Here is a 60948-nt window from a genome sequence, read left to right as displayed (position 1 = left end):
CTGGGAAACGTAGTTTGGACACGTCCTTCCCCCCAAAATCCTCCCAACCCTTGCACCCCACTTCCTGGGGAAGGTTTGATAAAAATCCTCACCAATTTGCACAGGTGACCACAGACCCAAACCCTTGGATCTTAGAACAATGAAAAAGCATTCAGTTTTCTTACAAGAAGACTTTTAATAGACGTAAAGGAATCACCTCTGTAAAATCAGGATGGTAGATACCTTACAGGGTAATTAGATTCAAAACATAGAGAATCCCTCTAGGCAAAACCTTAAGTTACAAAAAGACACAAAGACAGGAATATCCATTCCATTCAGTACAACTTATTTTCTCAGCCATTTAAAGAAATCATAATCTAACGCATCTCTAGCTAGATTACTTACTAAAAGTTCTAAGACTCCATTCCTGTTCTATCCCTGGCAAAACCAGCATACAGACAGACACAGACCCTTTGTTTCTCTCCCTCCTCCGAGCTTTTGAAAGTATCTTGTCTCCTCATTGGTCATTTTGGTCAGGTGCCAGCGAGGTTACCTTTAGCTTCTTAACCCTTTACAGGTGAGAGGATTTTTCCTCTGGCCAGGAGGGATTTTAAAGGGGTTTACCCTTCCCTTTATATTTATGACACCATCTTTTGTGACTTACAGAGCAAAGTGTGTTTCCTTCTGCATCACTACGGAACGAGGCTTGTAAATTGCCATTCAATGCAGAGTGCACTGTGCTCGTGCAGTGAGTCCTAGTCAGATGCTTTAATTCACAGTGCACGGTTGTTATTATTTTGTAGTGCAGAAGCACCTACAGACCCCACCTAGGTTGACAGCCCTTTGTGCTCGGTGCAGTACAAGTGCAATCTGTACGGCACAGTCAAGGGGTGAGTGAGAGAGGGATCATGCCAGGGAGTGAATGTTCTCCCGGATGGGTCAACAGCTTCATTTTGTTTTGACTTTTAATGTTAGCTAAACAAACCCTTTCAACTCTATTGAAATGAAACATTTTACCCTTTACTCTCAACAGGGTCTTTTTCATGTTTCCAAACTGGAATATTTCCATGAAAAATGTAGATTTAGACTTTTTGTCCCAATTTGAAACAGAAATTCCTGCGTATGCCCCAGGAGGCATCCTAGTTTGAGTCACAGAAGTCATTGCATCACTTCACAGTGCCATGTTTGTTCCAGTTACATACCTCCAGAAACTGCAGGGGGCCCACAGACCCAGGGGCCAGTGCCAGCAGGCACCCAACAGTGTACATCAAAGTTTACAATTACAAACCCCTGGATACACCAGGTCATGGCTTATAAGTAGGAGCAAGGCAACTCCCAGGATGGCAGTGCTGGGCAAAGTGCAGTTAATCCTTAAAAGTAATTTAAGCAGTAAGTGTTCAGAGCACAGGCATCCATCACGTCCCATGTGAATCCCTGCATAACTTCAGGCCCATGTAGAAAGGGCCAGCAGAGAGGATGCTGCTTCTGCTAAGGGACTTCATCAGCCTGCCATTTAGGCAACATGTAGAGGAATGAGGCAGTTCATGCCTACACACCCCTCTCCCCACTCTATTCATGCATGTGTCACAGATATGGACTCTCCCACACACATACCTTGCAGATAGCCACATGCGCATTGTGTGTACATGTGTGCGTGCACGCACACACATGATGCTCCCTCATCTAAACACACTGGCACAGAGGCTCACTAGGCAAAAGTGCAGAGCTGTTTACATGTGAACCTTGCCCCATCATCCAGCACAGGAGAGAGGCTGAGAACACAGTCCTTCTCCCCAAGGGACAGAGGGCTTGGACAGAGAGGGAGGCATGGCAGTACGGTGCATTGGCACCTCTCCTGCGCTGCATCTTGCTCTTCTAAGCATCAGTGCCCCTCTGGCTGTTCTGCTTGTGCAGGAAACTTAATGATGGCCTGGGGCCATGGCTGGGTGGAGAGGTGCCCAAAATAAAGGCTGGGTTGGGGCTGGGTCACACCTGCTGGATTCTTGCTCACTGGGTGGAAAGTCCCCAGAATTCCCTGTCTCCCTCCCTCTCTTCCTTTCCTCACACCTGAAGTCTCTGACCTGTAATTATCCTGGTGTCTTACAACCTAAATCTACCAGACCTGTGTGTTACACCCTAAATCTTCCCCTCCGGTCTCCACATGTTGCACCTTATATCTCCCCCGACCCAGTCACCTGTGTTACACCCTAATGCTTCCCTCCAGATATACTTGTGATTCACAGAGAGGAATGAGTGACTGGAGAAGATGTAGGGTGCATTACCCTATGTTATATTTCTAGTCCCCTATGTTTTACCCCAGTTAGTCCCCCCCCAGTTGTTCCATTTGCATCTCACCATAAATCTTCCAAGTTACCTTCACTGTGCTAATCTTAATGCTTTGCCTCTAACAAACCATTTTGCCCTAAATCTCTCCCTTATCCCCAGAATTCAGCCTACATTTCCTCTTTAGTGACCTAAATAATTTTCCTATTTATCACTTTGTGAGTCACCCAGAATCATCAGGGTCTGGGTGTTTATGTGTATGTATCACTGTGTGAATATTGAGATGCATGGGTGTGTATGCAGGTGGGAGTGAGTGTTTGGCTATTAGTGGATGAGTTTTTATGGGCATGTATGTGGGGATGTATGGCTCTGGGTGTGCAAGGCTTTGTGTTTGTGTGTATAGCTCAATGTGCCTTTGCAGTTTTAGCACTGATCACTCAACCCTTTAATGTAACAGATGGGTCCACCCCAAATCCCTCAGTGGCAGCTAGCTTCAAACAGGGAGGAAACTTAGAGCTAGAACAAGTTTGCAGTATGGCCTTTTCCACTCCCAGCTCTTGGAGGGAGTGGGGTCCAGTGAGTCGGAAAAAGAGGGGGCTGGGAGGTAGGATGCCTGGGTTCTATGCCTGATGCTTGGGTGGAGTGGGTTCTAATGATTAGAGTGAAGGGGTCTGGGAGCCAGGATGCCTGGGTCCTATTCTCAACTTGGTGGACAATGAGTCGGGGAGTCAGGAGTTGTGAGTTCTGTTCCTCTCTCTGCACCTTACTCCTTCTCAGGTACCCTTGCTGTGCCTCAGTTTCCTCCCAATATCTGAAGACAGGGATAATGGGATGGGAGGTGCAATTATAACTGAGACTCTGAGTGAGCCCCATATACACCAAGTTCTGTGTCGCTCACAGATCCACACACACAGCAGTGAATGGAGCAAGGCAAAAGGGAATTTGCTTTATTGACTCGGTAAGCAGAAAAGTGTCAGCACATAAACAAATATGAACACAGAGGAACCCGCTCGCTATCCTTGCCGGCTTGTCACTGTAGGAATGGTAGCAGGGAGGGGATGGGGATGGGGATGGGGTGGACAGCAGCCTATGTTACTGCTCCCCATGCCACCAATGGTAAACCTGGTCCTTCAGGATTTCTGTGTAGGTCCCTGCAGCCGATGTGGTTTTTTCATAGATGTCCCTGGGAAGGAAAGTGAAGAGGAGGAGGAGACGCCACGTGAGAGGGCTGGACCCCGGTCCCTGCAGGATGGTCTGCACTGTCAGCATTGTTATTAAATACAGTCCATGGTTAGAGTAAAACCAGCACCAAATCCAGCCATGGAGCCCTGAAAATTGCTGACACATGGGCCCTGCTTCCTATGCACCCTAGGGCCCTTTCATGCCATTCGGGCAGCATAGAGGGGCTTCAGATAGGTGGGGACAGCTGCCTGTTAATGCCCCCTGCTCAGAGGACTTTCCCAAATGGGATAGAATGCCATGTTGGAGCACAGCATCCATCTCTGCTTCCCAGGGCCGAGAGAGCCATGAGAAGCAGAGCATAAGAACAGCCACACTGGGTCAGAGCAAAGGTCCATCTAGCCCAGTATCCTGTCTTCTGATAGTGGCCAATGCCAGGTGCCCCAGAGGGAATGAACAGAACAGGTAATCATCAAGTGATCCATCCCCTGTTACCCATTTACAGCTTCTGGCAAACAGCGGTTAGGGATACCATCCCTGCCCATCCTGGCTAATAGCCATTGATGGATCTATCCTCCATGAACTTATCTAGTTCTTTTTTGAACCTTGTTATAGTCTTGGCCTTCACAACCTTCTCTGGCAGGGAGTTCCACAGGCTGACTGCGCGTTGTGTAAAAAAATACTTCCTTTTGTTTGTTTTAAACCTGCTGCCTATTAATTTCATTTGGTGACCCCTAGTTCTTGTGTTATGAGAAGGAGTAAATAACAATTCCTTATTTACTTTCTCCATACCAGTCATGATTTTATAGACCTCTATCATATTCCCCCCTTAGTCATCTTTTCCAAGCTGAAAAGTCCCAGTCTTATTAATCTCTCCTCTTATGGCAGCCATTCCATGCCCTTAATCATTTTTGTTATCCTTTTCCAATATATCTTTTTTGAGACGGGGCGACCACATCTGCACGCAGTATTCAAGATGTGGGCGTACCATGGATTTATACAAAGGCAATATATTTTCTGTCTTATTATCTATCCCTTTCTTAATGATTCCCAACATTCTGTTAGCTTTTTGACTGCCGCTGCACATTGGGTGGATGTTTTCAGAGAACTATCCACAGTAACTCTAAGATCTCTTTCTCGAGTGGTAACAGCTAATTTAGACCCCATTATTTTATATGTATAGTTGGGATGATGTTTTCCAATGTGCATTACTTTGCACAGATCAACATTGAATTTCATCTGCCATTTTGTTGCCCAATCACCCAATATTGTGAGATTCTTTTGTAGCTCTTCGCAGTCTGTTTGGGACTTAACTATCTGTATCATCTGCATATATTAAAGCAGCCACACCAGGGCCTGAGCTGGACCCTGCAGAGTTTCAAACTTCAGGAACCACAAAGGCAGCTTTAACCTACCTGCCAGAGGGCCTGGCCCAGTCACAGGAAAGAAGTGACTGAGAATCAGCCCTCAGGAATGGGGAGGGGCTGTTAGGTCACAACTAGGGCATACTCTTTGCCTCTGTGTGCGCCCAGGATTGTAACCCACATGGGACTCTCCAGGGCTTTGTGGCACCGACAGAGCAAACCCTCTGTCTGTGGGGAGCCAGAGACCACCACCTCCCAAACCACTCCCTCTGGGGGGGTGTCTGTTCCCGGTAATGCTGCCTGGAAACACTGGCCACGCTGGTGGCTTCCTCCAGCTTTAATCTCTGTTTGTGTAACACTGACAGACCCTGGTTGTCAGCGGGCGGGATCGAACTGGGACCTATGGAGCTTAGTGCATGAGTCTCTATCTACCACATGAGCTAAAAGACAACTGGCTCTTAGCTAAGGCTGTAGAGCAGACTCATTTTATCTCTCTCTCTAAGTGGTCTTGGTGCCACTATATGGGACAGAACACCACACCCAGGAGGGGTGTGGGTTACACTTGCACTCTGCCTTCCCCTTACCAAGATTTGACACTGTCCAGCCAGCCCTGGACCACTGAATTCAGCCGTTCCCAGTAATTCTTGGCAACCTCCTGGATCTGGGAGAATGAGTCCTGAGCCTCTCGCTTCTGCAGCCGATAACTGGCAGCCTCTGCAGAGACAGAAAATGGGGCTCAGGTCTCTCTAGGGGAGGAGGGGCCATGCCCAGGGAGGTAGCTGTTTTTACACTGGTATTGGAAAGACAGGAGACAAACATTGGCCAAACTGGACAGTCTCTACATAAAAGAATAAATGGACACAAATCAGACATCAGGAATAGAAACATACAAAAGCCAGTAGGAGAACACTTCAATCTTCCTGGACATTCAATAACAGGTTTAAAAGTAGCCATCCTTCAACAAAAAAACTTCAAAAACAGACTGCAAAGAGAAACTGCCAAGCTACAATTCATTTACAAACTTAACACCATTAATCTGGGTTTGAATAGGGACTGAGAGTGGCTGGCTCACTACAAAAGCAATTTTCCCTCTCTTGGTATTGACACCTCCTCATCAATTATTGGGAGTGGACCACATCCACCTTGATTGAATTGGCCTTGTCAGCACTGGTTCTCCTTCTCTTCATGTGTCAGTATATTTATGCCTGTATCTGTAATTTTCACTCCATGCCTCTGAAGAAGTGGGGTTTTTTTACCCACAAAAGCTTATGCCCAAACAAATCTGTAGTCTTTAAGGTGCCACTGGACTCCTCGTTGTTTTTGTGGATACAGACTAACATGGCTAGCCTCTGATACAGGAGACAAACTGGAAAAGCCGAATCCTCGTGATCCCTTGATGTGCAAAGCACCTGTCACAAATATCCCAGTACCATTCTTGCACCACGCAAGATGCTGTTCATGCACCAACACGCAACAGCAAACACTGGCTGGATGGGGGTTTGTGTTTAACGCAGAAGGGAAATCAACCTAGTTCCAGCCGGACAGATGAAAGCCTCCACTTCTGGTGTGTGAGTGACATGCTAAACACAAGCTAGGAGAGGCAGCCATTGCTCAGATGCACCACAGAATCTAACACAATGTTTATCAGCGGGTGGGTTGCAAGCCCCAGAAGGGTCTTGGCAGGCAAATGAGGGGGGTTGTGGGACATTGAAAATTGTATTACAATTCTAAATTGTGTTGTAGAGCGGTACAATTGTATCACAATTCTAAAGCAAAGAAAATAGCATTTCCAGAATAACTTTATGCTTGCCAAAACTGTCTACATGTGTAAGATCAAATGAGCCATTGTATTCTACAAGCTTAACACTGTTATCATTTTTTACTCCCACTTTTGTACCCGTAGGGGATCACTTTTATTTTGAATAAGGGGTCACTGCTGAGGAAAGGCTGAGAGATGCTGCTCTGACAGACTCCCAGGATGAGAGCAGACCAGTGCTTTAGGGCAACTCATTCTGCAGCTAGCAGAGAACTGGCGTTTGTTCGCATGAAAAAATTTGATTCAAATTTTTTCTTTATGTTCATTCTCCAGTTTTTCATTTTTTAACTGTAACTTTGTTGTTATTGGTTTTTGGCTTCCAGTTGTTAGGGACCAAAAAATGTTCAGTTTTGGGCAAAAATCCAAGAAATGTCATTGAAATTGGACATTTCCTTGGAAATTTCTGTTCTAGCGAAAAAAACGTTTTGGGAAAATTTTTTGAAGAAAACCATGAAGAGAAAGTCTAGGGCTGAGCAGCCCATAACTCCAGGGAAAGCTGGGGGAGCGCCAGGAGCTTAGCAGCTCTGAAAATCAGGCCCTAAAATCAGCAGCCACTTTGGCAAATATTGGGCTGCGTCCTCAGGTTTCCCCTGGGCCTGGATACAACCCCTAGACAGGAAATGGGGAGAAGGAAGAGTAATGTGCTCTGGAGTAGGGGAACTCAAGGAGACATCATCTCTCTCGACATCATCAGGAGGAGTTTAACCTGCATCTCCGGCTTCAGGGAATCTACCACACGCCAGCATCTCTTACCGGTGCAGAGAAACAGCAGCAGGATGAAGGCCACTGCAATTTTCAGATCCATCTGCCCCATATTTGCTGGAAAATAAAACCCTCAGATTAATGCCACTTTCTCCCTCTGCACTGGGTGTGTGCGCAGAAAGTCAGAGTGGACATTGCTGAGCCTAGCCCCTTCCTCCCACCCTCACTTATTGCACCGGGGCCGAGCTCACACCAGTGGACATCAAGAATGGCAAATGTGGTAGCTCCCATCCAGCCCACACCCCAGACCCACAAAGCTGGCTCAGGGTTGTTCCCTACAGCATAGTTCCTGGAACACTGTTGGGATTCCCCATCTGAGTCACATCGATCCAGCCCAGCCTCCTACCTCTATCAGCAGCACACGCCAGGTGGGCATCCCCACCTGACTCTGTGAGAGAGGGGGTGGCTCATGCCCCATAGCAGGGCAGTGCCAAACCTCTCATTTTTTAAATCCTTATCACAGCTCTGGATATTCATGTTCTCCATAGGAACGTCCCATCCTTGTCAGAATCCTGCTGAGCTCTTGTCCTCAGTGCCCTCTTGTGGCAGGGAGTTCCACAGGCTGATTGTGCACTCAGTATTTCCCTGTCTCATAGAGTTTAAGGCCAAAAGAGACCATTAGATCATCCAGTCTGACCTCCTGTATAGCACGCTCCATTCAGTTTAATCCAGACACTCGTCTATTGAGTCCAGAGACTTTAGTTAAACCAAAGCATCTCAGTCCTCAGGAGACTAAACTGTTGTGTATTCAAGGCAGTGACCAGGAGAGACCAAGGTGCCAGCATCTTCTTGGGAGCTGATTCCCTGTGCTGCCCTGCGCCCAGTCCTGCCATTTGCACCTGCAAAGTGGATGGGAACCCTGCTAAATTGGGATGGGAGCTTTGCACACACACTTTCCACACATGTAAAACACAACACAGGGAATGGGGTGCAGATTCAGACATTCATTGATTTGAAATCAGCAGGGAGTCTGGCCTCCTGCATAACCCCGGCCAGAACCCCTCCCAGTGACTCGTGTATCCTCCTGGCCCTGGGTAAGCCAGAGCGATGGTTTAGCTGAGATGTCTGTGCTCTGTTTACAGACATCAAGGGAGGGGGATCCCCACATCTGTCCCCAGTCCCTCTCACTGTATGGTTACTGGCCTGAATGTATCTAGCTTCCAATTCCATTGGGCTGGCAGGGGGATCCAGGTCCTGGGGTGACTAGGGACCATACCTGTTGTAGAGAGCGTGGCTCCTTCCTGAGACTCGAGCAAGGCACGGAAACCTACAAACCAAATAAAACATGTACAGCTGGTAAAGGAGAAACAGAACCTTGGGCTCGCAGGCCAGGGAAGTCAAGCAAACCCCTTGGGGCTGCGTGCTCCTAGGAAAATCCCCTGTCGGGCCCTAGGCTCCCAGCCTCAAGAGGTGGCTGCTTCCCTCATGGCTTTTCCAGGTCAGGATGCAGAGATACAGGGGGAGATATCAATCCAGAGAGGGCAGCCCGTGTGAGGTTGCTCCAGCCCCCAGGCACTCTTGGAGCCAGGGCATTACAGTCCAGGCTGAGAGGCAGGCAGGCTGTGTGACCCCACAGGAGAGGTACTCACGGGTGACTGGAGGCTGCTGCTCACTCTGGCTCCAAGGTTCTGGCCAGCTCATTTATAGAGTGTTTGTGAAAACTCTTAACCCCCCTTTCCCAAAAGCAGATCCACCAATGACACAACCTCACCATCCCTGGTCAAACTCCAAGCAAACACAGCCAGGCCTGGCCCTTTGACCTGAGAGCAACTGATTGACCAATGCCACACAACCCCCCTACCACCCTATGTCCCTAGGAGTGGGACTGAGTCAGAATTATACTGACTCAGTGAGTGTGGAAATTCAGCCCCACGGAAACCCCCCACCACTCAGCAGGCAGCCTGTGGGATCTGCCCCTCCCTTACTCCCCCCAGACCATCACACTACTTCCCCACCGGCTCAGCCTGCCTTTCCCCCGCGCCTTGCCTCCCCCCAAGACCCTACTCTTGGCCCCCTCAGTGAAACATCAGAGATACCTCCCAGGCCCTTCAGTGGAAGCACGGTGTTTTCTACACTCTCCTGGAGGGGGCTCTGAGCCTGGGGCTCAGTGTTGTCCAGAGCCCCCCAAAGCCAGCCTGGCTCAAACAGAGCAGATTCCAGCCCCAGAGACTGCAGCTCAAGGATGACCCAGCCAGGCCTTCCATTGTGAAATTTGCCCTGGTTCAAGGGGGCAGCCTAGGCCACAATAACTCCCATATGGTCTAGGAAACCCTTATGTCCCACTTCAGCCCCATGTGCTTGGCCTCTGCCCTGGGTGGGGTGGCCTCATCCCCTCCTGCTGAGTGATGCTGAGGCTATTTGGTTTCCACACCTCTTCCCCCAAGCCTCATCCCATTAGGGGATTTCCCTGGCATGGACATTATGGACGTGCAGATGCCGCTTGTGTGGACAGATGGGCTAAATAGCCAGCATGCTCTTGGTGACTTACGGCACGTCTTCACTGGCAACATTAAAGTGTTGCCGTGGCAGCACTTTAACGTGGCTTGTGTAGTCGTGGCAGAGCGCTGGGTGAGAGAAAAACCACCTCCAGCACTCCCAGCTCCCAGCGCTGGGGCACTGTCTACACGGGCACTTTACAGCGCTGAAACTTGCAGCGCTCAGGGGGGTGTTTTTTCACTCCCCTGAGTGAGAAAGTTGCAGTGCTGTAAAGTGCCAGTGTGTACAAGCCCTTAGTAATGCACCCCTCCTCACAGCATGGGCTGGCAGTCAAGACTCCTGGGTTCTATCCCCAGCTTTGGCAGGGGAGGGGGGTCTAGTGGGTTAGAGTGGGCAGGGGGTGTCCTGGCTCACTGTGTGACCTTGAGAGAGACAGGGCAGGTGAGGTAAGTGATCTGTGCAAGCTCAAAAGCTTCTCTCTTTCACCAACAGAAGTTGGTCCAATAAAAGCTACTACCTCACCCACCCGGTGTCTCTAATATTCTCGACCAACATGGCTATAGCAACGCTGCATGACCCTAAGAGAGTCATTCCAGCTTCCTGTTTCTCAGGGTCCCTGTGAAATTACACTCCAGCCAGAAAGGCTGCAAAGATGCTGAGCATGCGCACTGTTTTTAAAGGACACCTTTGCCCATTAAGGATCTGGGCTTTTCCTTGAGTCAGGTAGGCCTACCCATGGGAGCGCTAGCCTAGCTAGCATCAGCTACAATGGTCGTCCAGTTGCAGTGAGGGGCTTCAGCATGAGCTGCCGGGTGTAGGCTGCAGCCCGGGGTTTCTAGCTCACACAGCTGCTTCTTCGGTGCCAGTTTAGCTGGGCTAGCTGGATGAAAGCTAGTGCAGGCAGTAACACCTCTGAGTGTAGTGCAGACATTCCCCGAAACTGGTAGCCAGAGCCTGGGCGACACAGAGCAAGAGGAGAGCCCAGGCGGGGCTGTGGAGGCCCATCATGCCAGAGGCAAAGCTGTAGAGAAGAGGGGGTGTCCTGGAACCTTCAGACTCTTCCCCAGCTTCTAAACCTGGAATAATAATAATCGTGCAACACAAACACTCTGGGGGACAGATCAGTGTCAATATATAGTGCGGGGGCATGGATCGGAGAAGGCACCAATGCCACTGGAAGGGTGAGGGCATGGAAAGGTACAGCTTAAAGGGAATGATGCATCCACACACACCTCCACCTCCCATCTACCTACCTATCTATCTATCTATCTTGCTAGCTACCTCTCTCTCTGGCTGCCTTGCACCATATTATCAGATATCTGCCCAGGAAGAGGCTTTGTTTTCCCCTCCCCATTGAGAATTACAGGGAATCCCCCATTGATCTGCCCTTGTTAAGAACAGTGGGTGCTCCTGGGAACTGCCCCTTTTACTGCTTCCCAGCTGCTGCCAGCCACGTGCAGAGCCAGAGTTTGTGTTAAGAAAGAGGGTGATAAGCAGCTAGTCTCCCTTCTGTGTCCCTGTCATGTTGCTGTATCGCCTTATGCCTCCAGTGCCTTCCTCTTATGCCTCTCCTCCAAAGAGCCCCAGGGCCATCATCTCAATGGACACTACTCCACTGAAGCCAGGAGCCCAGCAAACAGGAAGGGTGATAATGATACTGATCTCCTTTGTAAAGCAGGGTGAGATTTACTGGTGAAAAGTGCCACAGAACAGCGAGGTATTATTGATCTCTCTCTCCCTCTGCACAGCTGCTCCTCCCGCCATCCCATCCTAGAGCTTCCCATATGCAAGGGGCTCTCACCCATCAGCAATCTCTGTGCTGCATACAAGAGTGCCTTCTCGCACAAACACTGTCAAGGTTCACACTCCCACCACCCCCTTCCCACAGCTCCCTTCTGTAGCCAAAGGGGCAATTCAACACAGCGTGCTGAGTACAGCCCAATTCCTGTTATTTGCGTTGCCCGTGTGCGAAGGAGTGGCAGTCATGGGCCAGGACGCCCTACACACCCAGACCAGGATGACAGCCCCGTCCCAAAGAGGGGACAATCTATCAGCTGCTCTGAGCCTTTCTCTGCACACAGGCACCACTTTAACTCTGCCTGTATATTGAAAGTGGTACAACCCACACCCCTCCGTGGAGGCAGGTCTAGCAGCATAAAGGAGCCTGCATAGCTGCTCCCTTATGGAACGGGCATAAGCCAAACCAGGACAAGGCACCATTATAGTGATATAACTGCACCCGCGCTAGGGGTTGTACTGGTGTAACTATCTCATTAAAACCCCAAATGAAAGCTACTGGTGCAGAACCTGTGTGTGCAACAGACACTCCAAGCAGAGACACTGAGGTCAGCTGCTCTCTGACAGGCTGCTGACATCTGGAGGGTCCAAAGGGCTGTTTATTGAAGTATCCCAAAAAATGAGGTTGCTGGGAGCTAAACTCCTGCTCCCAAGGTCACTTTGCTCAGAGCTTTTGCAATATTTGCTCCTGGTAATTTATCAACCAGCTTTTCTGGATCAGTTTAAAACACAATCACATGGGTCACAAAGTGATTTACAGCAGCTGAGGAGCTGACCCTCCCAAAGGAGCCCTGTGATCATCTCCGCAGACCTGCTTAACCCAGGCCACCCCCAATGACTTGTGGTTAGGGGTGCCAACACTGTACTGCCAAAATAAGGGACTGCTTTCTTAGCCCCCCTCCCGCATTCCTCCTGATATTGTTATCATCATTGTTATTATAAATAGTAATACTAAGTACGGCTCGCCTCCATTCGCCGGGGGTGTTTCTTGCTGCTTTTTGCAGCACCCAGCAACTCCCGATCTTGTTGGACAGAGATGAAGAAATAAGGGCTGCCTCTTGAAATGAGGGAGTGTTGAACTGAAGGCTGCTGCAAAGTGCAAACCCAAACTCGCTTCCCCGCAGTCAATGCATGCAGCAGGGCAATGGAGACGAGATGCTGGTGCTGGATCTAAGGGCTTGTCTACACTTACAGTGCTGCAGCTGCACACCTGCACTGCTGTCGCTCTTAGCAGCTTCTGTGCTACCTACACCAGCGGGCGAGTGTCTCCTGGCGACGCAGGTACCCCACCTCCCAGGACAGGAGAACCCCTCCTGTCGATATAGTCTACATCGAGGGTTAGGCCAGTCTAGCTATGTGATGTGGCTCATAAGTTTGTAGTGCAGATCGCGGCTAAGAAAGACCTCTTTCCCACCCCCGTCTTGATTTAAAGTGACACCCCTAGAGAGGTTGTTCCAGTGGCTATTCCCTCACACTGTCACAAATCCCTGCTTTGTTTCCAGTTTGAAATTTTCTCACCTTGACTCTCGGCCATTAGATCTTGTTCTGCCGTTGTTGGTGAGTTTAGAGAGCCCCCTAGTGTCCGGGCTCTGCCTTTTGTGTCAGTATTTATTGTGTTAAAGATTTTATGGTGAGATTCACACACAGTAACTCCTCGCTTAATGGTGTAGTTCTGCTCCTGAAAAATGCTACTTTGAGCGAAACAATGTTAAGCGAATCCAGTTTCCCCATAAGAATTCATGTAAATGGGGGGGTTAGGGTCCAGGAAAACACTTTAAAGAAAACCGGTATGTTAGCCCTAGAATGCTAAAGGCCCTTTTTCCTACAAGCTGGGAAGGGGTTACTTCAGGTCAATTAGGGACACCTGAGTCCAATTAAGGGCTGCCTGAAACCTGTTAAAACCTCTCTCGGGAGGGAGGGAGACAAACTACATAAGGCTGGAGGCAGCAGGGAGATAGGCTTCTCCAGTGTGAGAGACTGTGCCCTTCCCCATAGGAGAGACACCCAAAACCCAGTGCCTGTTTAGGGGAAGAACTGATACCCCGGGGCCAGTGACAGGACAACACCTGCCCCAGTTAGGGAGCCAGGGAAAGGTATTCCCCTTTTGTTTCAGTGCATTATAGACTTTTCCCCTTTGTCTGGTAGAGGAGCACTCCTCAGGCCTGCCCCAGGGCCTACCGGGAAGGCTCTGAGAAACAAACCCCGAAGAGGGAAGATAGACATGCTCCAGAGTGGGGCTGATTTACCTCAGGCCCTGTCCCTGCCAGAGGAGGGAGTGCTAAGTCTGGCAAGGCAGAAGGGGTGAAATATATATATATATATACAGTATACATTTTAAACAAACAATTTAATACTGTACACAGCAATAAGAAAAGGAGGACTTGTGGCACCTTAGAGACTAACCAATTTATTTGAGCATGAGCTTTCGTGAGCTACAGCTCACTGCATCGGACGCATCCCACACAGCAATGATGATTGTGAAGCTCGGCTGAGGTGGAGGAGTCAGAGGGTGGGCTGTTTCCCAGGGACTGCCTTGCTGCTAAATGATGAACTAGCACTTGGCTGAGCCCTCGAGGGTCAACATATTGTTAGTGTAGCCTCACACGCTACAAGGCAGCCCGAAGGGGGGGGGGAGACACAAATGGCAGAGAGAGACAGTGTGTGTGGGGGGGGGACACAGTGTGTGTGTGTAAGTGGGGGGGGGGGAGGGACAGACATACACACGCAGTACACTGATCCCACTCTAAGTACGCTGCCTTTTTAAGTAGATCAGCAAGTTGAGACAGCTGCTGCTGCCAGCAAAGCTCCCTCCAGTCTGAGCCTTGTCGTGTCCCCGCCCCTGCTCTGTGGAGATGAGGTATAAGAGTGGGGCAGGGGGAGGGGGGCACCCTGACATTAGCACCCCTTTTCTCTCCCTCCCCCCGCACAGCAAGCAGGAGGCTCCCAGAAGCAGCTCCAAGGCAGAGGGGCAGGAGCAGCACACGGCAGTGGGGGGACGGACACCTGAACTGCCGGCAGTTGCAAGCCTGCTGGGTGGCTGCTGCACAGGGAACTTAGGGGAGCGGGGAGCTGACAGGGGGGCTGGCGGCCCACCCTGGTTCCAAGCCCCCACCAGCTCGCTCCAAGGGGCTGCTCTTCCTGCAAGCAGTGGACAGAGCAGACCGCTGCCAAACAATGATATAAGGGAGCGTTGCGTAACTTTAAACGAGCATGTTCCCTAATGGCTCAGCAACCAAACAAGGTTAACCAGGACAACGTTAAATGAAGAGTTACTGTGTACGCCCCAACCCTCACCACTTTCGCCTAAATGTCTGTCTTTAGAAAAATAACCCTCTGGCTTGATTGATAAATACTGAGCCCAAAGGGACCATTAGATCATCTAGTCTGACATCCTGCATAACACGGGCCAGAAAAAAGAAAAGGAGTACTTGTGGCACCTTAGAGACTAACCAATTTATTTGAGCATGAGCTTTTGTGAGCTACAGCTCACTTCATCATTACAGCATTCACTGGAAAATACAGTGAGGAGAAAGCTGCCCCCAGTTACCCCAGTGCTGAGCCCAAACTCGCATTGGACTAAAGCATCTTCTAGCAAGGCACCAGCAAGGGATGGAGAATCCACCACTTCCCTTGGGAGTTTGTGCCAAAGGTTAACTACCTTCACTGTTCAAATTTGCACCTGGTTTCTAATTTAAATGTGTCTGCCTTTAACTTCCAGCTGCTGGGTCTTTTTCTGCCTTTCTCTGCTGGATAAAAGAGATCTTTAATACCTGCTATTTTCTCAGCCTCTGTGAATGTGCTTTTATACCTCGATCAAGTCACCCCTTGCTAGTCTTTTTAATCAGTGAAACAGATTGGCCCCCTTCAGTCGCTCCCTGTGAGGCTTTTTTTCAAGGAACAGTTTTGTGTATTTGGATAATTTTTGCAGCTATTTTTTGCACCCTCTACAGTTTTTCTGCATCCTTTACAAAATGTGGCTACCAGAGCTGGAGAACGGTGGCCACACATGTATATGGATCCATGCTATATACGTGCAGAACTATATACACAGCACATGAGATACAAGGTTGTAACAGTGACAGGGAGGTGCAGGAAAGGTCCCAAACCCTCTGCTGTGTCCTGCAGTTAGAATCCTGGTCTCAGGCCCAGAGAGGTGACCAACTGGAGGGAATTCAGAGCAGTGGCACAGAAATCACTGGGCTTGGGCTGTTAGCAGAGACTGAAAGGCAAAACCTGCTCAGTTTGGATAAGGGACAGGTAAGGAGCAGGGGAGCTCACATGAGAGGCCATGTGAACTGCATGATCATCAGGTACCACAGAATGATTTCAGGTGATCCATGGGACAAGCGGGAGGGGGCACTGAGAATAACAGGACAGAAAAAGCAAAGTGAGACAGAGAATTTTGAGGCCTCTCCCTAATGAGCATGTTCTGTGCAGGAACGACCAAGCAACCCCTGGATACAAATCCAGCACTAAGGCAATGAGCATTTATTCATGGCTACAAAAAAAGCAATAAAAAACAGGAACGTGGGTGCCAACCCTGGGTTCCCCTCCCAGCATGATCTCTTCAAGGGGACCAGTACCCCAGGAATTGCCTGTGAGCTCTGCAGAAAAAAATCCCCTCTCAGTCAGATCTGTCCCTGGAAAACTTCTCATTGAACTTCTCCTTCATCTTCTGGAATTGCTCAGAGAACCAGTTCCTGTAAGACAAGGGGAGGCAGAGGCAACATCAGCCAGTGTGTTAGGATCCTGCATTTCCTCACCCCCCACTTCCACAGATGCTACTATGGGGATGACTGAGAGGTTTGTAAAGGGGATGGCTGAGAATCCCTGGGCTTTGCCCTTGTGAACAGTGGAAAGCTGCCCTGATTTTTGACACTACCGTCTAGGAGCAGCTAACAGAGCCAGCATCCCTCTGGGGACAGAGCCTGGTAGATGCTGGCAAATCTCAGCAGCCACCTGGTCGTCATAGTTAATTACAGTTAATTACAGTGATTTTGACACATGACTAAGGAATGGGTGTTTCCTTTCTAGTGTAGCCGCCTCTCCTGGGAGCTGTGAGGATGATGAGGCCAGCTCAGTCCCAACTGTGAACTAAATCGTACTAGTTTATCTGCTGCGCCTCTCAGCCAGCTGGATTTCACCACACTTCCCATGGGATTGCTTCACATGATACATTATTCATATTTCAGTAGTGACCTAGCTCAGAGGCCCCATAGTGCCGCCAAGCGCTGCACAGACCCTGACCAAGATCAAGCTTCCATCCTGCCAGCACCGCACCGGCCCTGACTGAGGTCTGGTGCTCCTGTGCCAGGTGCAGGGCACACAGAGTGAGCGCCAGTCCCTGCCTGAGCTCCGAGAGGGGGGATCTGTCCCAAGTGTGACCAGTGCAGTGACATCTGCCTGAGTCTGCAGAAAGCCTGCAGGGGATCTCACTGAGGAGTCAACTCTGATGCTCAGCAGTGCTAATTTAAATGTCAACATCATTTACAATGTCAACTGTCCTGTGAGACCAGAGCAGGGGGGTCATGGCACTGCACAACTGACTGGAGCTGATTGTGTGGGTGGGCTGGGAAGAGCATCTCCTGCAGCACCTTCCCCTCCCCCCAGGACAAACTCTTCCTGCAGCATCCCTGGTGTGCCACTGCAGCCTCCCAGCCAAGCCTGGAACAGGCCCCACCTCTGCTTAGCTCCAGGTGACAGTCTCCGTGTCACTGGTTTCTGCAGGAGCCCTGCCGCCATACCGAGGCCCCTGTGACTCACCGGGTCTTTTCGCTCAACTCGCTGTGATGCAGTTCTTGGAAGGCAGCTTTGGTTTTATCTGCAATGCTGTCAGCAAAGGCCTGCAGCTTGTTCTGGAAGTTCTCAAACTTTTCGGACAGGGTTAGCTCTGTCGGTTGAGCCTGAGCAGAGTCTGAAAGGGAGACGGAGAATGCCTACAGCCTAAACTCGACCTACCACACCCGTGCAATGTGCCAGGGCGTGTGTTTGTGAGCGTGCACGTGCAATGTGCTGGAGGAGGAGGGGTGTTTGTGTGTGTGCACGTACACAGTCAGCTCTTTGTGTCAGTCCAGTGCCCAGCATAGTGGGGCCCTGATCTCGTCATTCTGTGCCTTGGAGGTGTTTCCCCATAGTCTCTGAAACACGCTTGTCACGGGGTGAATTCTCAGCCCTTTTCACAGTTAGCTTTTCTGCTTCTGGTACCTGGCTCTGGAGCCCCTGGGAGACTTTGTGTTGCTTGAGGTTAATGACCCTTGATCCCCTTTAAATGCCAGGCCACCCATCGCGCTCCCTCAGCCCTGCCCACCCCAGACTCCACACAGACGCTGGGGTGGTTGGAGCTGGGTTGCTGAGTAGCAGCCTGTGGAGATTTTAGCTTTTTTCAGAAGTCTCAGGGCTACTGTTTGGTTCTGGCAGCTCAGAGATGTAATTTGCTTCAGATGTGGAGCTGCTCCTATTTGTGGTTTTACACACACACGGCACATTGCACACATGCATGCACACACACCTCCACGCACACCCTGGCACGCTGCATGCACGTGCACACACACGTGGCACACTGCAGGTGCAAAATGCATGGCCCTGGTTTCAATGAGCCCCACTGTTGCTGACAAGATCCCCGGCATCCCTGAGCCACAGAGTTATTTATAATCTCTACTGAGGTGTTGCTGGGGCAGCTGTTGGTCCCATGGGGGCGGGCGCTGCATGAACACGCAGCAAAGATCAGTGCTGCCCACCATGGGCGAGGCAGAGACAGGATAGACTGGTCTGACATGCTCCCTGCTCCTCTCTCACCCTGGCCCACACCCTTCCCCTGGCTCTCTCCCTCCCCTCTCACACGCACAATCTCCTCCCCCAGGCTCTGAGACCCCCATTGCCCCAGCTCTGTTTCCCTGAGGAATCGGGGCTCTTACCTGCCAGGACCGTCAGAGCCACGAGGATCAGAGAAATGGACACTGCAGGCTGCATGGTCACTGGACTTGGTGTGTCCCTGTGCAGAGGGGGGGAGGATGTGACCTCGAGACTGGTCCCAAATGCACCGACATACCCTGGGGAAGGGACCTAGCCAGTGCCTCTTGCTGCGGGTTACACGGCCCTCGCCGAGACACCCACCCAACCCCACATGGACCCCACTGCCTCCCCTCCACAGACCCCACTTCCTCCCCGGATCCTGCAGTGCCCCCCTGCACAGACACCCCTGCAGCCCCACATTGACCCCTCTGCCTCACCCCACACAGACCCCACTCCTCCTCTGATCCTGCAGTGCCCCCCCACGAACACCCCCCCATCCCCACATGGACTCCACTGCCTCCCCTAATCCTACAGTGGTCCCCCCATAGCTGCTAGAACTAGGGCTGCTGCTGCACCCCCTGGCTTGAAGTAGTTTCCATTATAGCCCATGTTTACAGTTTGGTTCAATGGCTCTCAGCATCCCCAGTATAAAAATTGTTCCAGTACCACTGGTCCCCCCTGCACAGACACCCCCGCACCCCACATGGGCCCCACTACCTCCCCCCACACAGACCCCACTCCTCCCCTGATCCTGCAGGGACCCCCCCGCACGGACCTGCCTCAACCCCACATGGGCCCCACTGCCTCCCCCCCACAGACCCCACTTCCTTCCCTGATCCTGCAGTGCCCCCCCACACTGACACCCCCCTAACCCCACATGGACCCCACTGCCTCCCCTGAACCTGAATTGGTCCCATCTCCCCCTGCATAGACACCCCCCCCAAATCACACATGGACCCCAACTGCCTCCCTCTACTCCCACCCCCACATTATCATGCCCCCCACAAACACCTCCATGAACCCCACACATCCCACAAACCTCCTCTCCTCCCCCCTTGGTTCTCTCTGCACAGTGCCCTGTTCCCCACAAGAATCTCTGTCTCTCCCCCCACATTCCCCGCCCCACACATACCCCACAGGGTCCCTATTTGCCCCATATCCTCTGGGGAGGTCAAGTTAATGCCAGAGGGAAGTGGGTTCTTCCACTCAGGGAGTTACAGCCCCAAGCCTGTAGTCCGCTCAAATGCATCCCCCAGACCCCTCTACCCGTCCTCACTCCACTGAGCTCCCTGCCCTCCCCACCAGGTCCCCCATCTTGGCCAACAAGCCCCCATTCCCCTCTTTGTGCACCCCTCCAGTCCCACTGCCTCCACATGCCACTCCAGCCCCACTCACTGCAGCTGGAATTAAGCAATCTCCGGAGCTGGGATGCAGCTTCCCGAGCTCCAGCTCCCTATAAACCATCCTGCCTCCGTCATCCGCCCCCTCTGCCTGGTGGGGGGGGGAACCTGACCCCTCCCTCCCTGCTCTTCCAAGGCCTCTTAATTATTAGTCTGTGCCATGGGGAAATGAAAACCCAGCTGGGGAGCACCCGGGGGTGGGGGAAGAGCTGTTATTACAAATCAAGGAGCTCATGGCCGTGCCTAAGGACCCCCAAGACCAGGGCCCCGTTGTGCTGAGCGCTGCACAAACAGCGTGGGGGACAGGGCCTGTCAGACAGCCCCAGCCCGTGACCAAAGTACTGGCCACAAATGGCATGTTCATGGTGTCTAGTCTTGGCTGGGTTTAGTAGGAGGAGATCAGCTAAATGAGAAGAAAAGGAAAGGGGGTGAGGGGGAAAAGGCAGGGGCGGTGAGGGGCAGGGCGGAGTGAAGACGGGAAAGGGGGGTGGGGGTGGAGCAAACAGACAATCAGCATGGGGCGGGGAAGGGCCAGTGTGTCCCTCCAGTGCCTAGTTTGGGGCGCAGATCAAGCTACCCCCTCCCCCCAGGTGCAGCAGGGTGGGGGGGTCACACCCAGCGTGTCAGCTGGGATTCCCTGTTAGTATCCTCCAGAAGCGCCCATTTAGCTGGGGGGGCTTACACTAGTGCCCTTGGGGATCGCCAGCCCCACGTAGGCTAATCGCATTCGCCGGACCCCAAAGAAACAGGAGCTCAGCTGAAAAGTCATGAAGCTGTAAACCCCAATACCTGTTGGGCTCTGCTCCGTTATTGTCTCTGTGTTGTCTTGTGCTCCCCCCCCCTCCGCCCTAGTGGTGTCTCTCCTCTGATACTTGGACTGTAAGCTCCGTGGGGCAGGGACCAGCTCTTTGCTCTGGCTGTGCAGCACCTGACACAGTGGGGTACTAGGGTGCCTGAATTTTGTGGTAATAAAAATAATGATAATATTGTGCTTTTGCCCCATGGGCAGCACCAGCCTCTTCCTAGTGGGGGTGGGGGGGCTGAGATGGGCCAGACAAAATTGGGCCCTTGCCATGAGGCCCCATCCCTCTCCGTGGTCCCGCCCCCTGACCAGCTCAGAGGCCAGAGTGCTGGCTGCTTGCAACCAGTAAAAGCTGCCCAGGCAGAGGGACCTGGCTTCGGGGCCAGCAGAGTCCTGGGGAGCAGTGACTGCAGGGGGAGGGTCCCAGGAACCTGGGCCAGAGCGGCTCAGTCCAGGCTTCTGTGGGAAGCCCCAGACCCTCCTGCCCTGCACAGCACGCCCTGGTGGGTGGGGACACAGGCCACCTTGGGCTTACTTCTCTGCTGCTGCTGGAACTGGGTGCCCAGTCAGCAGCCCCTGCTCTCGCTGCTGTGCCTTCAGAGCTATATCCCCCACAAGTCCCTCTGCCCCCAGCACTGCCTCCTGCTTTGCCCTCTGGTGTCTGAGCCTGTACTGGTACTGGTACTTTTCTCCAAAGCCAGGGGGCCAGAAATGTACTGGATTTGTTTAAATTAAAGCCAAGAATCTCCCATACATCACAGGACTGCAGGAGCTGGAGATGTAAGAAAACACACCAAATGCTGCAAGCTCAGGAGTCATTTCAGTTCAGCTTCATCCATATTTTACCACCTTAAACAAACCTATGGAAAACCACAGCTTCAGTGAAACTGATGCCACTTCTGCAGAGAGAGATGGACACAGACAGACAGACACAGAGGGGAGGTTAAAGAAAGTCAGTCAGGCCAGGATAAAAGAAAAAGTGCAGTGGGAGGGAGGGAAAGGGGCTTCAGGGGGCAGGGGCTGGGATGGTCCCCTACAGTCTGTTCCTCCCCAGGGGGTGAGGGGGGCTCATCCCCTACAGTCCATGCATGCCCTGGGTGGGGGCTGTTATTATCATCAAGAGTTGATGCCCACCTACAGGGACATCCCCTCTAGTCTACCCACCCACCCGCTAGGGTGACGAGATGTCCCGATTTTATAGGGACAGTCCCAATTTTTGGGTCTTTTTCTTATATAGGCTCCTATTACCCCCCACCCCCCACCCCAGGCCTGATTTTTCACATTTGCTGTGTGGTCACCCTACCACCCCCAGGGGCAGAGGGCCAGGCAGTGACTGACCCAGCCGGCCCCACCTACAGATGCTGTCTCTGAGCCAAGGCCTGTGGACTTGGAGATTTCCCGGAGCCTTTGGGGACAGGCCTAGACCCATTTGGCCAGAGTTGCACTAAGAGTGTTCAGTGCCGGCCGCTGCCAGGAGCCCTGTGAACTGAGCCAGGCTCCTGCTTGGTTTGGCCTGCGTCTGCCCTGGGCAACCTGGTTTAGGAGTGGAGGTGGTTTGGCTGGAGAGGCTGCTGGAAAACTCCATTGTCAGCGGGCCCAGCAAAGCCGGAGTGATGGGTCTCCTGACACTTCCCACGGGCAAGTGATTCCCTGCGCTCACAGCCCCCCCGGCCCCGGATCTGGGGCTCCCAGCCCTCCCCCCAGGAGGGGATTTCCCACCCTCCCCCAGCTCACAGAGCCCTAGCCCTCCTCCCTGGGAGTGGACTCCCCTAGTGTTGCCAACCCTCCAGGAATTGTCCTGGAGGTTCCAGGAATTAAAGTTTAATCTTTAATTAAAGATTAGGAGTACTTGTGGCACCTTAGAGACTAACCAATTTATTTGAGCATAAGCTTTCGTGAGCTACAGCTCACTTCATCGGATGCATACTGTGGAAAGTGTAGAAGATCTTTTTATACACACAAAGCATGAAAAAATACCTTCCCCCACCCCACTCTCCTGCTGGTAATAGCTTATCTAAAGTGACCACTCTCCTTACAATGTGTATGATAATCAAGGTGGGCCATTTCCAGCACAAATCCAGGGTTTAACAAGAACGTCTGGGGGGGGGGGGGGAGGTAGGAAAAAACAAGGGGAAATAGGTTACCTTGCATAATGACTTAGCCACTCCCAGTCTCTATTCAAGCCTAAGTTAATTGTATCCAATTTGCAAATGAATTCCAATTCAACAGTTTCTCACTGGAGTCTGGATTCCAGCGAGAAACTGTTGAATTGGAATTCATTTGCAAATTGGATACGATTAACTTAGGCTTGAATAGAGACTGGGAGTGGCTAAGTTATTATGCAAGGTAACCTATTTCCCCTTGTTTTTTCCTACCCCCCCCCCCCAGACATTCTTGTTAAACCCTGGATTTGTGCTGGAAATGGCCCACCTTGATTATCATATACATTGTAAGGAGAGTGGTCACTTTAGATAAGCTATTACCAGCAGGAGAGTGGGTTTGGGGGGGCGGGGGGTGAGAAAACCTGGATTTGTGCTGGAAATGGCCCACCTTGATTATCATACACATTGTAAGGAGAGTGATCACTTTAGATAAGCTATTACCAGCAGGAGAGTGGGGTGGGGGGAGGTATTTTTTCATGCTTTGTGTGTAGAAAAAGATCTTCTACACTTTCCACAGTATGCATCCGATGCAGTGAGCTGTAGCTCACGAAAGCTTATGCTCAAATAAATTGGTTAGTCTCTAAGGTGCCACAAGTACTCCTTTTCTTTTTGCGAAAACAGACTAACACGGCTGTTACTCTGAAACCTTTAATTAAAGATTGTGTCATGAGGAAATCTGCAGGGATTCGTCCAACCAAAACTGGCAACCCTAGGATCAACCCCCCACCTCGCCCCCTCCTCCATCTCTCCCCCCCTCAGCACCCACTGTTAGGACTTGTTTCCCAACGCCTTTCCCAAAGGAATCTCTTTTTTCTCTCCTCTGCAGCTGCCTCTCCCTCCCCCTCCCCTTCCTCCTCCCCCTCCTCCTCCCCCTTCCTCAGGCATTTGCAGTGTTCAGCCCCTCCGCACCAGGGGAAATTCCTGTGGCCAGGAAAAGGAAATGCACCCCATGCTGAGCCCGAGTCCTTCCCCCACTGGCCAGTTCCCCACCCCAGGAGATGCCAGCTCCATCACTGACTCCGCCTAACTCCACTGGGGTAGGCACAGCCCCAGTTGGGCTCCCCAGGCTGGAGGCAGCACAAAGGGGTCCCTGTGGGGCCTGGCTGGGAGGAGCCCTGCTAGAGCTGGAGGTTATCTGCGTTCACTGCTCTGAAGCTCAGTTCATCCCCCTGCAGTCGCACACACTCTTCTCCAGGCTGCTTGAGCTCTGCCCGCTAGGAACCCCTCCTGGCAGGGTCTGTATCGCCAGCTCCTTCTTTTCTTATAAGCAGCCTGCATTGAGAAATGCTTTGTTTTTGCTGAGAAACCCAATTCCATCTTCCCCTCCCTGGCGTTTTCTTTTTTCAGCTTGAGGTTTCGGATTGTGAAAGCTCAGGCCGTGGCTGAGTCATTCACAAGCCAAACCCCAGCGCTGGCTGCAAAACAAAGTCAGGTGGCCCCAGCACTTTCCAAAGGCTTGGCCTAGAAATGCCCCAGATGTGCCCCAGCACCAAACCCACAGCCCTGGGCTACAGCAGGGGTTGGGTGCTCATGTAACCTACACACCTCCTGGGTGTGGCGTTGTCCCCTATCTAGCGGCACTGAGACCACTTAGAGAAAGAGAGAGAAAATGAGTCTGCTAGTTCCTGCTGTAGAGACTCATGCACTGAGGTCCCAGGTTCGATCCTGCCTGCCAACAACCGGGGTCTGTCAGCATTACACTCACAGAGCCTGAGCGTAAGCCCAGATGGGACCATTCTATCCAGTCTAAAACAGGCCACATTCTTTCACCCAGTTCCCCCTGCACTGAACCCAGTACAGTGCATCTCTTCCAGACAGTGGCAGCAGGTGTCCCAGGCCCTGCATGTCAGATTATTAGTGGACAGAAAGCTGTGACATGGAAGCTGGATACAGTTTAAGTTGAACCGGCTTTGTTTACCCACCTACAGCTAGTCCTGGAACAGTGGTGGGCAAACAATACGTAGGGAAAGCCCTTCTCCCAGGAATCACCACCAGTTCCCATGGCGCCACTCTGCCTTGCACAGCTCCCTGGCTCCCAAAGCTGCCTCTATGCAGAATTTTGCATAGTCCCAAACTAACAGCCACACGGCATATCTTCCCAAGAGTCAAAACTTGCTCCGACCCTCAGCACTTGGAAGCGTGTGTGTGTGACAGTGGACCCTGGTGATGCCTCTGCCTTAGCAAAATATCAGCCACTGTGAATTAGCTGTTTGTGAGGTGGCTTTGCAGCTGCTGAGAACAGGGGAAGATAAAAGCCTGTGCCCAGCTCCCTTCCCCACTGTGTGGTTGCTCACACCAGAAAAAGGAAGTGCATCCACTTTTCACTAACGTAAACTGAGGCCTATGCTGCCTAGCTAGCCCCTGTTCTGAAGGTACAAACAACGAGGAGTCCTTGTGGTTTTACTGATACAGACTAACACAGCTACCCCTCTGAAACCTGTTCTGAAGGTGTCACTTCTGTCCAGTCTTCTCTGCCAGGGCACAGTGAGTGCAAAGCACCAGCAGGTGAGACCAGCAGCAATTGCCAGTGGTGTGAGTCACTGTGGATGGTGCAGAGGGCAATGGCAAATTATGCCTGAGGGAGGGCATGGGGGGGCAGGAAAGGCATCAGGCTGCTGTCTGCATGGAGCCACAGCTGCCTGGCACAACCTGCAATGGGGCTTGGGCGGTCACGCCAGAATCAGCAGAGACATTTCACCCCCAACTTGTATGTGGAGCCCAGAAATGAGAGGCTCTGTTTACACAGGGACCCCCTCCCCCAGCACTGAGATGAAGCCTAGGGCATGGGGGCTGTTTATCCAGGGTCCCCTCTTCTGGCACTAAAATGCAGCTGCCTCTTGGGTGGGGCATGGGGGGCTGTTTATACAGGGTCCTCTTGTCCTGAGCGGAGTTGCAGCTGCCTGTGGGGTGGGGCAGGGCATGGGGGGGCTGTTTATACAGGGTCCCGTTGTCCTGAGCTGCCTGTGGGGAGGGGTGTGGGGCTGTTTAACATACAGAACACCAGCCCTTTGGGGGACAATGTGAACTTAAACCCAGCTGAAACTGGAGGCAGAGTGGAATTCCTGAATTAGGGCCAGATTGTCAAAGGCACTCAGCACCCCACCGGCTCACATTTGCATGCCCAAATGACATGAGCTTAGCTGGAATAACAAGGCTAATAAAGGCCGCTGCTCTCCTAGAAAGTGTGGGCTGAAATGCTGAGGCAGGAGCGGAACTTTGGTTTGCCAGAGGAAGTTTCCCCAGTGCTTAGAAAAGTTGTGGTTGTGATGAAGCCAATATAAATGTGTGTTGAACAGTCACAGCTTGGGCTGAGAGGCCCACAGGCAGCTGTGCTCCAGGGCACAGTGGGGGATGTTTACAACCTACATGTGCTCGTTCCCTGGGTCTCTGGCATCACAAAAACAGCTGGTTTGTTTGCTATTACAGTAAAGGGAGAAGGAACCTTTTTAACTTCCACCCCACACCCCAGAGAAACCATCCATGGAGCAGACCTGCTGCGGTGGAGGTAGGCGGGGGGAATGTGTTCTCCAGTGGGGCAGGAGCAGAGCTGGGGAAGTCCTTTGAAACACAATGGACCAAATTTCATGCTGATGTAACTCCCCCGGAGCCAATGGTGAGAGACCTTACCCAACAGACTTGGTTGTGAGTGTTTAGGGAGGAATCAGGGTGGGGCTGGCTAGCAGCATTTCCCACTGAAGGTGCTGGAAGATAAGCATCTGGGGCAAGTCAGAACCCAGAGGGCCCCAAGCTAAGGGCTGTGTCTGTGAATGGGGGGTTGGGAGCATCTGTTGGGATCCCGAACACTGCTGGGAGGGGGATTCAGGGGAAAGCAGCAGTGAGTGTTGGCAGGTAGGCAGGAGGTTTGGCCATGCCCTGCTGCAGCACCAGTATCTGCTGAACACATCCGATTAGTTGAACTAATACCATGTTTACAGCGGATTGATAGAGTCTAAGGCCAGATGGGACCATTCTGTTCATCTAGTCTGACCCCTTGCATAGCACAGGCCACTGACCTGTCCCACAATGATTCCCGGAGAAGAGCTATTAGAAAAACATCTTCGTTTAAAAATTGCCAGTGATGGAGAATCCACCATGACCCTTGGTAAATTGTTCCAGTGGTTTATTACTGTCAGCAGTAAAAAATTTGCACCTTATTTCCCGTCTGAAGTTATCGAGCTTCAGCTTCCAGCCACTGGAGTGTGTGAGACCTGAGGAGCCCGTTATGAAATAGTACGTACAGGCTGGGATCAAGTCACCCCTTAACCTTCTGTTTGTTATGCTAAATAGCTTGAGCTCTCTGAGTCTATCTCTACAAGACAGGTTTGCTAATTCTTTAATCATTCTCATGGCTCTTCTCTGAACCCTCCCCAGTTTATCAGTATCCTCCTTGCATTGTGGGCCCCAGAACTGCACACAGTATTCCAGCAGCGATCAGACCTGTGCCAAATACAGAGGTAAAATAACCTCTTTACACTCCTGCTGCCGTGCTCACATCCATGTGCCAGCCTGGACAGTAGACGGCAGCAAGGGGGCCAGATCGGTCAATTCTGAATGGAGCAGTGCAATATGGGATAGCAGTGGGAGGACTTCTTGCACCTGTGGCCCACGGAACAATGCCAGTTGACCAGGATCTGGCCCCACTGACTTCAGTGGAGCTACGGCTGATTTACAGCAGCTCGGGATATGAATGGGTGTGTCTCATAAATTTAGGTCATAAAGAAGAAAAGGCCCCTAGTATCTTGTGCCCAAAGCAAGAATTTATTTAGTTACAGGTGAAAGCACTGGTGAACACAGGAGATCTAACAGTGGGGATGGGATAGGGGCATCAGATTCAGCTGGGGTTAGAGAGGGGAGAATGGGATGGGATGGGCAGAGGTTATCCCCCTCACGTCTCCAGGACGTGCACAAACGCAGCTCAGGGCCAGATTCATGGTTGCCCTGAGTCTCATGGCATCATTTCCACCAGTCCCAAGTGTGAATTCAGGGTCAGAGTGGCAATGTCTATGCACTGGGGTTCATGCACAGGGGCAATGAAGAACTGGGCCCCTGCGGGAGGTCTGGAGCAGGCTTAGCAGGTGAAGTGACTCATGCCTGTTTGCTCCGGGAGTCACACACCTCCGCAGCTAGCTTGGTATCAGTGGGCAGGGCTGTACTGTGGGGTACCTGGGAATGCAGGCCCCTGGATTGCCAGGGCTCTGGGCTGTTGGGGGGCCACAGCGTGGGGTGAGCAGGGGCTGTTACAGCTGGAGTTTCCCTTGCAGCTTCTCCACCAGGGCCTGTAACTGGGCACTGACATCCTGCAGGAAGGGTGCAAACCACTGGCGGACCTGCTCAGCAGCCTGGTCTAGGGAGCCCCGCACCTCCTCAGCCTTCTCCTGCAGGTGCCCCTGCAGCTCCTGGGCCCGGGTGCCCAGGCTATCGCGCACCTTCTGGCTCTGCTCACCCATGGCCTGGCTCAGGGCTCCCAGACGCTGCTGTCCCTTGTCACGGATGCTGTCGATTAGGGGCTGCAGGCCCTGGCGCACGGCGTCCACCCGCTGGTCGGTGCGGGCCTGCACCTCGCTGGCATAGGCGGCCATCTTGCGGCGCAGCTCCTCAGCATCTTTGCCCAGACGCTTGCGCAGCTTGCGCAGGTACATGCCAACTCGGGCCCGCACCTCCTCCAGGTTTTGGTCGAACATCAAGCGCACGTCGCCCGCGTACTGCACCACCCGGCCCTTGGCCTCCTCCATGTCGGCCTGCAGCTTCCCTGTCAGCGCCGCTACCTCGCTGCCCAGGCGCTGCTGGGCCTCCTGGGCGTAGGGGCCAAACCGGGCCCGCAGCTCTTCTGTGTACACCCCCACTTCAGCCATGGTGTCGGTGATCAGCCCGCTGGGGAGGGACCGGGGAGTCAGAGCTGGGGCGTCTTGGCTTGCACCACCCCTCTCCCCCGGCCACGATATCTGTGATGCGCCCATGCAGGGCTGTGGTGACACCCATCCAAACCCCACTCTCCAACAGGGCACTGAGGGCTCCCCAAGGATCCCACATCACCCCCTCTGTGCCCCAGGTTGTGGCCCTTGGCTGGGCATCCCCCCATATGCTCCTCTAGGAATACTCCCAACCCACCATTACCGCAAAGCGGCAGCAACACCCACAGGCGTGGTGTGCACCAGCCAAACACGGTGCTTCTCAGCACAGTCTGGCACCCAGCACTTAGCCAAAGCCCGGCATTTTTCCCAGCAGAGATATCGCCCTTTCCAGGGGGACACAGGCCCCCGCAGCTTTGTGTCCTTGCCCCACCCATCTTCACCCACTGACACTGAGCCGCAGGGTCACTCACTCCAGTTCCTTGCTGAGCTGGGAGCTCTTGATCTGGGCGGTCACATTGTCTGCGGCATGTCCCACCTTGGAAAGGTAGTTCCAGAAGACCTTCACAGCCTCTTCCCACTTAGTCTTGGGCTCATCCTGGACAAGCGGGTTGGCCAGGCAGCCTGGAGTGGCAGAGTTTGCAGGTAAAGAGTCGAGTCTGACCTCCTGTGTAACCCAGGCCATTGCGGCCCTGGAGCCACACAGGGGGTCAGACCCGGTGCCCATCTAGCCCAGTGTCATATCCCTTGCCGGCCCTGCACAGACTGATTGAGATCAGGGCCCTGTCATGCCTGGCGCTGCACAGACCCCCACCAAGATCGGGGGCCCCATCATGCCGGGCACTGCACAGACCCCCACCGAGATCAGGGGCCTCGTCGTGCCAGGCTCTGCATAGACCCCCACCGAGATCGGGGGCCTCGTTGTGCCAGGCATTGTACAAAACACACAGTAGGAGACAGTCCCTCCCCGAAAGGGTTTACCGGTCGAAAGAGACCAGACAAGTTGTGTGAGGTTGTCTTCACAGCAAAAGGCGGTGTTTTTGCAGTGCAATAACTAACACAAATGAGGGATCACCAGCCTGCTGTACGATCCTGTTGGAGACAAGGCACCTGGACTGTTTACCGGAAGGTAGCTAGGCAGGTCAGCGCTGCACCCTGCTGCTGGTTGACTTCATGGTAAAATTACAGTCTTAGCTTGGCCTTTACTGCGTGGTGGTAACAGTTAGTAGTAATAGCTAACATGGGTTGGTTCTCCCATTGGAAAAAACACCTGCTTTTGACAGTGAAGGCAAAGCCTAAGTGACTCATCCAGGGTCATGGGCAAGTCAGTAGCAGAGCTATGGATAGAACCCAGGACTCCTGGCTTCCAGCACTAACCCACCAGACCCCACTCCCCTCCCAGAGCTGGGGATAGAACCCAGGAGTCCCCAGGCAGGACACCTACCCACTGGGTCACATCCGATGAAGTGAGCTGTAGCTCACGGAAGCTTATGCTCAAATAAATTTGTTAGTCTCTAAGGTGCCACAAGTCCTCCTTTTCTTTTTTTGGGTCACATTGCTGATTTACACCATGGTGCGTGAAAAGGGAACCAGTCCCCATGACTCCAGTGAGGTTACTCCTGATCAACACCAGAAGGGGAGTTTCCAACCCTGCCCTGATGGGGGAGATGAACTGAACGAGCCATTTACCTGCCAGCAGGGTTGCCCCCAGCATCACAATCCAAAACTTCATGGCTGCAGCTTTGCCTGCAGGGAGAGAAGGAAGGGGCTGGGGTGAATGAGCGCAGGGAGGGTGGGACATAACACCCCCCATGGGTTCCCCCACAGAGGATACAAGCTAGGGCGCACAGCATGTAGGAAGCCAGGTCCAACCACCCCTGTCCTAAGGAAAGCCCTTGCCCCTCTGGGCTGCATCCACTCTACCCCTAATCCTGCCCCTCAGCCATCCCCTCTGGGCTGCCGCCCATCCATCCTCCCACTCCTCTGGGCTGCATCCTGCCTGCCCCAAAGCCTGTACGTTTCCAGCCTCTTCAAGGCTGCAACCCCCAGCCCCTCCCACCTCTACTACTGCCCCACACCCTCTCTTCTGGCCTGCAGCACCCCATAACTTCTTAGGGTGTATCTCCATTGTCCCCTGCCCTCACCTCTGCTGGGCTTCTAGTCCTGGGCTGTAAAGTGCCACCAGCCCCACTCGCTGCCTTAAATACCCACGGGGCGGGGGGAGGACAGAGCCAGCGCAAACTCGCCAATGCAGCTGGAGGGGGCGAAGGTTACTCCCCCCCCACCCCCCCACCCCCGCATGGGGCCGGACAGCTTCCCCTTTGGAGAAAGTGTTAACCCTTTGCTTGCCGGGGAGGAGGAGGGAGACAGACACAATCTCTTCCCCTCGCCCTGCGCAGTCTGCCCCACCCCACCGGGTCTAGGACCCTGTCTCCCCCAGCGATCGGACGCTGCACAGGGAGGTGGACGAAGGGAAAGGACAGAGGGCCCCCCACTCTCAGGGACAGACACCGGGGGCACTAGCCCCCTCTGCATTTTTGTCCTGTTTTCAAAGGAGAATACAAAGTGTCCAAGTGTCACAGGCTGGGGCAGGGGGACTTGAGACTTTTTTTTTGGGGGGGGGGGGTGCTGAGATCTGGGGCTGAGGCTGTGGGGAGGGAGGGGTGCTGAGACCTCATGCTGGGTATGTGTTTGTGAGTGTATGGGGATGTGCTGAGACCTTGTGCTGTGGGGGGGGAGGGGGTGCTGAGACCTTGTGCTGTGGGGAGGGGTGTGTGCAGAGACCTTGTGCCGACGCTGAAACCTTGTGCCCTGTACGGGGGGGAGGTGCCGAGACCTTATACCAGGTGTGGGGGGGGGGCATGCTGAGATCTCATACCAGGTGTGGGGGGGGGCGTGCTGAGACCTCATGCTGGCTGTGGGGGGGGCACTGAGACCTCATGCTGGATTGGGGGGGCACTGAGACCTCATGCTGGCTGTGGGGGGGTGATTTATGAAATCTCAAGAAAAGCCAGAGTCTGTGATGCTGCTGCTGTTTGGGAGATCTGCTCCCCCCCCCCCCCGTGCATCTTCCTGCTCCAGCAAAGAGAGAGGACGCTGCTCCAGGTGGGGGCCCCAGTCCTTCGGGAAGAGTTGGACGAACTGGGTTGCCTGCGGCCCCAGAAGACTGGGTGCTTTCTGGGTTGGTCACCACACGCACTGCTCCTCCCAGAGTCCCTCGTAGGGTGGGGTCCTGGTCAGCTCATTAGCATGCATGTAGGTTGTTTGGTTTTTTCTGTTATGCTTTTACCTTAAGACGAATGTTGGCTGCTTACAAAGAGCTGGGTGGCACCGTGGTCTGCAGGGATCCCTGTGCTACCCAGCTCTGAAGGGAAAGCAAGCAGGCGTGCTGGGAAATGGGAGTGAAGGCAGGGAGGTGTGCAGCCTGGGAATCTCCATCTCAGAGGGCAAGTGAGGTGGGTCTACATCCAGAGTAGCAACGGCCAGGACATCCAATTGCAGTTGCCCTGAACTGTGACAGAGAGTGCCCTTCCCCCCACCCCCTCACCCCCTCCTGCCACACTGGGGTAAGCACTGACTGAGACGGGCGAGCACCCCCTCCCGAGCTGCCGCCCGGCTCCGACAGCACAGTGGCCCGTGGTGCCACGCTGGAGCGTCCGAACCAACAATGACTGCCCGGGAAGAGTGACCCACTCCCTGAGCGTGTCTCCCAGCCAAACGCTGACCCAGGGTAACCCTGTGTAGCACTGCGGGCCAGGTTCAGGGTGATGCTGTCACGGTACGTGGTGACATTGGCAAAATGACTTCAGGGTTTGTTTTTCCAAACAGATAAACAGAAAATTGGTTTCCAGACCCACCTGGCTGGGACCTGCCCTGTGGCTGTAATGATATATTAGAAACTTATTTGCATAACAAAGGCTGACTCTGTATTAAACGCTGTTGGTTTCTAGATTAGAGGTTTGTGCAGAGCCTGGAATAACACAGTTGAACATGCCTCTTCCTTTCCACGAGGGATTATTACGTGCTGTATCAGGCAGTCTGGAATCAGGCTCCGTCGCCGGATGCCCCAACTTGGCACCCTCCCGGTTTGCTGGGAAGAAAACTACAGGCCAGTAAATGTCTCCAGCTGAAAAGTGGGGAGGGAAGGTCCCTGAGGCTACAGTTTGCTGTCAGTACCGCCCTGTGGCCTAGGCCTTATCTGCTGCCAGTTGACCTCTGCACGAAGCCTCAGCGCTGTTGTGTCAGCAGAGGACTCTGCTTCTGATCACAGATCACTGGGCTCCAACCTCTGCGCATTCCTCTGTGATGTGGAGCCAGGATTTCCAGCCCGTTTCTGCCCCTGCAGCTCTTTCACTTGAACTCCTGACCCCTTTCCAGTCCCCCTTGTTAAACTGCATTCCTCGATCCAGCTGCAGCCTCATCTCCTTCCCACATTCCCCATCCCACTTAGGATTCCCCACCTGACTGCAAATCCTCTGCTAGTGTCAACAATCCCCCTTCCCTGGCATCATGGGTTCCCTGTGCCCAAGCGGAGAGGAGAGAAGACAATAAATAACCAGAGAATGTGTTTTGTAGCATGTTTCACCCACAGATCTGGGAGGGGCGGGCAGTTGGCATCACCACCCCCATTTTAAAAGGGTGGGTCTGTTGAGTGGCAGACAGGTGATATGACTCGCTCAGTCACACAGCAGCCAGATTCCCAAGTCTCCCCTGCTTCCTGCCCAGAACCAGAGGCAGAACCCAGGAATCCTGGCTCCTATCCCTATCCCTACTGTAACGCACTAGACCCCACACTCCTCCCAGAGCCAGGGACAGAACCCAGGAGTCCTGACTGCCAGTCACCAGCCCTCATTCTAACCCACTAACCCCCCATGCCCCTCCCAGAGTTAGGAGCCCTGACTCCCGGCATCTTGTGCCAGTTTCTGCAAAGACACACAGGGGGCATCTACACTGCAGCTGGGACGGAGGAGGCTTCCCAGTACAAGCAGACAGACAGACACTAGCTCTGCTGGAGCTAGTGCACCAAAAATAGCCTTGTGGGCACTGTGGCACAGACAGTGGCTTGGGCTAGCTACCCAAGAACCAGCCTCCTGATCCCCTGGGTACATTATATGGGTGGCTAGCCTGAGCCGCTGCGTCTGCTGCAAGTGGGTTGGCTTGAGCACAGCGAGCAGGTGTCTGGCTACCCATGCTGGGAAGCACCCTCCCAGCTGAAGTGTAGACACACGGAGGGTCCCTGGGCCCTGCCTAAAAGAGTTTAAAATCCCAACAGAGGGAGGCAAAACAGGACCAGGAAGGGGAAAGGACTAGCAGGTCAGTGGCAAAGCTGGGTAATAGGTCTTCTGGCTCCGAGGCTGGTGCCCAACCCACTGCCTCTACATCAAGTTTTCTGAGGTTCCCCGTTCCGAAGTCCAGACACTTGTGGGGCCTGAGCCCAGCTCTGGCAGCAGCCACTGGTTTCTGCCCTGGGTTCCAAGCTGGAGGCAGTTTGGGAGAACCCGTAGCGGAGATCCGCAGTCCCAGTAAACAAGTCAGCAAGGATGATTCATAGTGAGAGAGCGATCATGAGACCTGATCAGAGCTGGGAGGGAGAGGGGCCTGCAGTGAGGCCGCCAGCAGCATGTGCATTGCATTAGTGTTTGCCTCATGTTATTATCCTTATATTTCTGTGTTACTGGTCGTGCAGCAGCCCCAGCCATGTGGCAGGCACTACAGCACAGACACAGAACAGGATAGTCCCTGAGCCAGTGGAAAGGGGCTGCAAGAGGGGCAGCAGAGAGCCAGCAACGGTCACCTTAGAGTCATAGAATCATAGAATAGCAGGGTTGGAAGGGACCTCAGGAGGTCATCTAGTCCAACCCCCTGCTCAAAGCAGGACCAATCCCCAACTAAATCATCCCAGCCAGGGCTTTGTCAAGCCTGACCTTAGAAACCGCTAAGGAAGGAGATTCCACCACCTCCCTAGGTAACGCATTCCAGTGCTTCACCACCCTCCTAGTGAAAAAGTTTTTCCTAATATCCAACCTAAACCTCCCCCACTGCAACTTGAGACCATTACTCCTCGTTCTGTCATCTGCTACCACTGAGAACAGTCTAGATCCATCCTCTTTGGAACCCCCTTTCAGGTAGTTGAAAGCAGCTATCAAATCCCCCCTCCTTCTTCTCTTCCGCAGACTAAATAATCCCAGTTCCCTCAGCCTCTCCTCATAAGTCATGTGTTCCAGTCCCCTAATCATTTTCATTGCCCTCCGCTGGACGCTTTCCAATTTTTCCACATCCTTCTTGTAGTGTGGGGCCCAAAACTGGACACAGTACTCCAGATGAGGCCTCACCAATGCCGAATAGAGGGGAATGATAATGCCCCTCGATCTGCTGGCAATGCTCCTACTTATACAGCCCAAAATGCTGTTAGCCTTCTTGGCAACAAGGGCACACTGTTGACTCATATCCAGCTTCTCATCCACTGTAACCCCTAGGTCCTTTTCTGCAGAACTGCTGCCTAGCCGCTCAATCCCTAGCCTGTAGCGGTGCATGGGATTCTTCCGTCCTAATTGCAGGACTCTGCACTTGTCCTTGTTGAACCTCATCAGATTCCTTTTGTCCCAGTTCTCAAATTCGTCTAGGTCCCTCTGTACCCTATCCCTACCCTCCAGCGTATCTACCTCTCCTCCCAGTTTAGTGTCATCTGCAAACTTGCTGAGGGTGCAGTCCACACCATCCTCCAGATCATTAATGAGGATATGGAACAAAACCGGCCCGAGGACCGACCCTTGGGGCACTCCGCTTGATACCGGCTGCCAACTACCCATGGAGCCATTGATCAATACCCATTGAGCCCGACAATCTAGCCAGCTTTCTATCCACCTTATAGTCCATTCATCCAGCCCATACTTCTTTAACTTGCTGACATGAATACTGAGACAGTATCAAAAGCTTTGCTAAAGTCAAGGAATAACATGTCCACTGCTTTCCCCTCATCCACTGAGCCAGTTATCTCATCATAGAAGGCAATTAGGTTAGTCAGGCATGACTTGCCCTTGGTGAATCCATGCTGACTGTTCCTGATCAATTTCCGCTCCTCTAAGTGCTTCAGAATTGATTCCTTGAGGACCTGCTCCATGTTTTTTCCAGGGACTGAGGTGAAGCTGACTGGCCTGTAGTTCCCAGGATCCTCCTTCTTCCCTTTTTTAAAGATGGGCACCACATTAGCCTTTTTGCAGTCATCTAGGACCTCCCCCGATCGCTATGAGTTTTCAAAGATAATGGCCAATGGCTCTGCAATCACACCCCCAACTCCTTTAGCACTCTCAGATGCAGCGCATCCAGCCCCATGGACTTGTGCTCGCCCAGATTTTCTAAATAGTCCTGAACCACTTCCTTCTCCACAGAGGGCTGGTCACCTCCTCCCCATGCTGTGCTGCCCAGTGCAGTAGTCTGGGAGCTGACCTTGTTCGTGAAGACAGAGGCAAAAAAGCATTGAGTACATTAGCTTTTTCCACATCCTCTGTCACTAGGTTGCCTCCCCCATTCAGTAAGGGGCCCACACTTTTCTTGACCTTCTTCTTGTTGCTAACATACCTCCTGTATCAGAGAAGCAGCCGTGTTAGTCTGTATCCGCAAAAAGAAAAGGAGGACTTGTGGCACCTTAGAGACTAACCAATTTATTTGAGCATAAGCTTTCGTGAGCTACAGCTCACTTCATCAGATGCTCAAATAAATTGGTTAGTCTCTAAGGTGCCACAAGTCCTCCTTTTCTGAATGGAACTGGACAGGTAGGGTGAAGATATGACGTGGAAGGCGATGCAAGTGAAAATAGGTAGCTTTTGCTTGGTATTGTTATGCTGAGAGGAACTGGGGACTGCACAGTCACAGACCTCTGAGACTGGGTGTGAATACACCTTCCGTTAATATAACTGTCAGGATACATTAATTACAAGCCCCCACACCTAAAACTCCCTAGAGAGTTTGAAACTGGATGGGGGAAGGGCCTTTTGCCGAGCCCTGGTCCACATGCTGAATTTATGTTAGTCTAATTACGACACTCAGGGGTGTGGAAAACCTGAACGATGCAGTTATACTGCCCGAACTCCAGTCGATGGGAGGGCTTCTCCTGTGGACAGAGCTACGGCCTCTCGGGGAGGTGGAGTACCTCCACAGGTGGGAGAAGCGCTGCCACGGACAGACACAGTGTCTTCACTACGTGCTTCAGCGGTGCAGCTGCAGTGCTTGAAGGGCAGACAAGCGCTGAGTATCGTTTGGGGCTTTCATTCCTCCTGCTAGTGCTAGTTTGCAGAAACAGGACTTTGGACACCCTGTGAATAAACAAGGCTGCACCCAAGACAATACGGGACTCCATCATGAATTTGTACTCCCAGCTGGGACATCGCTAGGGCCCCAAACTTGAATTAGCTGTTTGGGTCAGAGGTGTAACACTACCAGAGAGAAGAGAAGCCAGCAAAGAGAGGAGAGATAGCCCATTGTTTTGGCCAAAAGAACATGATCATTGCAGCAGGCAGCATTCTGAATGGATACGAGTGGGGGCCAGACTGCATTTGTCAGGCCAGAGAGAAGGCTGCAACTATGGGGATGGAAAGAAACAGTCTCAGGCCAGGGCTTTCCGGGCAGCACCAACCCGGGCAGTTTTATTTCAGGGGCTGGGAGCCCAAAGCCAGACCCCCAGCACTGGACTGTAGACAAAGCTCATGCCCAGGTGATGTGGGGTTGGTGCTGAGGTTAATGAGTGACAGGAGGAGGCATGGGTGACAGGGCTGTTACCCCATCCACTCCCCCTTGGCTCTAACTTATCTCTTTCCTCCATCCTGCCAGGTTCGCCAGGAAACTCTGAGCATGAAGCTTCTCATTGCTGTCCTGTCCCTGGCTGTGCTAGGTGAGTGTGAGTGTGTCTCGGTGCAGCCCCACACCTGTCCCATTGGGCGCTGGCTGACAGTGTGTGTGGGGAATCCCTCTGCCTGGAAGCCAGGTCTTTTGGGCACCCTCTCCCACAGGAATCAGCTTTGACTTTTCAAGTGGAAACCACTAAAGTATCTGATAGAGACCCAGTCACAGGAGCAGGGGAAAGGGGAGGGAATGCAGCTTGGATTGCAGGGGCGGGGGGGGAAGAGGGGGGAGAGCAGGAAACATGAATTAGAAACAGTGTAACGGACTGAGCCTTTCTCAGCTCTGGGAACACCCTGCTTTGCTAAGCATTCAGCTGGGTGCTCTGTTCCCTGGGTTCTGACCCATTCAACCAGGCAGAGCTCCTGCTGGAGAGTCTCAGGAGTTGTCTACATGGGATGTTTCTGGCACTTGTCTAACCCTTTAGTGTGTTTTCATCCGGTGTAAGACACATCCAGATCAGAACTGTGGTGTGCCTCACGGGTGTGAACGCTGGCTGACTGGAACACTGGGAGGGCAGCGGAGAAATCGCCCCACCCTCCACCCCCCAGTATAAACACTTTGCACTGGTGTAAAAAGGATATTGGAGAATCAGTGGGAGCTCAAGGACAGGCAACGAGAGAGAGCCAGGGTCCGGGAAAAAGCCCTGGGTGGAGAGGATGAAAACACTGGGCCTGTTGTCTAAAAAGGAGACAGATAAAAGGGGATGTGATAAACGTATTGTCCCCCTCTCCAATGGGCAGCCAATATCTCTTGGCAAGGCCCCAAATCGATGGTAAGAGTCAGGTCTCGTTTTTGGTATAAGCCTGTTGATTTACAGAGAATGGGCACAGAATTCCTTTTCCCTGAACACAGCAGGAACATACAAGAGCCGGCAGTTTCCTTTTCCAGAAATCCAAGCTTGCCTCTCCACCAGCTGTGTGCTCCAAGGAGCCCTAGCTTTGCTCCCTCCCAGGCCAATGCTAACAAAAATGTCGCTCCCTGTCTGATGGCTTTGTGCCTTTGATACACACAGACATACACAGCTGCTGCCAACCAGTGCTCCATCCCCTGCATTTGCAATCAGTCACTAGGGAAACCCCTTGGTCCACACAGCTAAGCTTCTGCTCAGGCCTTGCCCTGCTGGTGAGTGCCGTGGGCAGTGGCTTCTCTGGTATCAGTTCTCACTACAAAAAGGGGTATTTAATTGCTCTTTCTGTCAGCCTGAATGAATCAGACAAATGAACCTGGGAAGGCACCTCAGGAGTTCATCTAGTACAGCCCCCTTTGCTGAGGCAACTCCAAGTAAACCTAGAGCTCACCAGTGCTAAGTAGAGTGGAACAGTTAACTCCTATGTCTTACATAGCACACTCCTACTAATACACCCCAGAATGATATAAATCTTTTTTGCAGCTGCATTGCATTGTTGGCTCATATTCAATTTGTGATCCACTCTAACCCCCAGATCCTTTTCAGCAGTACTACCGCCAACCCAGTTATTCCCCATTTTGTTGTTGTTCGTTTCACTTTTCCTTCCTAAATTAAGTACTTTGCACTTGCCTTTATTGAATTTAATCTTGATAAATTGGAGAATTGGCCAGAAATCAACAAGGTCGTTTTGAATTCTAATCCTGTCCTCCGAAGTGTTTGCAACCCCTCCCAGCTTGGTGTCATCTGCAAGTGTTTAAGCAGATTACCCACTCCATTCTCCACGTCATTAATGACAATATTAGCGAGTACTGAATGCAGGACAGATCCCTATGGGACCCCATTAGATACCCCCCCTCCAGTTTGACAAGTGCACCATTGATAACCACCCTTTGAGGGTGATTCTTTCAGCCACTTTTACACTTATAGTAATTTCCTTTAGACCGGGGGGGTCTCAAACTGGGGGTCGGGAGGCCTCAGGGGGTTGCAAGGTTATTACAGGGTGGGGTCGCGAGCTGTCAGCCACCACCCCAAACCCCGCTTTGCCTCCAGCATTTGTAATGGTGTTAAATATATTTAAAAGTGTTTTTCATTTATAAGGGGGGGGTCACACTCAGAGGCTTGCTGTGTGAAAGGGGTCACCAGTACAAAAGTTTGAGAACCACTGATATAGACCACACTTCCCTGGTTTGCTTCTGAGAGTGTCACATGGGGCTGTATCAAAAACCCTACCCAAAAAATCAGGCTATAATCACTTCTACAGCTTCCCCTCTGGCCACTAGCCCAGTAACCCTGAAAAAGAAGGAACTGTCTGGGCATGATTTCCTCTTGGCAAATCTTGTTGGCTACCCTTTAGAACAGTGCTTCTCAAGGTCTTTTTTTCACAGACCACTTGAAATTTGCTGAGGGTCTCGGCGGACCACTTAATGATCTTTCCAAATGTTGTTTGAACCATTAGCTAACTATTGTAAAGCGCTTTGGATAAAAGCACTATATTAAAAAAACGCTTAATAATTAATGTTTTTTTGTTTTACAAATTTTAATATCAGTAGTCTTACCTTTCTAATGCGATGGATTTGCCCTCTCTGCCCTTCCGTGGCAGTCCCCAAGTTGGGGCTGGAAGGTGGGGGGGTCTCTCCCTCTCTCCCTAGCTGCGGCTGTCCCCAAGCTGGGTCTGGGAAGCAGGGGGTCTCTCCTCCACCACAGCAGCCACACAGCTGAGGCTGGGAAGGAGGGCTGTCTCTCCCTGGCAGCTGCAGCCCTGGAGCTGGGGAAAGTCGCCTCTTTCTCTGGCCGCCACAGCCCTGCACGTCCCAAATTCCTCCCAACCCCTCTTCTCACCCCACTGCCCCCTCCCACCTACCCCCTCTTCCCCCCAAGGCCACCCCCTCACCTTACATGTGCGTCTTCTCCAGGGTCCAGGCACCTAATTAGTGGAGCTCGCGGACCACTGGTGCTCCACGGACCACAGTTTGAGAACCTCTGCCTTAGAAGCCTATTATTCTGCCAGTGCTCAGCAGGGTGAAGGGTGCTCAGGGAACTCATCTCCAATAAGCAGGATTCACAGATGCATTTCTATGTATAATGGGAGTAGCCAGAATGACCATAGTTAGAGACTTAGGAGGCGCATAAACCCAGCTGCCCCAGTGCTAACTATTGGGGTGATGAGGAAAAATACCCACATCTGCTACTGCGGGGTTCTTTGCACATTCCCCTGAGCCACTGAGTGCCAGCTTCTAGATATTGGCCTTGAAAAACCATGGGGCTGATCCAGTCTGCCAATCCCAGTGTCCCAATGCCTTATCAGAAGCTTGTGGCAAAGTGGGATAGAAGCTAGGAGTCCGGGCTCCCAGCCCCTCTGCAGTAACCCCTAGACCCCATTCCCCTCCCAGAGCTGGTTGGAACCTAGGAGTCCTGAGCCACATCCCAGTGCAGTTACCACGTGCCCCTCCTTCCAGGGAGAGGTAGCTCAGTGGGTCTCTCCAGGCCAGGGCAGCCCTGGGGCCTTCAGTCTCACTGGGGATCCCTTTCCTTTCCCAGGCTTCCAGGCCTCTCCCCTCAGCGAGAAACCCAGGCCAAAGTTGGACCAGGTCGCAGATGCCATCCCACACTACCTGGAGCAACTTATCACAACGATCGTGGAGCTGATCCAGAAATCCGAGCTGGGCCAGGAGATCGAGTGAGGCACCTGCCCTGACTTGGAGGCAGGGTTTGGGAACACCCCCATCCATGCCAGGGACCCAGAGCAGAGGGGTTAGAGTCACATCCCTGACTGCAGGACCCACACCTCTGCTTCTGGGCCCAGCAAGCCCCACGAGCTCAGCAGGGATTGGCCTGGCCAACCCTAGGGATTCAGCTGCGGGTGCTTTTTCTCCCAGTCAGAATTGCATCCATGTTTGGCATGGCAGGGCCCGATGCCCCTGGGACAACCAGTGCCCTTGACCTGGGGGCTGGGGCTGGATCAAAGCCAGCAACACTGGGGGGTGGAGGCCCCATATCACATTCCCAACCCCCATGAGCCAGCTAGTCCTCCTGCCCTGGGGCCACATTCCCCTCCCTGACACCCTCCTCTCCTCCCCACTTCAGCCAATCCTTCTGCCTTGGGGTCAGACAGAGCCAGCAGCCCAGAGGGTGAGTCACTCTAAGCTGCTTCCCTTTCTTTGCAGGCAGTGGAGGCTCGCCAGGAAAATTGAGAACTTCTTTGATGACCTAGAACGTAAGGTGCCCCCCAAGGCCCAGGAGCAGCTGAGGAACCTGAGCAGGCATGTAGACGCACTGGTGGAGGTAAGCGTGGCAGAGCTGCGGGAACTGGAGAGGAAGGTGCAGCCCTACAAGAAGCAGCTGCATGCTGTCCTGGTGTCCTACACTGAGGGGCTGCTGGAGATGGCGGAGCAGTACAGCAAGACCCTGCTTGGTCGCCAGGCGTACAGCTTCATCCCATCTAGGGTGGAGCTACAGGAGAAGCTGGGCTCCTATGTCCAGGAGCTGGGGCTGCAGGAGTTCCAGCATGGCCTGGCAGCCTACGCCAGGGACCTGCACCAGAAGCTCAGCCCCTATGCTGAGGACTTGCGTGGCTGGCTGAACTCCCACTGGGACGCCTTCATGCAATGTTTCAGTGAGGAGACCGGTGGAGGTGCAGCGTCATAGGCCCTGTCCATACCTGGAACCCAAGGCTGTAAGGCACCCCACAGCAGGCTCCCTGCCCCATACAGCTGTCCATCACTCAATAAACCAGCTGCTTGATCATGCAGTGATTTGTGGTCCTGCTGCATTTCTGGGGAAGGGGGCTTGGGGTGTCAATCCCCCAACAGGACAGGAGGTCACCAGGCCTGTAGAGGGTCATGGCCCCAATTACCCACTCCCCACAAACTGCTCAACCTCCCCCCAATACCCCTCTAAACCATTCCCCCTTAAACATGCCCCACCCCATGCCCCCATTAAACTGCCCCACCCCAGTGCATCCCCCAGCTTACATTCTAAATTGCTCTCGCTCCGTATCTTCCCCTACACTGCACCACCCTGGCCCATGGGCGTGGGAACTAGGGATGCAGGGCGTGCTGCAGCACCCCCAGGTTTTGCATGGGGTCCCAGCCACTGGCCGCACACCCAGGGCTCTGCTCCCAGTCCCAGTTGTGGTCCCAGCTTCAGCCCCCCGCCCCTCCCGGAGCCACAGCCTGGTCCTGGCCCCAGCTCTGGGGAGAGGGGACACGGCCAGAGGTAAGGGGGGAGCCCACTGGCTTTCAGCACCCCTACTGTAGAAAGTGTTCCAGGGCCACCATGTCATGTTCTGCACAGAGCTGTAGCAACAAGTCCCATGCTCCCTCACATTCAGTAACATCCCTACCGCCTCCCCTTTTAAAGTGCCCCCCCGCCCCCAGTGAGATGTTGCCATTCAGAGGGAAAATAAGGCCTCGTAGCCCCTGTGACAGGATGCGTGAAAACAGGTGAGTCCTTGCTCCGCTCACTCCAGTGTTAATTAGCCCCCCTTGAGAAGGCTGGTGGAGGGAATTAGACACTCAGGATGACTGGGCCAAGAAGGCGGCAGGATCAGCGCTAGTCAACCCAGTAACACGACAGAGGCCTCAAGGGAGGGAGCCCTCTGCTCCCCTCAGGTCCTGGGGAGAGGGCCAAGAAGGGCGCTTGGTGCTCTGTCTGGGCTGTCGCGTGAGGATAGTTGGAGAAATGGAGGAGGGCACTTAAACTAAAAGGGGTAGTGAAGGCACAAGCCCGGGCATCTGCACAGTGTCCCACAGAGGAGCCACATCCTGTGACACCCCTTCCCCAGCCTCCATCCCCTGCCCTTGGGCAGGCTTGGCAGTGGCGCTCTGTGATGGAGCAGGGAGTGGGGCGGATTGACCTGGGGATGTCGCAGGGGAGTTTTACTGGGACTGTCTGCATGGGGGATGGGATAGCAGGGGTGTCACCTGAGCCAGGAGGGGGGTTGGGGCGAGGTGACACCTTCTGCCTGAGAAGCTGGACAAAGGCTGGAGGAGGAGCTGGGGGGAGGCTGGGGGAGTCGGCTGGAGGGGGTTTTGAGTTGGAAGCTGGCTGGGGAAATGGAGGGAGCCCCAAGGCTGGGGTCTAAGCTCCCTGCCCCCCAGAAGGACCTGTCTGAGGGGTCCTGGTTGTACCAACAAGCTGTTTGGGACTGTGTTCCTGTCATCCAATAAACCTTCCATTTTACTAGCTGGCTGAGAATCCCGGTGAATCGCAGGAAGAGCGGGGTGCAGGGCCCTGACTCCCCCACACTCCGTGACACGCTCTCAGGATGTGAAAGGTGCCATATTCCCTCCCCCGCATCAGCCAACTCCCCCATGCTTCCAACAGCTCGGCGCCAGCGCCACCTCAAGGGAAAAGGCCCATGTCCCGTTCCCTGCCACTTGGAGCCAGCCCGTTCCCTGCCCTTGGGCTGGATCAGAGCTGGTGCCCCCAGAGGACAAAGGTCAGTGCCCCACTCCCCATCCCACCTATGCCACTGGCAGCAATGATGCCCCCCGCCCCGAAAGATGCCTCAGAAGAGCAGAGTCACTGTTCGCAGGGAAATCTCTCCCCTTGCCCGACTAACCTTGGACTTGAGAAGTTGAAGAAAAAAATGTCATGACAAAGTAGGCCTACGCTTGCCTGTGGCAGCAAAAGGATGCTGTGCACACCCATGCGGGAGCAGGACTGCCAACAGCATCTAGTCACCGTGGTGCCTTAAATAAAGGTCCAGACAGCCCTCGGCACCCGCTGCTCCCTGGTAAATCTTGTGGTGTCTGATGTGCCCAACAGCCAGCCAGAATCCCTCTCTGTTCAGCCAGCCTCCCTCCTGCACCCCAATTCCCTGCCCCAGCCCTGAGCCCCCTCTCAGAGCCTGCACCCCGCACCCCCAACCCTCTCCCCCAGCCCTGAGCCCCCTCCAGCACCAAAGCTCCCTCCCAGAGCTTGCACCCCGCAACCCCTCCTGCAGCCTTACCCCCTGCCGCAGGCTCAGCCCAGCGGCCCTTCCACACGCTGAACCCCTTGACCCCAGCCCAGATCCAGGGCAGGGCAGGGCAAGGGTGTTTGGGTTTCTGTGATTAGACAGTTGGCAACCCTAGCCCCAGTGCAGTGCCAGGGGATCTGTGCTGCAGAGTGGGATGTATGTGGGAGGGGGCTCAGTATGGAGTGCTCCCCCGAATGCAGTGCTGGGGTGTACATGTGGGGGCTCAGTAGGAGACACTTCCTCCCCCTTACAGGCAGAGATGACCCCAATGCAGTGCCAGGGGTCTGTGCTGCAGAACAGCGGCGGGGTTTATTATGGGGGGCTCCCCACACACAGGCAGTGCCAGCCCCAGTGGGCCTGCACAGCAGACAGCATGGTGAGGAAAGTTTGTGGGTAACACTGGGCAGAGCTGTTTATCGGGAGGTCACAGCAGGGCAGGGATAGAGCAAGCCCTAGGGGAAAGGTTTAAGGGGAGAGTTTCGAAGTGGGGAGAGTTTTGAAGGGGAAAGGCCCCCCCGCCCAGGTGACGGCCCTATGTCCCCCATCACATGTCCATGATCATCCCCCTGGCTTGCACCCCACGCGTGGCTTGGCTAAGAGCCTGTTCTCCCTCACTGACCGGGGCTGCATGACCCCAGCCCCACGGGGCAGCGAGCGGGGTTATAACAGCTGCTCCCCTCCCCCAGGGAGGCAGCAGCAGTGCACAGGGTGATTAATCAGCAGGTGGTTTATTGAGCCCCTGGGAGGTTGTTGCAGACACAGGGAGTGACTAGGGGTGATGGGATGGGGAACCTGGGCATGTCAGAGGCCCTTAGAGAAGAGGCTGTTCCTGCTCGAGCACCTGTGACCCCTGAAGGCTCCGTGCATGGATGGAGCCTGTGCTCCCATCCCCCAGTCCCATGGGCTCAATGGATGGATGGGGTCGGTGTCTCACCCCTGCCTGCCCGCCCAGCTCTGGGTTCCCCTCTCCCCACCAGCGCAAGCCCCTCACTGGAAGTGCTGCAGGAAGGAGGCCCAGAGGGAGCCCCTGCAGGTCCTCAGCGTAGGGGTGCAGGTTGCGATGGACGTGCTGCACGCCATGGCTCAGGCTCCCCTGCAGCTTCTGCATGTAGGGCTCCAGCCCCTGCTGGAACTCCTGCACGGGCTGCTGCAGCCGCTTGCTCAGCTCCTGGGCGAAGGGACCCAGCTGGCTTCGCAGCTTCTCCACGCTCTGCTGCAGCTTCTCGCTCAGCTCCTGGGTGCAGGCCGCCACGCTGTGGTGCGGGGTCTCAGCACGCTGCTCTGCCTGCTCCAGCAGCCCCTCGGCGTAGGGCGCCGGCCCAGCCTGCAAGTCCTCCACGCTCCTCTGCCCCTTCCACTGCAATCTTCTGCACCAGCTGCTCTGTGCCCTTGCTCGGCTTGGCCACCAGCTCCTGGGCCACAAGGGGCAGCTGCTTCTGCAGCTCTGTGCCATAGTTGTTGGCAGCCGCCAGGCTGTGGCTGATGCAGCTGCTGTGGGGACGGGTGAGCAGATGAGAAGGGAATGGGGGATGTGGGGCCTCTGCTGCTAGGGGGCTCCGGGTCCAATCCGGCCCCAGGCGGGGGGGCCTGGCTGGCTCAGAGGGGTGGGGAATGAGACACGGGGCCCTTCCCCTCTATGGGGCTCTGGGTCCGATCCGGCCCCAGGCAGGGGGGCCTGGCTGGCTCAGAGGAGTTGCCGGGTGGGGACATGGGATACGGGGCCCTGTCATCCTGGACATGGGCTCAGTTCTGACTCAGAGAGCAGAGCAGCTGCTGCTGAATACCCAGTGTCCTGGGGGTCTCCTAGCCAGGCTCGATCCCGGTGAGGGCCAGGGGTTTGCTGAGCCCAGAAGCCAAGGTGGGGGGTGCAGTCAAGGGGCAACTAACCTCCCCCATCCGCTCTGGGTCCATGGGGAGGATGGGAGGCTCCCAGCCCTCAAGGTAGGGCCCCCACCCCACAATCAGTGCCAGTTTCTCACTTGATCTCCTGGCCCAGCTCAGATTTACGGATCAGCTCCATGGTTTTCTCGGTGGAACTGGTGGCTTTGGCCACATACTCCCAGAAGGCTTTGCAGACCTGCTCCAACCTCGGTGTGGGCTCATCGCTGAGGAGAGAGGCCTGGCTGCCTGTGGGGTGACAGAAATCCCCAGCAAGACCCTGTCACTAGAGGCCGCAGACCCCGCCCTGGAGAGACTCAGAGAAGGGACTCGACAGAGCTCCCTTTCTCTGGAAGGAGGGGCTGGTGTTACAACTCTGGGCTGGGGCTCAGGATTCCTGGGGCCAATGCCAGGCTCTGCAATCGACTCCCTGTGTGGCTTTATGAGAGTCACTTTAGGAAATTTTCAGGTTCTTATTGGAAATAAGGAGCCCCCACTGTGCCAGGCACTGCCCAGACCCCAACCAAGCCTGGGGCTTCCCACTGTGCCGGATGCTGAACACACACAGAGTGAGAGACGGCCCCTGCCCCGAAGAGCTGCCCTAATAGAGAAAGGCAGGATTAGTCTCCGTATTTTACAGATGGGAGCTGAGGTCCAGAGATTTTCAGGGGCATCTCCAGGGCTACCCAGGGAGTCTGCAGCAGAGCAGGGAACTGAACCAAGAAGTCCTGAGCCCCAGCTCAGCGTATTTACCACAAGTCTCAGCTCCCCCTTGTAACGCTGCCAATTCTCTACCTGCGTGCATGTGTGTTCTAGGTGTGTCTGTGGGCTCGAGGCCGCTGTGCAACTAAGTATACGGTCCCAGGCAGAGGATCCCTCATGGGGCTTCCCCAGTGGGGCAGGGGCAGGCCTGCACCAAGATGCACTCACCTGCCAGGATAGCCAGCGTCAGGAGGAGGGTGAAAAGCTTCATGCTGGGAGCTTCCCTGACACCCCGGTGCGATGGAGGAAAGAGGCTTAGAGCAGAGCGGGAGCAGACTGGGATGGGGGTTCTTACGGCCCTGCCACCAGCACCTCCTGTCATGCATTAATCCTTGCACTGTCCCCCGTGTCACCAGGTCACGAGCTTTTTCTGCCATCCTAGTCCAGTGCTGGAGACAATTGCAAGGAACCCCTGGCTGCAGACCCCAGGCTCTGGCAGGAGGGGGAACAGTCAGTCCCAGGGGGCTGGTGGGCAGTTCATAATTGAACCAAAAGCTGTGCAGCCTTGATTAGAATCATTGGGGGGTTAATTGATCGTAGCTGGGTTTAGACACTGGCGGGGTGGGTCTTTCAAAAGGGTTGCTTTAAAATCTTTCCAGGGGCCTTCTCCCACCCAGCAGCTCCTTGTAAATCTGGGGTTACAAGGACCCAGAGGGAACCAACCCCCCTGCCTGGGGGTGAAAGCAGCTCTCTCTTTGCTGGGGTTTGCCTTGGGCACTACTGTGTTTTGACATATGGGGGATATGTTAAAATCAAAACCATTTACACCTGTGCAAAGGGCAAAATGATGTGACCTGGGATGGCAGCATTCTGCCCTTATGCAAACAACAGTGCGTGGTGAACTGGGCACTCAGACGCCAGGATGCCCAGAAACACAGCCCCTGATTAGGCACCAAAATAAGCGTCTGGCTTTTCAGAAGGGCCCATAGCATGCCAGGGGCTGAGCAGTTTGGGAGCCACAGCCCCTTGTCTTGCCAGTGCTGAAGAACAGGGAGGCTCTGCCCGGCCAGCCTGAGCCCCAGCTTGAGGTTGGAGGGACCCAGCCCACCACCAGGAGCCGTTCTCTGCACAAACCAACAGCATTTATATCCTGCCTGAGTCCAGCAGCGACTCCATGAGACCTGCACCAAGCAGACAAGCTGCTTAGCCCCTCTCCAAGCTGTGGCTGGCCTTACCTTGCTCTGCCGGCTGACAGGTCTCTGTCTTCTCCAGTAGGCCCTCCTGCCGCACCGCTCCTGGCATTTATAACCCAGGGACAGGCAATAACCACAGAGAATTCCCTCTTATCTCCTCTCAAGGCCTGGCCAGCCCCAGTGACACCATCCCTCCTGGCACAGGGCTGCAGGGGCAGTCAGTCAGAGTAGAGTGCTAAGGCGTGGGGCATATCTTTGCTAGGTTTGTAATTCAGGGCAACATCCTTGGAGCTCCATCCTGCTCCCAGACTGAGCCTAGCCTGGCTGTGGGAGTAGAGCAGCTGCCCCCAGCCAATTCATCCTGGGCCAGATTCTCTGCTGGTGTAAACTGGCCCAGCTCTACTGAGGTCAAATGTCCAACCAGAGAGAATGGGAATGACAGATCTTAAAGTACCATCATGCTTAAACCCACTGGTCCCCATTCCCAGCCCAGAGCCAGGCTGAGAACCCAGGAGTCCTGGCTCCCAACCCCCCCCCCCCCCCCCCCCGCAGTAACCACTAAATTCCATCAGCTGGTCTCCGGGTTGCATGGGGGCGGAGGGGGGAGAAGAATCATCACACAGTGGGGGCAGACTCCTAGCCTTTCCCATTGGCTTGTCATGCCCTTATATCCCCCTCCCACCCCAGCCAGCTCACCACCGCTCCCCTTCCCTCTCCTTCCTCACTCCACCCTCACCCCACCGGGGGACCTTATCACAAAGTGTCCTTTGGTTCCCTCTGGGCCCATCCACATCACCCTCCAATGTGGCAGTGATACAGCCTGGCCAGGCCAGAGTCCACCGGGCCCGGCTCAGCCAGTTCACAGGAGGGGCCAGCGCAGTGCCAAGGCTATGGCTCTGTGGCAGCATCGAGGCACGAAGGAGCAGGAATGGTTGATCCCGTTCCCCCTCTTCCTGGCCTGTGTCACAGTCTGGCCATGCATAGCATGTGGGCTGAGGCCCCACCCATTTCACTCAATTGCAGACAGGTTGGAGTCCCCCAAGCTCAGGGCCCTGGTACAAGTGTCTCCTCCTTCCCCCCATAAGCCCTGGCCACCCCTCTCCTGCTGCAGCACTGGCCCTGGCTTATCACAAACTGTCTGACCCAGCGCTGAGTCTCACTCAGTGACCCCAGTGGGGCCGGGGCCCAGCCATCCTCAGTAAGGGCTCAGCACATTCCACCCCCAGCCTGGAGCAGGGATACAGGGCTTTACCCGCCAGTAACCTCCCCGCACCTCCCACTCAGGTCACGGGGAGTCACAGCTGGGCTATATTCTCTCAGCTCAGTGGGTCAAAGTGCTGGCAGCAGCAGGGAGGAGCAATGCCGACCTGTGATGTGACTGGCTCTGGGGAGCTGAGCCAAGCCAGCAGTACAAGGAGAGAGACAGACATGGGGAGGGGGCGGGCTGCACAGCTGTCCTGTGCCCCTCTCACTTCCCTTTCCCGGCTCCGCCAAGAGGAGCGAGGCTGGCTGGTTACACAACCGGCGACGGGATGTGGTTCCTGGCCGACATGTGGGGTGACTGCTCTCCTGTCAGCATGTTTCCGCGCCCCTCCCAGAGGTACTCCCATCTGCTGCCTCCTTGGCCTTCCTGTCTGTGCCAGACAGCCCAGCTGCACTTTGTACCAAGGCAGCTCAGCCTGGCGTGGTACCAGGGCCAGCGGTGCTAGGGCCAGTTGTGGCTTTGCCTGCCACTGTGAGGGGCTTGGGCCGAGGGCCAGGCCCCTTGGCTGTAATTTAAGCAAACAGGGTTCAAAAAAGAACTAGATAAGCTCATGGAGGACAGGTCCATCGATGGCTATTAGCGAAGATGGGCAGGGATGGTGTTTGCCAGGAGCTGGAAATGGGCGGTGGGATGATCACTTGGCGATTCCTGGTTCTGTTCATTCCCTCTGGGGCACCTGGCACTGGCCACTGTCGGCAGACAGGACACTAGACTAGATGGACCTTTGCTCTGACCCAGTCTGGCTGCTCTTAGGACAGATGGACCAGAGGGGGCGGGGGGGAGGGAATGGAAAAGTGTCTTCTCATAGTTTCACTGTAGAACTCATTGCCAGAGGATGATTGAGGCCAAAAGCTTGGCATGCTCCCCAGATGGATGGGCTGGCCAGGGTTAGGCTAGTGCCTTCATTTCGGCAGGAATATAAATCTGCCTGATTCCAGGGTCAAGCCAATTTCTAGTGGGGTCAGGATGACACCTGCACTGGGGGCTGAGTATCCCACGTAGCGCTTGCAGGGCTCTCACCCTTCTCTGGAACTGGCGGCTCTTGTGGCCAGGCTAGCTGGGTCCTGGCTTTGCTTCTCCAGTACTTGGAGTCTTTAAAATGGTGAGGGGGTGCCAGTCACTGACCTGGCTGCAAGAGCAGCTGCAGGGTGAGAAGAAAAGGAGTACTTGTGGCACCTCAGAGACTAACAAATTTATTTGAGCATAAGCTTTTGTGAGCTTCAGCTCACTTCATCGGATGCATGCAATGGAAAATACAGTGGGGATATTTATATACACAGAAAACATTAAACAATGGGTGTTACCATACACACTGTAACAAGAGCGATCAGGTAAGGTGAGCTATTACCAGTAGGAGAGCTGGGGGAGAACCTTTTGTAGTGATAATCAAGGTGGGCCATTTCCAGCAGTTGACAAGAACATGTGAGGAATGGGGTGGGGCAGAATAAACATGGGGAAATAGTTTTACTTTGTGTAATGACCCATCCACCCCCTGTCTTTATTCAAGCCTAAGTTAATTGTATCCAGTTTGCAAATTAATTCCAATTCAGCAGTCTCTCCTTGGAGTCTGGTTTTGAAGTTTTGTTGTTGAAGAATTGCCTTTAGCAAAGCTTTTGATACTGGCTCAGTTTTTGAATGTTATAATTCTTGACGTCTGATTTGTGTCCATTTATACTTTTACGTAGAGACTGTCCGGTTTGACCAATGTACATGGCAGAGGGGCATTGCTGGCACATATCACATTGGTAGATGTGCAGGTGAATGACCCTCTGATAGTGTGGCTGATGTGATTAGGCCCTACCATCATAGGTTAGGCCCTACCATCACAGGGCCTAATCACATCAGCCACACTATCAGAGGGTCGTTCACCTGCACATCTACCAATGTGATATGTGCCATCATGTGCCAGCAATGCCCCTCTGCCATGTACATTGGTCAAACCGGACAGTCTCTACGTAAAAGAATAAATGGACACAAATCAGACGTCAAGAATTATAACATTCAAAAACCAGTTGGAGAACACTTCAATCTCTTTGGTCACTCGATTACAGACCTAGAAGTGGCAATTCTTCAACAACAAAACTTCAAAACCAGACTCCAACGCGAGACTGCTGAATTGGAATTAATTTGCAAACTGGATACAATTAACTTAGGCTTGAATAAAGACAGGGGTGGATGGGTCATTACACAAAGTAAAAGTATTTCCCCATGTTTATTCCACCCCACCCCATTCCTTATATTTTCTTGTCAATGGCTGGAAATGGCCCACCTTGATTATCCCTACAAAAGGTCCCCCCCCCACCCTCACCCCCCAGCTCTCCTGCTGGTAATAGCTCACCTTACCCGATCGCTTTTGTTACAGCTTTCAGAGTAACAGCCGTGTTAGTCTGTATTCGCAAAAAGAAAAGGAGTACTTGTGGCACCTTAGTTAGTCTCTAAGGTGCCACAAGTACTCCTTTTCTTTTGTTACAGCATGTATAGTAACACCCATTGTTTCATGTTCTCTGTGTATATAAATCTCCCCACTGTATTTTCCACTGAATGCATCCGATGAAGTGAGCTGAAGCTCATGAAAGGTCATGCTCAAATAAATTTGTTAGTCTCTAAGGTGCCACAAGTCCTCCTTTTCTTTTTGCGGATACAGACTAACACGGCTGCTACTCTGAAACCTGTAGGGTGGAAGTTCTGCAGCCTGGGTTAGCCAGTCCTTTCTGGCCGCGACAGCTGGGAATTCCCACATTTTGCTATGCAAAAGGCCGGATTTTAGGTGTGCAGCACCCAGCCTGCTGAGAGAGCCCTTTGAAAAGTCTGGCCAGACCTCAGGCCCTGTGGGACAGCCCAGTAAAAAGTCATAACGCCCATTCAACCTAGTCCTGCTGCGGAAGTCCTGCCTTGTGCGACTTGTCGTTGCTGCAGGGCCCGGCAGGGCTGTGTAGCTCCCAGGCTGCTCTGTACCCCGAGCCTGACTGCTCCCTGACAGCAGGGGCCCTTCCAAAGCTGGTGAGTGGTCAGACACTGGCATTTGCAGGAGAGTGTGTGGAGGGACTCTTGGGGTGACCACCAATCAGGCCTGACATTGGTCAGGGCCATCCGCTCACACACCATGCCTCCGCCTCCATGCCCCTCTGCACCCAATTCTGGGGTGGGGACAGGCCACAGTCTCACCTTGTGACAGGAAGGGGAGTAGGAAGCCAGTGGGGGGAGATGCAATCGGAGCACCAGGGCAGGTCTTGGGAATGATTGTACACGAAAGCCCTGGCCCTTGTGCTGCCACTTACCTGGCTGCCGAGAGCTACTGGCAGGATGTGCCAGGACTTGGGAGAGGGGGCCTGGAAGTTCAAGGCAGCAGCTCAGCCTTCCTCACCATTCTGATGGCAAAACATCTCTACACGGCTCCAGGAGCACCGCTCCTTGCACAATTCTGGAGGGAGAAGAGGGTGAATCTTTGCTGCCTGCAGCAACCTGTCCCTAATCCCTGCGCTAACGTGGTACCATTCCTGTGGCAGGAGGACTGCAGCACTCCTATCATTCGCTCCAACAGCTGGGTAGGGGAGTCTGAACACCTCATGCCAGGAAAAGGGGTTTGATTAAATAAATTTTAAAAAATTCCTTGTAATAAAATCCTGCTCCTGAGCCCATTGTGCAGGGACCCCAGGCTGCAGGGGCCCTGGTCTCCATGTGGTTCAATCCCCCATCACCAGACTCCCCCTTATCCTCTGCACCCCTCCATTCCTAGCACTATCTGATTGTCTACACCATCCATCCAACCCATCAGGCTCCTTCCCTTCCCCTCTCAGGGACAATGTCTGGTCAATGCAGAACTGTGCTAGCCCCAGGAGATGGTGAGAAAGCCCCGAGCTATGGAGCAGCCTGGCCTCAGGACAGACATGGCTGATACAAACCCAGGGCTCAATCCCAAATGGCAGCACGTGACCCTTGCTGGAGGGTGGCTCTTACCTGCCCCAACAGAGCCAAGGGTCAGTGCTTTTCGCTCACTAGCAACAGGTGAATAGCTTGCCCTGCCAATAACACCTCCCAGCCCCACCACTGGGGTGCACGGTCCCATCACACAAACCCTCTGCTCTCCACATTCCTGTGCACCAGCCCTATTGCCACATAGCCAGTCCAAACAGGCGCATTGACCTGCCAGCACGAGAACCCCTGCATAACCCAGGCAGGGTGCTTCCCGCCCAGCAACGCCAGCACCTGGCCAACCCCACCTGGCTCACACTCACACGCTGCTGCCGTCTGGATTCAGGAGAATCCCCCAACCCCGGTGAGTCTGTGCAAGGGTGAATTGCTCTAGCCTCTCTCTCTCCCAGCTCCAGGCCCTCGCCCTGCCAGGGAGCCTGGACAGCCCTCTGCTGGCCAAACCCCTGGCCTCGCCTCAATTCTAGCCCAGCCTTCTCCTTGCAGAACTCCACAGCCCCTCGCTGGGGGCCGCTGGCCTAGCTCTCAGCTTGTTCGGGGGGGCTCTTCTCCAACCCCTCACTGCTTCAGTCCCACCCTATGGGCAGCATGAGCACCAGAATTGGACATGGTGGCCAGTATCAGTCCCATTGATGCCCTGCCCCTAGTCACCAGGACCATGTCCCGATACCTGCGTTCACGATTAGCCAGGGTATGTGCGCTCCCAGACAGGTTTCCACAAGGATCCCTGCCGTGGGGCACTGGGGCCAGAAATGCCAGCCTTCGGGCCTCCAAAAAGGACACTGGAGCTGGTCCCCACCCCTTGAGCTTCCTCTCCAAACTACCACCCCCTCAGATCTCAATCTCCTCTCCTCCCCCACACTCCCCCTTCACACTCCCTGACTAGGCTCCCCCCAACCCAGGCTCTCTTTATCACCCCCTGTCCCACCCCCACTTCCCCCTCAGCTTTATTCATTGACAGATCCACGCTCTGCTCCTCCTCAGAGCCATTTCTCAAGGGGTTTCGGGGGCTCATACTCAGCAACCCCACCCGCACGGGAGGGAGAGGTCTCCAGCAGTGCTTCACTGCCCCCTTCGTGAGACAGAAGCAGTTGAGGACGGTGCCCAGTGCTGGGGGGTTTATTCAGACAGGACATTTCCAACATCATGGGGGGAAGGGAGGTGTTTTGAGGGTCTCTGTAAAAGATCCTTCAGTTCCCATAACTTATAAACATGATTTACACGCAGAGTCTCTAACGGCGGGGCGGAGGAACCCCCAAATCCACCGCTCCTCCAGGTGCTGCTGGGACCCCCCCAAACCGTTGCTCCTCCTAGTGCTGCTGGGAGGGGAGGGGGTTGCTGGGGATCCCCCAATCTGCTGCTCCTCCTAGTGCTGCTGGGGGGGACCCCCCATCCGCTGCTCCTCCTGGTGCTGCTGGGGGGGGGGGGCGTGCGGCTGCTGGGGATTCTCCCCCCCCCAATCCACTGCTCCTCCAGGTGCTGCTCGGGGGCTGACAGGACCCCTCCCTCAAAGCGCTGGTCTTCCTCACAGTGCTGCTGGGTGGGGATGGGATGCAGGCAGGGCCCCCCAAACTGCTGCTCCTCCTGCTGGGGCGGGGCTGTGTGTGTGCGCATAGACAGACCCCCAATCCGTGGTGGGTGCAGAGAGCGCTCAATAGGTCCCTTGTGGCTCTTCAGATCAGTGTAGGCTGGGAGGGGAAGGGCCGGGGAGGCCTGAACAGGGGACCTAGGGTGCAGCAGCCAGAGAGGTTGTGGCCCCATCATCCCAGGGGTAGAGTCTGCCCCACAGCTCTCTGAGGTGTGAGGTATGAGGCTGCAAAGCCACTGGTACCCCAGCGATCCAAGGGCACGAAGGGAGGGGGTGTAATTGGTGCAGAGAGAGAGAGAGAGAGAGAGAGAGAGAGAGAATCTCCCCACAGCTGCACAGAGATGTGGGGGGTTTGGTGAGGGATCCAGCCCCTCCTGGCAGACAGTTGCAGGGTCAGTGCACCCCCACCAGCTGGGACAATCCATTCCCGAGGGGATCCACCAAGCCCCGATCCCCCCTCAGTGCATCAGGCCAAGCGACCCCACCCCCAGGACGGAGTCAGTCCCTCTCCCATTGCGCCAGAAGTAGGACAGTTCCTGATGTCACAGTGCCCCCTGGTGAGGAAGAATGTCAGCACAGGGTATCAGGCTGAAGAGGGCATTTTACACCCTTGGTGGGGGGTTATCCTGTCACTGGGTTCCCACTCATCCTCCCTACCTGGTGCCCCAGGACAGCCCCCAACCCCAAATCCAAGCCATGGGAATAGAGGGGACACTAGGTCCCCTCCCGGAAGCAGGGAGGGTCGCACCTCCACCCCCCCTCAGGGGCTGCTAGGATATGGCGGCCAGGAGAGGCAGGGGGCAGGCCAGACACCTCCTGAGGGGCCCAGCAGCCACTGACCCTGCACCAGCCAGCTCTCCATTTTCCAGCAGCCCTTGGGGACAGAGTGTCGAACCTTGTGTTTGGGGCTGAGCAGCCCCCAGTGACCTGTCCCGAGGGGCAGACAAGGTGACTGGAACCCAAATGTGACAGTGCTAGAGCCGCCATGCTAAGGGGCTCGCCCTGGGGATCAGATCCCTGGGCTCTGTCAGGACCTACCCCATGGCACCTGCAGTGGCCCTCTGGGGAGGAGCCTGCTTGGGGCAGTGAAGGGGCTGGAGCCCCGCACTCCAGGGCTTAACTGGGCAGCACCAGCATGGATGGGTGGGGCAAAGGGTCCCAGGGCAGCTCAAACCGCATGGCAGTCTGGGCTGGGGGACACTGGAATTGGGGTGGGGGAGGGCTGGTGGAAGAGGAGGAGAGGGCTCTAGCCAATGGTGAGGCCGAAGCCACACTGGAACTTGTTCTTGCGGTGGTTCAGGAAGGCCCCCATGGCCAGCGTCAGGGGCAGCGGCAGCAGCTTCTTCTCCAACGCCGCACCCACGATCCAATTACTGTCCACAGAGCCTGCGGCAGACAGCAGGGTTAGTGGCACTGGGAGGGGCTGGGGCGCAGAGGGGAAGGGCGGCCTGGGGCTGCCGTACCTTTGAAGAGCAGGTTGGCCTTGGGCAAGTCAAGCTGGTAGCCAAAGGAGACGCTAGTGTCCTGCATGCGCGTGCTGGCCTCGAACTCCACGCCCACCTGCAGCTGAGGGGAGCAGGGTTAGTCTGGTGAGCAGAGCTGCCAATCGCCCGGTAGGACCCCAGCCCCCCGGCTTCCACCCCTGCCAATGTGATCCCACCCTCCCCGAACACTATCCCCGACCACCCACTCACAACGTAATCCCAGTCCCCACCACCCAAACCCAGCCCCCAGCCTTCCCCAATGGGATGGCAGCCTCCAGGTTTGCAGGCAATTGGGAGCAGCATAACTGTTCCTGGGGCAGGACACCGCCCACTCCTTCGCCTCTCCAGGCTCTCAGCTGTGCACCCCAGCACATCTCCTATACATAGCTCGCCACTCACGTCACCTGCCCCTACACCTTGCTCCCAGTCTGGGAGCCAAAGCCCCTGCCCTCATGTCAGAGGGGGAGCCTGAAGGGAATGTGGGTCTCTGAGCGCCACATACCTGGTCATTGGCTTTATGGTAGTAGGTTGCATGGGCCCCGGCTTGCCCCACCGTCAAGGTCCCAATCCAGTTAGGTGCTGTCAGGAGAAGGGAAGAGTGGGTGAGTGTCCGAGTAGGGCCCCCACCAAAGCCCTAAGCTAGCGAAGAGAACCCAGGAGTCTCAACTCCCAGCCCCCCTGCTCTAACCCATTAAACCCCACTCCCCTGCTGCAGCTAGGCGTATAACCCAGAAGTCCTGGCTGCTGTCTGTGTCCTGCCCCAGTTCCCCGAGTACCTGTATATTTCCCAGCCAGAGACATGACTGTGCCCTCCTCTCCTGGCCGGCGGTGATAGACCAGCTCGCCGCCCAGCGCCAGGCAGGGTGTGATGCTCTGCAGGTAATGGGCTACCAGGATCCCTGTGAAAAGAGACTGGTCAGCTGGGGCTGGGCCCAGGGGGTTACGAGGGGCAGGGTTCAGACTAGTGGTGATGGTAGGCAGGGGCCAGGTTGGGGAAGTGGAGGTGGCAGGGGCTGGGAATGGAGAAGGGGAGGCTAGGGTCAAGCTGGTGGGGGACTTCAGAGACAAGGTGGAATTTCAGGGCAGGAGCTTCAGAGGTGGGAACGGGGCTTTCACCTGAGCCCACCAGGATGTCGGGGTTTCCCAGCGTCACAGCCGCCGTGAAATCCTCCCCCCGATACTCTCCATCCACCTGCCAGTTCACGAACTTGGACTGCTGCGTCTGGAATGAGAGTGTGGGGACATGGCAAGACTGGGGCGACCCCCAGGAGGCAAACATCCCCCAGAGACGGATTTACCATGAAACAAACAGTGCGGTGGCTTGGGGCCCCCAAAATGCAGGACAAATCTCATCTGACAACCTGCCCCTGAGTCCTGGCTGGCAGCGCAGCAGGGCTCAGGCAGGCTGCCTGTATTCTGTGGCCGGTGGCCCCACGCCGCTCCCAGAAGCAGCTGGCAAATCTCTGCGTGTCCCTGGCAGGGGGGAGGTGGCTCTGCGCCCTACCCCCACCCCAGGCAGCGCACAGAGACCCACTGCCCTCCTCCCCCCAAGGGGCGCAGAGACTTGCCAGCAGCAGCACAGCGCTGCCTCCCTCCCTCCCTCCACGCCGCGCCGCTCCTGGAAGCAGCCGGCATATCCCTGTGGTCCTGGGGTTTGTGTGTGTGGGCGTCTCTGCGCATTGCCCCTGCCCCGAGCGCTGACTCCGCAGCTCCCATTGGCTAGGAACTATGGCCAATGGGAGCTGCGGGGGCGGCACCTGCAGGCAGTGGTGCACAGAGACCCCCTGACCCCCCTGCCTAGAAGCCGCTGCCAGAGGGGTGTGCTAGTCGGTTTGGGAGCCGCGCCGCCCCCCTGACCCCTCCCGCATCCCAACCCCCTGCCCAGAGCCTGCACTCAGCACCCAAACTCCCTCCCAGAGCCCAATCCCCATGACCCCTCCTGCACCCCAACCAAGATACCTTACTATTTTCATTTACTTCGTATTACTTATAATATAGGAAAAGGATGAATAAAAAAAGAATGAAAAATGGGAGGGGGGGAGAGATAAGAGAGAATGTTCTTTTTCTTGGCTGGGTCCCAAGGTGGGGCCCCTGAAAATGAAGCTGTGCACAAGGCCCCACCAACTCTAAATCCGCCACTGACATCCCTGCTACCTTTTACCAGGTAACACCACTACCTTAAACTGTGAAGGAGCAGCCACACTGCACTCCCCTCCCCAGCCGGGACTCTGACAGGGGTATACACAGAAGCTCTGATCCCCCCCACAAAGGGATGGGTTGAGAGAAGGACTTGCAGGGGGACATACACAGATGCTGACACCCCCACCACCCTGCCCCCTGCAAAGGAGAGGACTGAGAGAAAGACCTGCGGGGGAAGGGGGTGGGAGAAAAGAATACATTGATGCTCTGACACACGCGCACCCTACGAAGGAGCAGGCTGAGATAAGGACCCACAGGGTGGGGTGGGGGAATACACAGATGCTCTGACATACACACACACACACAAACACACGTGAAGGAGAGGGCTGAGAGAAGAACCCGCGGTGCACAACATACCTGGAAGGCCACCTTAGAGCGCAGCCGGGTCGAGAGCTGGTGGATGATTTGGGCGTTGAGGCTGCCGCTGTTGTCCATGTCGCCCACCAGCACCGGGAAGGCCTGAAAGGGGCATGAGGGGTGAAATCCAGCCGAGTAACATCCCCTCCCCCATATCAGGGCAACAGCATCCCTCTGCCCCACCCCCACCCAGAGAAGCCTGCCTCACCGCAAACTTCCCCACTTTCTGAATTGACAGCTCCAACCCCAATGTCCAGATTAACAACTTTCCCCGCAAACACACACTGCCCCTCTCCCACCATCAGAGGTGACTCCTCAGCGCTGGCTTCCAGCCGGCTAAGTCCATCCCCCCCGCACTCACCTCTGTGGGGCTGAGCTGCTTGGTGCCCACGTAGGTGACCCCGAAGTGGTAATTGGAGTCGCCAACAGTGCTGAGGGCAACGCTGTGATTCACCTGGGGAGAGCAGGCAGAGTAAGCAGGGCCCACCAAATCCTGCGTCTTGGCTAGTGGTTCTCAACCAGGGGTCTGGGGCCCACTGGGGCGCCGCGAGCAGATTTCAGGGTGTCCGCCAAGCAGGGCCGGCATTAGACTTGTTGAGGCCCGGGGCTGAAGCCAAAGCCTGAGCAACTTGGCTGCACGGGGCCCCCTGTGGCTCGGGACCCAGGACAACTGCCCTGCTTGCTACCCCCAACACTGGCCCTGACTTTTATATGCAGAAAACCAGTTGTGGCACAGACGGGCCATGGAATTTTTATAGCCTGTTGGGGGGGGCCTCAGAAACAGAAAAGTTGAGAACCCCTACACGAGATGACCCTTGCAGTCCCTTCTAGCCACATGGTTCTATGCCCGCAGCGAGAGGGGAAGGGCAGCCCAGGGGCACTGGCATTGGAGACCCGGGTTCAGGTCCCTAAAGTGACTGCATCTCTCTGGGCCTTGGCTCCCATCTCACATGCGGACAGTCACCTTGCCTGCGTCCCAGGAAGCTTGGGGATGAATGCATTAGACTGCAAAGAGTCAGACACAGTGGTGATGGATGTCAGATAAGTATTTCAGACAGACAGCACCAACCCACAGCCTCACCCAGCCCCATACGCGACCCATAGGATCAGGAGGTTCAGGGTCACGTGCCCCCACCACATTTACTGCTTGGCTTGTAGAGAATGCTCAGTAACACTGCTGAAGCCAGCTGCCCTCAATCTGCGCACACGCCCCCCCACCCCCCAGCAGGCATGTCTCTGCCCAGCCTGCTCAGCCCCCACGTTCCCCCTGAGCTACAGCCTCACCCCACTCCACCCCAAACCCTGCTTCACCAGAGGGCATAGCCCTTACCTGGAAATGGTTGCTAAGACCTTTATTCACTGTCAGTTTCACACCCTCCATCTGGATAGGGAACAATTCTGGGGAAGAGACAGCAACAGTCAGCACTGAGCCCATCCAGCCCAGCATGCGTTCACCCCATGGGCCCCTCCAGCCTGTTGGTAACTCCATTCCCCCAATCAGACCCCTGGGCTGTCCAGCCTGGTACCCCGCTCCCCCAGGGACCTGTCTACCTGGCTGTGTACTGAGGTTCCCCCATGCTGTGCTCCCAACCTCTGCACTTGGGGTGACACTCCTTGAAGGTGTCAGGACTGAGGTGTGTGTGTGTGTGTGGGGGGTGTATGGACAGTGGGTGCTAGGCTTTCACCTTTGCACTTGCGGTGACATTCCTCAAAGGTGCCAGGGTTGGGCAGCCGATCCCCCTTCTCCTCCAGCCGCTCCTGCGCAGGGGGGCCCAGCCCACTGACGGGGGGCATGGTGAAGCCAGGCGGCACTGACACCAGCCCAGAGCCAGGACTCGGCATGGTGGGGGAGGGTGTCGGGGAGCTGGCAGCCAGTACGTTACCCATGGTGGGGGGCTGTGGAGAGCAGAACAGATAGCAGTGTTGAGAAGGGGTGGGCGGCTCCAGATACCTCCCAATATACCC

The 60948-nt window shown here is 54.6% G+C and overlaps 5 protein-coding genes across 8 annotated transcripts in view; 1 reads left to right on the top strand and 4 right to left on the bottom strand.

Moving 5' to 3' along the window:
* Window positions 1-3288: 3288 nt before the first annotated feature.
* APOC2 (apolipoprotein C2) lies at window positions 3289-13216 on the bottom strand. Of its 2 annotated transcripts, none has more exons than XM_074938904.1 (5): window positions 13135-13216; window positions 8600-8650; window positions 7375-7440; window positions 5390-5519; window positions 3289-3445 (listed from the first exon to the last, which is right to left on the bottom strand). In XM_074938904.1, the coding sequence occupies exons 1-5, from the start codon at window positions 13148-13150 to the stop codon at window positions 3355-3357; spliced, it is 354 nt and encodes a 117-aa protein (XP_074795005.1). In that variant the 5' UTR covers window positions 13151-13216; the 3' UTR covers window positions 3289-3354. The 2 variants fall into 2 exon arrangements, with proteins under 2 accessions (XP_074795005.1, XP_074795004.1); XM_074938903.1 differs by lacking the exon at window positions 13135-13216 and adding an exon at window positions 8973-9033.
* A 1878-nt stretch (window positions 13217-15094) lies between these two features.
* Window positions 15095-19931, bottom strand: APOC1 (apolipoprotein C1). The gene is made up of 4 exons (XM_074938143.1): window positions 19804-19931; window positions 18531-18607; window positions 17380-17530; window positions 15095-16316 (listed from the first exon to the last, which is right to left on the bottom strand). The coding sequence occupies exons 2-4, from the start codon at window positions 18583-18585 to the stop codon at window positions 16241-16243; spliced, it is 282 nt and encodes a 93-aa protein (XP_074794244.1). The 5' UTR covers window positions 18586-18607; window positions 19804-19931; the 3' UTR covers window positions 15095-16240.
* Window positions 19932-26093: 6162 nt separating this feature from the next.
* LOC141977005 (uncharacterized) lies at window positions 26094-42277 on the top strand. Of its 3 annotated transcripts, none has more exons than XM_074938208.1 (4): window positions 26094-26277; window positions 37448-37508; window positions 40965-41103; window positions 41591-42272. In XM_074938208.1, exons 2-4 carry the CDS (start codon window positions 37469-37471, stop codon window positions 42069-42071), a joined length of 660 nt encoding a protein of 219 aa, XP_074794309.1. In that variant the 5' UTR covers window positions 26094-26277; window positions 37448-37468; the 3' UTR covers window positions 42072-42272. The 3 variants fall into 3 exon arrangements, with proteins under 3 accessions (XP_074794309.1, XP_074794308.1, XP_074794307.1); XM_074938207.1 differs by lacking the exon at window positions 26094-26277 and adding an exon at window positions 29666-29762 and having other exon boundaries at window positions 41591-42276; XM_074938206.1 differs by lacking the exon at window positions 26094-26277 and adding an exon at window positions 36899-37331 and having other exon boundaries at window positions 41591-42277.
* Window positions 27603-30863, bottom strand: APOE (apolipoprotein E). The gene is made up of 4 exons (XM_074938209.1): window positions 30766-30863; window positions 30311-30367; window positions 29095-29245; window positions 27603-28643 (listed from the first exon to the last, which is right to left on the bottom strand). The coding sequence occupies exons 2-4, from the start codon at window positions 30351-30353 to the stop codon at window positions 28010-28012; spliced, it is 828 nt and encodes a 275-aa protein (XP_074794310.1). The 5' UTR covers window positions 30354-30367; window positions 30766-30863; the 3' UTR covers window positions 27603-28009.
* Window positions 42278-56077: 13800 nt separating the features above from the next.
* TOMM40 (translocase of outer mitochondrial membrane 40) overlaps window positions 56078-60948 on the bottom strand; it is a 6620-nt gene continuing 1749 nt past the window's right edge. Inside the window, exons 2-10 of the mRNA XM_074938907.1 lie at window positions 60669-60879; window positions 60314-60381; window positions 59345-59437; window positions 58984-59085; window positions 57544-57649; window positions 57204-57326; window positions 56930-57006; window positions 56407-56509; window positions 56078-56329 (exon numbers count right to left, since the gene is read on the bottom strand). Of these exons, the coding sequence (XP_074795008.1) occupies window positions 56190-56329; window positions 56407-56509; window positions 56930-57006; window positions 57204-57326; window positions 57544-57649; window positions 58984-59085; window positions 59345-59437; window positions 60314-60381; window positions 60669-60870 (1014 nt within the window). The 5' untranslated portion in view covers window positions 60871-60879 and the 3' untranslated portion in view covers window positions 56078-56189. The remainder of the gene's footprint in view (window positions 56330-56406; window positions 56510-56929; window positions 57007-57203; window positions 57327-57543; window positions 57650-58983; window positions 59086-59344; window positions 59438-60313; window positions 60382-60668; window positions 60880-60948) is intronic.

This window comes from Natator depressus, chromosome 24, assembly GCF_965152275.1.
Source record: "Natator depressus isolate rNatDep1 chromosome 24, rNatDep2.hap1, whole genome shotgun sequence".
Taxonomy (NCBI): Eukaryota; Metazoa; Chordata; order Testudines; family Cheloniidae; genus Natator; species Natator depressus.
The sequence above is the reverse complement of the archived record's forward strand: the minus strand, read 5'-3'. Positions and strand labels throughout refer to the sequence as shown.

Bases quoted from the DNA above. Each gene is read 5' to 3' on its own strand.
- APOC2 (XM_074938903.1), bottom strand. From the start codon at position 9,024: ATGAGCTGGCCAGAACCTTGGAGCCAGAGTGAGCAGCAGCCTCCAGTC. The intron at 7,441-8,599 runs GTATGGTCCCTA...TTTATTTTCCAG, and splicing joins AGCCACGCTCTCTACAACAG to CAAATATGGGGCAGATGGAT. The intron at 3,446-5,389 runs GTAAGGGGAAGG...TTTCCTTCCCAG, and splicing joins CTGGACAGTGTCAAATCTTG to GGACATCTATGAAAAAACCA.
- APOC1 (XM_074938143.1), bottom strand. From the start codon at position 18,585: ATGCAGCCTGCAGTGTCCATTTCTCTGATCCTCGTGGCTCTGACGGTC. The intron at 17,531-18,530 runs GTAAGAGCCCCG...TCTCCCTTTCAG, and splicing joins GGCTCTGACGGTCCTGGCAG to ACTCTGCTCAGGCTCAACCG. The intron at 16,317-17,379 runs GTGAGTCACAGG...CTTGTCTTACAG, and splicing joins GAGTTGAGCGAAAAGACCCG to GAACTGGTTCTCTGAGCAAT.
- APOE (XM_074938209.1), bottom strand. From the start codon at position 30,353: ATGAAGTTTTGGATTGTGATGCTGGGGGCAACCCTGCTGGCAG. The intron at 29,246-30,310 runs GTAAATGGCTCG...CTGCCACTCCAG, and splicing joins GGGGGCAACCCTGCTGGCAG to GCTGCCTGGCCAACCCGCTT. The intron at 28,644-29,094 runs GTGAGTGACCCT...GTCCCTCCCCAG, and splicing joins CAGCTCAGCAAGGAACTGGA to CGGGCTGATCACCGACACCA.
- LOC141977005 (XM_074938206.1), top strand. From the start codon at position 37,146: ATGGATACGAGTGGGGGCCAGACTGCATTTGTCAGGCCAGAGAGAAGG. The intron at 37,332-37,447 runs GTGATGTGGGGT...CCATCCTGCCAG, and splicing joins TAGACAAAGCTCATGCCCAG to GTTCGCCAGGAAACTCTGAG. The intron at 41,104-41,590 runs GTGAGGCACCTG...CTTTCTTTGCAG, and splicing joins GAGCTGGGCCAGGAGATCGA to GCAGTGGAGGCTCGCCAGGA.